This window comes from Triplophysa dalaica, chromosome 22, assembly GCF_015846415.1.
Source record: "Triplophysa dalaica isolate WHDGS20190420 chromosome 22, ASM1584641v1, whole genome shotgun sequence".
Classification (NCBI taxonomy): Eukaryota; Metazoa; Chordata; class Actinopteri; order Cypriniformes; family Nemacheilidae; genus Triplophysa; species Triplophysa dalaica.
This window is the reverse complement of record NC_079563.1, coordinates 7,288,124-7,349,998: the sequence shown is the minus strand read 5'-3', so window position 1 is coordinate 7,349,998 and position 61,875 is coordinate 7,288,124. Positions and strand designations below refer to the sequence as shown.

The following is a 61,875-nucleotide window of genomic DNA, read 5'->3' as shown; positions in this document are numbered from 1 at the left end:
ATAAATAATTGAATAATTATTTATACATTTCTGCATGTATTTATCAAAGTCAGGGGTTGGCAAATGTAAATATTGATTTCACAGCTTTGAAATTGACTCAGTGTTTTTGAGTACTTACACTTTCAATCAGTCCACTATTGTGTGCCAGGCTTTTTCTCTTTGTTTTATTATAGGAGCCGTTTTTACCTTTTTAAATATGTCTTACCTCTTCATATGTTTGGATTATGAGCTGTTGGTCAGTTGGCGAGAAGTAGCCTATGGCACACAGGTTTTTTCCATTTTTCCATCACTGATTCTGTGATCGATCCGGACAATTAAATTCCTACAAACATGAATCGATTGTTTTTGGCAGACCAAAGAAATAAAGATGTCTTTTCATATCTATATGATGGCATAGCAATGACTGACAACAGTGAAGAAAAAGTTGCAAAATGCCCTAATCTCTAAACTTGCATTGAACATACATTCATTTCAACAACAAAAACTTTAATAGAAAACTAAAGTGCTGTTTTACTGAACTGAGATGAAAAAATTGCAGCATCAAGTTGTGACTGCAACCTCTGAAAACATTTCAGCTTTTCTTGCGGCTGTTGCAGCTGAAAGGGGGTTTGTTTATTATTTTCTTTTAGTTCATGTCTTTATTCTCCTTCTAAAAGTGTTTCTCACGTAGCCTCCATGCACTCTTTTACTATTATATAGAAAAGGATAGCTTAAATCACATACGTTCCTATTTATTAGAGAAGTTTGTCTGGTTAGCCCTTAGATGTTAAGTTAGAGATGAGACAGAGACTTCTCACCAATGCTTTGAAGCTTAGGAGTAGTAAATATTCCACAGAGAAACCAAAGGGTTATCAGACTCTCGGTGAGAGTTCAAAACCTAAAACCAGACCCCTGGAGAAAACCAGGACAAAGGGAGAGAGGGGGTTTATGGGTTTCCTCTCAATGATCCAGTCACTACAACATTCAAACTCTATAAGGAGAAGGGTTCACTGCTCACTGTTCACAGTTTCATTTATTTGTTTGTGTTTATGCGATCTTCATTATGTTTACCATGAGTAGAGTTTAATAAAAAACATAAAATCATTTGTGATGGCTTTTCTGTACTCTTGTCACAAACTGGTCACCTAAACTGTGTTTGATCTACCTCTGCTCTTAATTCTGTTTGCAACTGGCTCTACCTTGTCATTGTGAAACTTTTAAACCTCCACATGATGCATTCGGCTCCGACTGTGGTCTTGCATCTCCAAACCACACAGGCTGTCAGTTTTATTTCCAGCTCCAGAGGTCGCTTTTAGTTCAAATTATCGTTCTCGGTGCCGATTAATCGGCTAAATCGATGAATCTGTCGACATCTAAGATTTTAAAGTTAATATGTTATTTTTAAAGTAAAATAAGTAACCGATGCAATGTTAACAAGAGAGGGCTAAAATGCTCATAATTTTTTGTTCATGTAAGAGCTCTAGCTGCCATGTTTTGTAACTAGTTGGAGTTTTAGAAACCTTTAGGGCAACCGTCTTATAGTGCATTACAATAATCTAGTCTTGATGTCATGAAAATGTTGATTAACTAAAACAGAACTACTTCTGTTTCCGGAACACCCCACGGTGCAACACGCTCTCACCACCCAACTTTGCAATACCACAATTACTCCTTCCAAAAAATCCAGGAACCTCTGAGTCATATTTGATGAACAGCTGTCCTTCAAAGATCACATTGCAAAGACAACGGGGTCATGCCGATATACCTTATTCAACATTAGAAAGCTAAGACCCTATCTCACTGAGCATGCGGCACAACTCCTTGCCCAGGCCCTGGTAATCACGTGGTTGGACTACTGCAATGCTCTCCTTGCTGGGCTTCCTGCAAAGGCTATCAAACCACTCCAGCTGGTTCAGAACGCAGCAGCACGCCTCGTCTTCCAACTGCCCAAAAGGGCTCATGTGACACCTCTTTTCATCTCTCTCCACTGGCTACCAGTTGAAGCCTGTATCAGATTCAAGCCACCAAATCTTGCCTACAGGACTAACACTGGATCTGCACCGGCATACTTTCACACCCTCCTACACTCCTACACCCATCAAGATCTCTGCATTCAGCAAACCAGCAGCGTCTTGTATTGCCTTCTCATAGGTCAGCAAATAGCCTTCTCACTCATTCTCCTTTACAACTCCTTCCTGGTGGAACAATCTTCCTAACTCGGCCCGGCCAACCTCATCTCTCACAACATTCAAAAAGCGACTTAAAGCCTCTTCTGTGATACTTTCTTTCCCTTAACAGGTATTGGTCTAGCTTTTGTTGAAACTTGTAACTTTGTATTAGCATATTAGCATTTATTGTATTATTGCTCCTGTATGACATATCGCTTATTACTCCCTAAACTCTTTGTAAGTCGCTTTGGATAAAAGTGTCGGCTAAATGACTGAATGTAAATGTAATATTCCTAAAACGAAAAAAGCTGGTTTTGCAGGTGTTGACATCGTGGTTTTCAAATGACAGATTACTATCGAATAATATGCCCAGATTCCTAGTCTACGGAGTGGGCTTCATTGAGCATCACTCAATAATCAAGCAGTATTCTTGGTGGTTAGGTATGGTGGTTAGGTGGTTAGGTATGGTGGATAAGTAAGATTTCTGTTTTATCCGAGTTCAACAATAAAAAGTTGCTTGCTGGTGAACTGCTGTGTTTCGTGAGGCCTCGAGGAAATGTAGAGTTGAGTATCATCAGCATCACAGTAAAAACTTAATTTTTGTCTCTTCATTATACCTCCTAGAGGTAGAGTTGTGCAGTGCGAAGAGCATAGGCCGAGCCCTGTGGCATGCCGTACTGGACTAGTAATTTGCGCTACGCCTCATTGTGTATTGCTATAAACTGAAAACGGTTAGATAGGTATGAACGAAACCATTTTAATACTATTTCACTAATGCCCACATCATTTTCAAGTCAATATAAAAGTATGCTGTGGTCAATCGTGTCAAAAGCGGCACTAGGATCTAACAGCACAAGTAACAAGATACAGCCATGATCAGATGCCAGAAGCAAATCATTTGCTACTCTGATCAGAGAATTCTCTGTACTGTGATGTGCTCTAAATCCTGACTGGAATTTTTCACAGATATCATTCCTTTGGAGGAAGAAACATAGCTGTGATGAAACAACCTTTTCAAGTACTTTAGAAATGGAAGTTTAGTTAACTAATTCCCTAGGGTCAAGTTGAGGTTTTTTGATAAGGGGCCTAATTACAGCCACCTTATATGCTTAAGTGACATATCCTAATGAAAGAGATGAGTTAATAATACGGACCAGAGGATCTACATCGAGGTTCCACCTATAAAAGCTTCCCTTGACACCGGAACAACGAGAGGCATTACTTCCCCTGCTATGTAGATCCATTGTTCTTTATTTGGTGGTTCTAGGGTCTTCTGAGTATTTTGCCTCTTTTTCGGATGTATTTCGGTGACACACGGTTCGTGTCCTGGATAAGACCAGACCAGAGTGTTTTTAACAGGGAAGTATGTCAAGTGACTTACATTTGTGCATCATGTAGTTCGATGGCTGTTAAACACATTAGGTAAGGTTTGCCACCCCATGTACTTTTGGTTAGAGAATGGCTCTGGAGTCCGAAATCGCATACTAAATGAGTAGGTACTCAATTTCAGTAGGTATGTACTCAATGGGGCTACTTGCGTACGTACTGTTTCCCTAAATGGGTGTAGTATGAATGCGATCGGCCATATTGATGATCTTCTTTTCCTTTTTAATGGCGGGGAGCAAAATACGTTTGTGGTGCATATCCACCACCTACTGTACTGGTGTGTACATGGGCCAGAGATTAACCACACGACGTAATAACAAGCGCAACAATTTAAGTTATGAAACAGGTGCATTAACATCAGTAATGCTAACTTTACATTCCATGAGTTTTCCCAGAATTTGCATGTTTGTAATGTCTTCACAAAGGAGACCTTGGGCAGCTGCTCTACCATCTCACCTTAGGAGTGCACTTCTGATTTTATTGCCAAGGAATATAAGTATTATTACTTATAAATTAAGTGTAGGCCTACCCTAGAAATGCATTGCTAGCCCACACCTACACTTGTGCACAATATTTTTGAGAAATGTGACCAATACTTTATAGTTTGGCATTATGCGATTTCGGACTCAGCCAGACAAAAGTGTAATTTGGATTAGTTTATTACAAAATTGGGAACTGAGTTTTAAGAAACACTCTTTCAACATGAGAGTATCCTAACGGCACACTGCAAGTGTCATTCAGTCTGAACATGTCTTCATTGAACACTGTGTGGCGCACTTGAGCATGTTTGGACTTTAATTTGCGTCTTTGGACAAAAAACGAGCAATATTGTTTTGTTCTAGCGTGATAATGTGATAAAATAACTATGGGTTCTGAGTAATCTAGTTTTAATAAAAAACCAGGGGACCCCCAAGCTCTTTATTTTAGATCTATGAGCGGTGCCTTAGGGCTAATGAGGGGTCCGTAACCGCCCCAGCCCCCCCTCCCTCAATTAGATCCCTGATCTGATCGATATTAATATCAAGAAACAACGGAAAGCACTATTTATATTGTTATAAACAAAGCGCTGTCACTTTAAATTTATCTGCAGCGCGAGCAACTGTACTGAAGTTCTACTCTATGACATCACGGCGTTATCAGTCGCGCGATCTCAGTCAGTTTAGCAGCTTTGCGTTTCTCGTTGTTTCTGAACAATCCGACTGAGAGTCGATTAATATCCGAGAATATTTTGTCCAAACTGTGTGATCTCTGATCTGCGGGATCTCTGATCGGCATTAAGCGAGATTTTAACTCAGATTTTCGACGAAACAGAGTGTAAAGCACCAACGGGCGATGAGTAAGTTAACGTTACAAGTCAATAACAAACATTTTCATGTCAAATGTAAAATCTTATCTTGAAATGGTCGTAAATTTGATAATATGTGGAGAATATATCTAATTTATTATAAATAAAGTGAAGAAACGCTATGTGTTTTATGTAACAATACTTATGAAGTGTTTAATACCCCAGTGTTTGTGTCGTGTTTAAACCGGAATGACCGTTTCAATATACGATAAATTACTAGCAATATTGATAGCAATATCAATCTGACGTGTTAAAGTGAGAATTGTACGATTTTGAATGAAGAATATCTTAAGTGTGAATTAAAATACTTAAAGTACATATCCACTGTTTTAATCATGTCATAAACATCTGTAATGCAGGCGTTGGTGCATTGCGCCCACATCCACCTGACAGAAGCTCAGTGATGGATCACGAGAGCCACAAAACTGTCCTAGACCTCTTGAGGGATTATGAGAACATTACTGGCTCCCAGCAGGCTGCACAGCTCTCTCCCTTAAACTACAAAGGTGAGTAAAACTAATATAAAGCGTGCTTCAGTCGGATTCAAAACGGTCACATTTTATTATATAAAGGCTTAAGCAAGGCTCCAGATCTTTTTTTGAGACAGTGTTCAGAGTAAAATGGGGAAAATGTGTCAAGGTCTGTTTTCATTGTTTTAATGTGTAATAAACCTCTTGTTATGCAGGTGCAGGCATGGGCGCCGTAAAGGGGTGGAAGGTTAGGACGATTCTAAGGGCCCAGCCTGATTTAGGGCCCAGAAGAGCAGACCCCCTTTTTATTTTCCTATTTCTTTTCTTTTTTTTAATACATACATTAAATATGCTAGGGCCCCTCGTGCACTAAATGTGTATTTTGTCCGTTTTGACCATAGATTTAATATTTAAAAAACAAATAATGTATTTACTGTTTCGGTCACAACCCTCCCTGCTCCCTCTCACAATGGTTCATTCCACCTGCGCTCGCTAGTGTAGCATCTCTTGCTTATTGGACTTGCCGCAGACAGTGACACACGCAGACACGTCACATCAAAAGTCAGGGAAACAAAAACGGAAGGAAAAGAAGTCAAGAGAAGACAGAGAACGCCAAAGTCGACAGTATGTCACACAGTTTTTCAAAAAGAAAGGTAGCTTGCCATATTCCTGTATTCCAAAACTTATTTTTGTTGCTACATGACCTGCTTTTATCTAGCGAGCTTAGTAAAGAATTATGATTTACATCCAACAATAATAACATCTCTGCTGTCTCCGGGACGGGTTATCATGTCTCGTAGACACAGATTCAGCGGCTGCTGCACACCCACGTCCCCCGTCCCCGTCTCAGCCGAACAAGGTGAGCCTGAGCGCGAAACTTCGCGAAGATTGAAGCCTCTAAACACGTCTTATCTACTGTGTTCGCCACATGATGATAACTTCGCAAAACAAAAAGTAATCTACACTCTTCAAAAATTTCAAAATTAGTTTGCCGTGTCGTGTGTTCTGTGAAGTGACAGTGCGGCTGCTAAGATCGATACTGTCAAACTTGACGTTCTTAATATGAATAAAATGCCCCAGAAAAATATAATATAAAATTGAATAAAACGTGTCTCTACTGTAGCTGATGTTTCCTGAATGAGCAGTTTGACCCAGCTAAAGCTTGTTCATGTTAAGTATATGTCAATACATAATGTTCTCTTGTGCTTGCAATTGCAATTGAGATAATAAATGTTCTCCCTTTTATGTAAACAAGTACATATTTCTAAAAAAAATTCTTGTTTTTGTAGGCCTTGTACTCATCTTTAGACATTTTAACTATGCAATGTGCTAAGTATCTTTTTTTAAGTATACAGGGCATGTTTATTGGGTTAAATTTTATCTGTAAAAAATGTAGGGGGCCCAGAAATGTTGGTTTCCATAGGGCCCAGAATTTCTGGCGGCACCCCTGGGTGCAGGTGTGCAGCACCCAGAGTTACATAAAAGATGTAAAGTTCTTCCTGCCATTACAAAGGCCTGTCAAAACTTTACTGGTCCGCAGCAATATGAGGACATCTCCCTCTTACATGTCAGAGGTGAGCTTGTCAGACCAATATTAATCTGTGCATCAGAATCAAAATTGTAACTTTTTTATACAATAAAGCTTTGGTGTAAGGTAAAACTGTAAAGGTACATTTGAACTGTAATGTGTCATAAATCTGACGTTATGCAGGTGTTGGTCTACATTCACCACATCCACCATCTGACTTTACCCCTCAAATAAAACCCGAGGGCCACAACGTTCTTCCCTCAACCTCAGAGAAGAAGGAATGTGGGAACTTTAAGCGTTCCCAGAAGTGTAAACTTCCTTCCACAAACCTCAGAGGTGAGCTTTTGAGAACAATATCATTCTGCCGTGCTAAAGTGAGAATCAAAATGTTTACCTACAACGTGCTTGAGTGTGAAGTACAATACAAAAGGTGTTTGTAAGTGTTATAATTTGAATGGTTTTGCAGGACTGAGGGCGGAGCCACCACAGAAGAGAATACAGCTGTGGGAACCAAGTGATAGACCTTGTGACGATCCTGTCCTTTCTGTTCTTGGATTTCGTGCCTTGGGACAGGGTTGCTACAGTATCATGTCTTGTGTGTATGTTTTGTTTTATGTGGAGACACGTGGCGGTATGTTTGGATAATTCGCCGCGTGTCATCCTGTGTTCCGTTAAGCTCCGCCCCCTTGTTTCTCCGTTAGGCTCCCTTAGTGTGTTATCTCCGTCACCTGTCTCCCATTAGTGTTTAGTCTTGTCACCTGCCCTTCTCCGTCCCTGTGCAATCTCCCCTCGTTATTATGTCCCTATTTAATATCTCTTTTTCCCCTCACACCTTGTTCGGTTCATCGTATTATATTTGTCTTTCTAGCCTTGCCCCATGTTGCGGAGGATATTTGGATTACCCTGTTACCTGTTTGAAGTTTTGTATGAGTTTCCTCCCCGTGGTTTCTGTCGGTGTGTTTCGTGTTTTTGGACTTTTTCGCTACCTTGTTTTGTTTGTTCCCCTCGTGGAAAGTTTTCTGTTTAGTATCAGTCTCTGTTTTGCCCCATCGTGGGTTTTGTTTTATTTAATAAAAGTCTTTGTCACCTCCATCTGCCTTGCATCTGGGTTCTGCTCATACGTGCCGTGACAGAATGAACCGAACCAAAAGAACCCAGCGGGCAGCAACCGACTCCATGCGTGCTTACCAGACTCGTATCCTGTGTGGATTCCGGCAGAGGGGTATCCCCGTGAGAGAGCTCGCCACAGACTTCCTGTCCATTGCGCAAAGCACGGATTTCACGGAGGCAGAGTTGAAGGCAATCTTCAACGGCTGCCTGGATGAACCCTTTGTGCAGGCTGACATGCGCATGACGAGTGCTCTGGGCTTCGTGGACTGCCTCCGGATCGCTATGGATCGTGAGGAGTCCAGGGCGCTACCCGTGGCGGAGCCTCTCACGGGGCCGGGACCTACCCCAGAGAACGACCCCTCTCAAGTCGGGGTTCCGGTTGTCACCTTGACCCCTGACTCCTCTCCGCCACCAGCAGGACTCCTTGGCGGACATGGGAGGAGAGAGCCTTGGGGGCCCTCGTCGGAGGAATCCCGGTCGGTGCTTGCCGTGCCCTTCGTCTCACTGTTGCAGCAAACCACCAGTCCGGTGGCCCGCCTTAAAAGGAAGAAGCAACGGAGAGAGGCGTGGTGTCCGTCCCAGCCGGTGTCCAGTCCGGTCCAGCCGGAATCTCAGCCGGCCGTCCAGCCGGAATCTCAGCCGGCCGTCCAGCCGGAATCTCAGCCGGCCGTCCAGCCGGATTCTCAGCCGGCCGTCCAGCCGGATTCTCTTCCGGCCGTCCAGCCGGATTCTCTTCCGGATTCTCAGCCGGCCGCCCAGCCGGATTCTCTTCCGGATTCTCAGCCGGCCGCCCAGCCGCCGTATTCTCAGCCGGCCGCCCAGCCGCCGTATTCTCAGCCGGCCGCCCAGCCGCCGTATTCTCAGCCGGCCGCCCAGCCGCCGTATTCTCAGCCGGCCGCCCAGCCGCCGTATTCTCAGCCGGCCGCCCAGCCGCCGTATTCTCAGCCGGCCGCCCAGCCGCCGGATTCTCAGCCGGCCGCCCAGCCGCCGGATTCTCAGCCGGCCGCCCAGCCGCCGGATTCTCAGCCGGCCGCCCAGCCGGCACATTGTACTTTTCCTTATTTGTTTGGACACACCCCTCACCCCAGCTCTCCCAAGTCCCCACCAGCCTCGCCCGGTCTTCCTAGGTTCCCTCATCATGTCCCACCCATGCCTAGCGTTCCCAAGTTTGGTCTGCCTATTCCCCCCCCTCCCTTCCCTTTGATGTTTATCTTATTGTCTAACCCCAACCCCTTCATAGTTATGTCGGCCCTGCCCCTAGTTTGTTGTGTTTTGTCTGTGTGGTGTCTGTCTTCGTTCTTGTCTATTTTGTCCCGCTGATTTTTTGTTGTTTTTGGCCGCTCGGTGATCGGCTCTTGGAGCGGGGGTACTGTGACGATCCTGTCCTTTCTGTTCTTGGATTTCGTGCCTTGGGACAGGGTTGCTACAGTATCATGTCTTGTGTGTATGTTTTGTTTCATGTGGAGACACGTGGCGGTATGTTTGGATAATTCGCCGCGTGTCATCCTGTGTTCCGTTAAGCTCCGCCCCCTTGTTTCTCCGTTAGGCTCCTTTAGTGTGTTATCTCCGTCACCTGTCTCCCATTAGTGTTTAGTCTTGTCACCTGCCCTTCTCCGTCCCTGTGCAATCTCCCCTCGTTATTATGTCCCTATTTAATATCTCTGTTTCCCCTCACACCTTGTTCGGTTCATTGTATTGTATTTGTCTTTCTAGCCTTGCCCCATGTTCCGGAGGATATTTGGATTACCCTGTTACCTGTTTGAAGTTTTGTATGAGTTTCCTCCCCGTGGTTTCTGTCGGTGTGTTTCGTGTTTTTAGACTTTTTCGCTACCTTGTTTTGTTTGTTCCCCTCGTGGAAAGTTTTCTGTTTAGTATCAGTCTCTGTTTTGCCCCATCGTGGGTTTTGTTTTATTTAATAAAAGTCTTTGTCACCTCCATCTGCCTTGCATCTGGGTTCTGCTCATACGTGCCGTGACAGACCTTTTGCTTTCGTCTGTAAAAGAATATTAGAAGATGCGAAGGTGAGTGCAACTTATGAGTCATATCAAAATGATGTTTGGTGATATGGGCACAAGGATTACATACACATGTCTACATTCTGTAGAAAAGAAGGGTGTTTTGTATTAAGCAAATCTCCCCTATCATGAAAACACATTGAACAATTGTTTTGTGATCTGTTTTGTTTTTTGTTTGCAGATTGACCGTGAATATCAAAACAGCCTTTCTTTAGCAGATCGAGAGACATTCTCATCTAGGTTTAAAAAAATGAAAATTGATGACATAAGGAATATCCTTTGGAGAAAGAAGAGTTAAGGTAAATGTATGATATGTTTTCTTCATTACAGTTTTTTACTTTGTATTACAACACAAGGATTTGTGTAATATGCTTTTTAAATTACATGAGGTATCAGAGCTCAATTCTCTATATTTTATTGTCATCAGGATATGGCTGCTACAAGTACTGTTGAAGGAAGCTAAAAAAAGAGGAGACGTGGGTGGCTGGCTTCCTGGAGTGGCCGGCTGCACCGGACTGGAGTGGCTGGCTGCCGGGAGTGGCTACCTGGAGTGGACTGGAATGGCTGGGTGCCTGGAGGGACCGGCTGCACCGGACTGGAGTGGCTGGCTGCCGGCTGCACTGGAGTGGCTGGCTGCCTAGATTGGCCGGCTGCACCGGACTGGAGTGGCTGGCTGCCGGCTGCTCTGGAGTGGCTGGCTGCCTAGAGTGGCCGGCGCACCGGACTGGAGTGGCCGGCTGCACCGGACTGGAGTGGCCGGCTGCACCGGACTGGAGTGGCCGGCTGCACCGGACTGGAGTGGCCAGCTGCACCGGACTGGAGTGGCCGGCTGCACCGGACTGGAGTGGCCGGCTGCACCGGACTGGAGTGGCTGGCTATACCGGACTGGAGTGGCCGGCTGCCTAGAGTGGCTGGCTGCACCGGACTGGAGTGGCTGGCTGCACCGGACTGGAGTGGCCCGCTGCACCGGACCGGAGTGGCTGGCTGCCGGGAGTGGCCGGCTGCACCGGACTGGAGTGGCACGCTGCCTAGAGTGGCTGCACCGACCACTGTTTGCCACAAAACAGGAACATCACACATTTGACCTGAAACAACTGCAAACCAAGATATGAATTCAAATCTTTAAAGAAGAATCGTATCCCTTGTGAAGTGTTACATTCCTCTAATAATAAATGCTATTATTGTACATCATTCTGAATCATGTTGAATAAAGTGCCTCCATCTGTTCTGCGTAAAACAATATTGTTTCCCTGCTGCAAACAGAGGTTTTTTTAGACTTTTTTATTGTCCGTTATATTGATGGACAGGCTTGTAAAATATCCGCCATAATCTTCTATTAACGGTGGTAATTAGCATGTTCGTGATGTCATCACGCTGTACTTGCTATTACTCTCGGAACTTGCTGTATTTTAATACAACTGAAGTCAATAAATGCGTTGTTGTTTATATTCATTTATATACTTAATGTTTATGTTGTCGGACATAAAATAATTAAAGACAAATATTTATGTTCATATGTCCGGTCCAGTCAGTAACAATGCCAGGTGCTTGTAAATGGTGTTTTGTACTCACTCACAAGCAACTCACTAGACAAGTCAATTCACTTGTCTAAGAAAATGCTGAATTAAATCATTCATTGTAAGCTGTGGGGCTTTCAAAGTATGTTTATAGGTTGTGGTAGAGTCAATAAAAACAAAGACTTATTTAACAATTAATTCTGATACATAAACACTGTATTTGTCAGTTTCTTTAATCCTTTAATTTTCTCTTTTTTACAAGATCTCCCAAGTGTTTAGAACCTTTAGAAGTCAATGTCTGGTCTGTGTTCAAAATTTAAAGAGACAGTTCACACAATATAAATCTGTTATGACATGGTTTGACAAACACACTTCTAATGTGTTCTAAGACTTTACCGAGAAACATGTAAGATCTCTGGTACGAAAGGCAGGTGGTTGCGTCATCACGGAGGGAATGTGCTTTGCGTTTGTTGACCGGGTCATGCACAACATTACAACATCTGCTCAGCTGGACAAGGAAAAGCACAACTCTTGCTTCAATGATGGAAAAGTAGATCCAGCTGTGAGGTTCTTGGCAGGTATATAATCAGAGTGACTCTACAATGATACAGTGCATTAGGGTTTGCTGTATGCTAAGTGTATAGTTACATAAAAGTGTAATGTATTGCAGGTAATGTTATTGTACCCACGCTTCCCCCAACGTGTCCTGGTACCAAGGGAATAGAACTGCCGCCGGCCGTGGTGGAGAGGAAACAGGGGTCTCAGTACATGCTTAATCCAGACCGTTCATCATTCAGACCAGGTAGGCAGTTCTCCAACAGTTTGGACCTCAAACATTCACTGGATCACCGGATCTTCACCACATCGACAGCCCCAGACGGCATCTGTTGGTCGCCTGCTACAATGGAGGAAGAGATTTGCGCATTGACCCACAAACAGGTGTGTGAGTTTGTAAAAGCCTTTGCCATGTGTGTTCGTGTTGCTGGAGGAAAATGAACCACACTAATACATTTTTAGGCCATTTATTGGAATGACTTTTGGCCAACACTTAGTTAACCGACTTTTCAGGCACACGACTGCATACAGTAAAACTGCCAGAAGAAGACCATCTCATGTTGTTCACCGACTTCTTTCAGGTGCACTACTGCAGACAGTAAAACTGCCAGAAGAAGATCATCTCATGTTGTTCACCGACTTCTTTCAGGTACACTACTGCAGACAGTAAAACTGCCAGAAGAAGATCATCTCATGTTGTTCAGGTGGGAAGGATCACACTGATCTGTACGTCACCACCACAGCGTATAAAGACATGGATGAAGATTCACTGGCCAAACAGCCTGTGGCTGGCTGCATATTTAAGGTGACATAACACATAAGGTGACATCACAGGGTGACATAACTAACACATAATATCCTTTATTCTCACCGCAGGATACTGGTATAGGAGTGACGGTTATTCCATCATTCTCATATACTGGATAAAAGCCATGAAGACAGCGATGATGCTTACTAAACCGTCACAATATTTCTGCCAAAACAACGTTGATTATTTTACCACCGTTCTAACTGCAACCGTGGCTTTAATACACCCATAGGATAGATGAAAACCTCTGTTTCATGGTATTCGACATTGGAAAATACTTTGAAGTTAAACAAGATCTTCTAAATGTAGGATGAGACTTTCCATCAGCTTTTTGGATTAGGAGAGGGAAGGTGTCACATCTCAGGATTAAGGCATGAAGGTTTAAAAGAAGGTAACAATATTTTAAAGAAATGCTCATTTTAAAATAACAGGAACAGTGCACAATAATACCAGCATTAAAATGGGGATCCATGTTGATTTGAAAACAAATATATGATTTTAAAGATGCTGTGTGCAACCAGGTTTGGGGGAAAAGGTGGATTTTATTCTTGTGTGAATCTTTAATATAACCTGAGAAAGTGAAGAAAACGCTGAATTGACTTTTTTGGTATTTTACAATATTATAGAGTTTTAATCATATTGATATTTCACAGACCATAGCACTTTGCATACGCCTCCAAATAAAGTTATTTTGTTTTATAAGGGTGTGCTGTTATTCTTTTCACCACCTAACCAATGAAATGACAGCATTTGATGTACACATTTGAAAAAGCAAACTCTCTATTCAATTTGAAACATGTCTTTTAGGACATCTAGTGTAATGGAAAAATGTTCCATAATATTACAAATCATGCTTCGAAGCCACATTATACTCATTTATCCTCTTTCACAAATGTTACACTTGGGGGTTATGTGAACTCGTTAATAAATCATCACTTTATTCAATTGTCTCAAGATTCTTTTTGAGTTTTTATTTTAAGAAACGGATGGATGTCTTTTACTACTAGATGACCTCTACCACTAGAGGTCGTCATCACGTCAATCAGTCTAATAATTGTATAATAATAATATTTGTAAAGTCTGTTTATACAACGCCAAACAATATTCAGTAATATATGTTTGTGTAGCACTTTTAACAAGGTGTTATTTAACAATTCAGTAAGTACATTTTAAATGGCTTTTACTTTTCCGTAAAGTAATTGTTTACACCCCTTCACCAGTAGAGAGCATTGTTTAGTAATTATGTACAGTTGTAAAGGTTTCCTATTGTGTTTTAGCTGCTGAATAAATCCTGTCTTTAGGTTCAAACAAATAGGCTGATCTCTATGGAGGACGAAAAATGACTTAAGAATAAATAAATGAACGAATAACTAAACGTATGCATAAATAAGTATAAATACATTAATCAAGACATAAATACATGCATAATTAAGAAATAAATAAATACACGCATAAAGGCAGAGATAAATCATTAAATAAATACATTCACACAGAAATAAATAATTGAATAATTATTTATACATTTCTGCATGTATTTATCAAAGTCAGGGGTTGGCAAATGTAAATATTGATTTCACAGCTTTGAAATTGACTCAGTGTTTTTGAGTACTTACACTTTCAATCAGTCCACTATTGTGTGCCAGGCTTTTTCTCTTTGTTTTATTATAGGAGCCGTTTTTACCTTTTTAAATATGTCTTACCTCTTCATATGTTTGGATTATGAGCTGTTGGTCAGTTGGCGAGAAGTAGCCTATGGCACACAGGTTTTTTCCATTTTTCCATCACTGATTCTGTGATCGATCCGGACAATTAAATTCCTACAAACATGAATCAATTGTTTTTGGCAGACCAAAGAAATAAAGATGTCTTTTCATATCTATATGATGGCATAGCAATGACTGACAACAGTGAAGAAAAAGTTGCAAAATGCCCTAATCTCTAAACTTGCATTGAACATACATTCATTTCAACAACAAAAACTTTAATAGAAAACTAAAGTGCTGTTTTACTGAACTGAGATGAAAAAATAGCAGCATCAAGTTGTGACTGCAACCTCTGAAAACATTTCAGCTTTCTTGCGGCTGTTGCAGCTGAAAGGGGGTTTGTTTATTATTTTCTTTTAGTTCATGTCTTTATTCTCCTTCTAAAAGTGTTTCTCACGTAGCCTCCATGCACTCTTTTACTATTATATAGAAAAGGATAGCTTAAATCACATACGTTCCTATTTATTAGAGAAGTTTGTCTGGTTAGCCCTTAGATGTTAAGTTAGAGATGATAGAGATACTTCTCACCAATGCTTTGAAGCTTAGGAGTAGTAAATATTCTACAGAGAAACCAAAGGGTTATCAGACTCTCGGTGAGAGTTCAAAACCTAAAACCAGACCCCTGGAGAAAACCAGGACAAAGGGAGAGAGGGGGTTTATGGGTTTCCTCTCAATGATCCAGTCACTACAACATTCAAACTCTATAAGGAGAAGGGTTCACTGCTCACTGTTCACAGTTTCATTTATTTGTTTGTGTTTATGCGATCTTCATTATGTTTACCATGAGTAGAGTTTAATAAAAAACATAAAATCATTTGTGATGGCTTTTCTGTACTCTTGTCACAAACTGGTCACCTAAACTGTGTTTTATCTACCTCTGCTCTTAATTCTGTTTGCAACTGGCTCTACCTTGTCATTGTGAAACTTTTAAACCTCCACATGATGCATTCGGCTCCGACTGTGGTCTTGCATCTCCAAACCACACAGGCTGTCAGTTTTATTTCCAGCTCCAGAGGTCGCTTTTAGTTCAAATTATCGTTCTCGGTGCCGATTAATCGGCTAAATCGATGAATCTGTCGACATCTAAGATTTTAAAGTTAATATGTTATTTTTAAAGTAAAATAAGTAACCGATGCAATGTTAACAAGAGAGGGCTAAAATGCTCATAATTTTTTGTTCATGTAAGAGCTCTAGCTGCCATGTTTTGTAACTAGTTGGAGTTTTAGAAACCTTTAGGGCAACCGTCTTACAGTGCATTACAATAATCTAGTCTTGATGTCATGAAAATGTTGATTAACTAAAACAGAACTACTTCTGTTTCCGGAACACCCCACGGTGCAACACGCTCTCACCATCCAACTTTGCAATACCACAATTACTCCTTCCAAAAAATCCAGGAACCTCTGAGTCATATTTGATGAACAGCTGTCCTTCAAAGATCACATTACAAAGACAACGGGGTCATGCCGATATACCTTATTCAACATTAGAATGCTAAGACCCTATCTCACTGAGCATGCGGCACAACTCCTTGCCCAGGCCCTGGTAATCACGTGGTTGGACTACTGCAATGCTCTCCTTGCTGGGCTTCCTGCAAAGGCTATCAAACCACTCCAGCTGGTTCAGAACGCAGCAGCACGCCTCGTCTTCCAACTGCCCAAAGGGCTCATGTGACACCCCTTTTCATCTCTCTCCACTGGCAACCAGTTGAAGCCTGTATCAGATTCAAGCCACTAAATCTTGCCTACAGGACTAACACTGGATCTGCACCGGCATACTTTCACACCCTCCTACACTCCTACACCCATCAAGATCTCTGCATTCAGCAAACCAGCAGCGTCTTGTATTGCCTTCTCATAGGTCAGCAAATAGCCTTCTCACTCATTCTCCTTTACAACTCCTTCCTGGTGGAACAATCTTCCTAACTCGGCCCGGCCAACCTCATCTCTCACAACATTCAAAAAGCGACTTAAAGCCTCTTCTGTGATACTTTCTTTCCCTTAACAGGTATTGGTCTAGCTTTTGTTGAAACTAGTAACTTTGTATTAGCATATTATCATGTATTGTATTATTGCTCCTGTATGACATATCGCTTATGCTCCCTAAACTCTTTGTAAGTCGCTTTGGATAAAAGTGACTAAATGTACATGTAATATTCTTAAAACGAAAAAAAGCCCGTTTTGCAGGTGTTGGCATCGTGGTTTTCAAGTGACGGATAACTATTGAATAAAATGCCCAGATTCCTAGTCTACGGAGTGGGTTTCATTGAGCATCCCTCAATAATCAAGCAGTATTCTTGGTGGTTAGGTATGGCGGATAAGTAAGACTTCTGTTTTATCCGAGTTCAACAATAAAAAGTTGCTTGCTGGTGAAATGCTGTGTTTCATGAGGCCTCAAGGAAATGTAGAGCTGAGTATCATCAGCATCACAGTAAAAACTTAATTTGCGTCTCTTCATTCTACCTCCTAGAGGTAGAGTTGTGCAGTGCGAAAACTGTTAGACTATGTTAGGTATGAACGAAACCATTTTAATGCTATTTCACTAATGCCCACATCATTTTCAAGTCAATATAAAAGTATGCTGTGGTCAATCGTGTCAAAAGCGGCACTAGGATCTAACAGCACAAGAAACAAGATACAGCCATGATCAGATGCCAGAAGCAAATCATTTGTTACTCTGATCAGAGAAGTCTCTGTACTGTGATGTGCTCTAAATCCTGACTGGAATTTTTCACAGATATCATTCCTTTGGAGGAAGAAACATAGCTGTGATGAAACGACCTTTTCAAGTACTTTAGAAATGGAAGTTTAGTTAACTAATTCCCTAGGGTCAAGTTGAGGTTTTTTGATAAGGGGCCTAATTACAGCCACCTTATACGCTTAAGGGACATATCCTAATGAAAGAGATGAGTTAATAATACGAACCAGAGGATCTACATCGAGGTTCCACCTATAAAAGCTTATCCATTATTGATATCCAAAATCCATTGTTCTTTATTTGGTGGTTCGAGCGTCTTCTGAGTGTTTAGCCTCTTTTTCGGATGTATTTCGGTGACACACGGTTCGTGTCCTGGATAAGACCAGACCAGAGTGTTTTTAACAGGGAAGTATGTCAAGTGACTTACATTTGTGCATCATGTAGTTCGATGGCTGTTAAACACATTAGGTAAGGATTGCCACCCCATGTACTTTTGGTTAGAGAATGGCTCTGGAGTCCGAAATCGCATACTAAATGATTAGGAACTAAATTTTAATAGGTACGTACTCAATGGGGCTAAATAGTACGTATTGTTTTCCCTGAATGGGTGCAGTATGAATGTGATCGGCCATATTGATGATCTTCTTTTCGTTCTTGATGGAGGGGAGCAAAATACGTTTGTGGTGCATATCCACCACCTACTGTACTGGAGTGTACATGGGCCAGAGATTAACCACACGACGTAATAACAAGCGCAACAATTTAAGTTATGAAACAGGTGCATTAACATCAGTAATGCTAACTTTACATTCCATGAGTTTTCCCAGAATTTGCATGTTTGTAATGTCTTCACAAAGGAGACCTTGGGCAGCTGCTCTACCATCTCACCTTAGGAGTGCACTTCTGATTTTATTGCCAAGGAATATAAGTATTATTACTTATAAATTAAGTGTAGGCCTACCCTAGAAATGCATTGCTAGTGTGACGGTCTTGCCTGGGCGGTCTGCACAATGGAGATATAAACGTGGAAATAGGGGTTTCACTTCACAGAGAATAAAGCAGTTCCACAGCATGTCTTGTTATCTCTGCTCCTGTTTATTTAAAACAGTACTCTTTCTATTAAATGAATGTAATCATTTTTTTTAGCGTTGTGATCGTATATTGAGTACAATGTTGCAGATTTACAATGCATTTTCAGTGAATTTATCACAAATCAACTCAATGAAAAACAGAACAATTAAATTAAATTAAATATAAAGGGAAACATCCCCACCCAGTGGTGATCATGTACCATTCTACATGAATAAAGTAATTAATCCATAAAACTAGGGATGGGCATTTCTGATCATATTTCATATCGAGTAATCCACAGGTTTGAGAAACGAGTACTCGATTAATCGGGGGTGGAGCTTAAGCAAGGGGCGTCATAGCGACAATTAAATATTTTAATTAAAGCCCTGTTAAAAACGTTGTTGATAAAACAATGAAACATGACAGGATTAAAAAAATACTTAAATTAACACAGATTATTAAACATCACCATCAATAGTGGTTAACACAGTAAACATTTAAAAGAAATAACAGCGTGAGGTGAAGCTGAAGCGCTTTTTCTTCATGACGCATTGTATATAAAATTTATCACATAGCCTAGATACACATTATGTAAATGTTATATTACAAATTGTATTTATCTACACAAAATGCATGTGAGCTTGAACTAAGTGCCAACCAGAAAGTAGTGGATGCGCTTCTCCCGTTACAGGGCGCTTTTGTGTCTTTCCTCAAAACCTCGCGTCTCCAATACTGCATTTTGAATTTTCCATTCATTTATGTAATGACAGGTTAGCGTCATATACGATTCAGCGGTTAGCGAGGTCCACGAGTCCGTAGTTATAGCCACCCGCGCTGGCTTCGACAGACTGTCTTTTAGTGAACAAGCGCATTTTTCGTTTAGAGCATCAATCCTTGCAGTGACCGTTTTGCGCTATGGGACAGTATAGTGGGGCTCAACGTAATTCATTAAACGTTTAAAACCTTCACCTTCAACAAAACTAATAGGCAGCAAGTCTTCTGCTGTCATTTCTGCTATTAGCTGCGTCATTTTCTCTGCTCTGCCTTTGTCGCATTTCTGTTTGATGGTGAAATCTCTTATGCTCGTCTGACTGCTGGTAGTGGCATCGGCATCATCTGCTTTTTTGTGTTTATGTGCAAGATGGTAACGCATCGAACTCGTTGTGGAGTTGTAGACCAGTGTGGCGCTGCACATCTTACACTTGACTGTTTTTTCGTCAAGTTTTCAAAGTGTTGCCAGACATCGCTGCGCGCTTTAGACGCCATTTTCGCTCTGTGCTCCGGTCTTGTCTCTAGACCACAACTTCTCGCAGCCATAACCAATCAAATATCAGACTACCGCCCAAATACCAGCATAACCAATCAGAAATAATGATAGTAAAAAAAAAGCCAATCGATCATCATTTTCATGCTCGATCCTGCTGATGCGTTCGCGAAATCGATTAATCGAGTACTCGCGCACATCCCTACATAAAACACATTATAACAATACATACATTTTATACACATTACCTGCACAATGGAGATATAAACGTGGAAATAGGGGTTTCACTTCACAAAGAATAAAGCAGTTCTACATAAAACACAAGACAATGCACAAATTAATTGCGACTGTGCCTCGTAATACAAAGTCAAAATAACTCGATATAAAATAACACACTCGACGCCAAACACCCATCAAAAGATACCTTACAAGTTAATTGCAGGATAAATCCACAATAAAGGGGTTATTTAGGTGTTTTGGACACTTTTAACTGTTAATTCTCCGACTCCTCAGAACATACAACTTACCCACAGCATGTCTTGTTATCTCTGCTGTGGGCGGTCCCTATTCCATACACTAAATGCCATCACGCATCAGACAGATGGCGCTGTCCCCATTTATGCAGTAATTTAACAATTTACACTCCGTTACACTAGCCCACACCTACACTTGTGCACAATATTTTTGAGAAATGTGACCAATACTTTATAGTTTGGAATTATGCGATTTCGGACTCAGCCAGACAAAAGTGTAATTTGGATTAGTTTATTACAAAATTGGGAACTGAGTTTTAAGAAACACTCTTTCAACATGAGAGTATCCTAACGGCACACTGCAAGTGTCATTCAGTCTGAACATGTCTTCATTGAACACTGTGTGGCGCACTTGAGCATGTTTGGACTTTAATTTGCGTCTTTGGACAAAAAACGAGCAATATTGTTTTGTTCTAGCGTGATAATGTGATAAAATAACTATGGGTTCTGAGTAATCTAGTTTTAATAAAAAACCAGGGGACCCCCAAGCTCTTTATTTTAGATCTATGAGCGGTGCCTTAGGGCTAATGAGGGGTCCGTAACCGCCCCAGCCCCCCCTCCCTCAATTAGATCCCTGATCTGATCGATATTAATATCAAGAAACAACGGAAAGCACTATTTATATTGTTATAAACAAAGCGCTGTCACTTTAAATTTATCTGCAGCGCGAGCAACTGTACTGAAGTTCTACTCTATGACATCACGGCGTTATCAGTCGCGCGATCTCAGTCAGTTTAGCAGCTTTGCGTTTCTCGTTGTTTCTGAACAATCCGACTGAGAGTCGATTAATATCCGAGAATATTTTGTCCAAACTGTGTGATCTCTGATCTGCGGGATCTCTGATCGGCATTAAGCGAGATTTTAACTCAGATTTTCGACGAAACAGAGTGTAAAGCACCAACGGGCGGTGAGTAAGTTAACGTTACAAGTCAATAACAAACATTTTCATGTCAAATGTAAAATCTTATCTTGAAATGGTCGTAAATTTGATAATATGTGGAGAATATATCTAATTTATTATATATAAAGTGAAGAAACCCCATTTGTTTTATGTAACAATACTTATGAAGTGTTTAATACCCCAGTGTTTGTGTCGTGTTTAAACCGGAATGACCGTTTCAATATACGATAAATTACTCAAATTTGAGTTGTTATTTGCTTTTTAATGACACGTTACCTATTTAGTATTTTAATATCACGTTTGTTTGTGTTTTATTTGTACATCTGATGATTGAGGTCTCTGTAGAGCGCAAACATAACAGGAGAGTAACAGGAAATGTTATTTCTATGATATGTCAGCGATTGAAAACCTGATTTTAAGTGAAAGTCATCGTGAATCTGTCAATAAAAGATTTTATTTTGCAGAAAAAATGCCCCATTACAAGCGAGTACATTACCCGGAGTCCATAGAGCTCCTCCCCTTCTTAACCATCACAGGTGAGCTTGTAAAAGTAATATTACTCTGATGTGCTAATGTCTGAACCAAAATATTAATATAAAATAGCTTGACTGTAAAATAAAACACATATAAATCTGATTTTTTGTAGGAATAGAGACCCCACATCCCCCACCTGAAAGGAGCTCCAACATAAAACCTGAGAGCCCTGGAGACGTCTCCGGCAACTCAAGAGCTTATTGGAGAATAGAGTCCACATGTCCCTCCATAGACTTCAAAGGTGAGCTTTAGAAACTAATGCCAAGCTGAAGTGCCAAAGTGAGAATTGTTAGACTTCGATGTAAAAAAGCTTCAACGTGTGATTTAAACTACATAAGTTCTGTATTCTGTACTGTTTTAATGTCATAAATCTGATGCTTTGTAGGTGCTGGTGTGTTCTCTCCACACCCCCCGCCTGACATGAGGTCCCATACAAAACCTGTGAGTCGTAGAGCACCTTCCGGCGTCTCAGTGGATTGTGGGAACGTTACTGTTGGGAAACAATCAAAACACCTCCCTCCCTTAAACCAAAGAGGTGAGCTTGTGAAAGCAATATCGATCTAATGTGCTAAAGTGAGAATTGTACGATTTTGAGTGTAGAAAAGCTCAAGTTTGAATTAAAATACATAAAGAACATAAAGAAAGAATTAAAAAAGAACGGTTTTAATGTCCTAAATCTGTTATGCAGGTGTTGGTGTATCGCGGCCACATCCACCTGACAGAAGCTCTGTGTGGGATCCCCACGGCCACATAACCATCCTCAACGTCTTGAAGGATTATGGGGACATTACTGGCTCGCAGCGTGTTGGACATCCCCCTCCTGTAAAGTACACAGGTGAGTAATAATAGAAAGCTGGTGTGTTACAGTCTGAATCAAAATGGTCACATTTTATTTTATAAAGGCTTAAGCAAGGCTCCAGATCATTTTTTGAGACAGTGTTTGGTGGAAAATGGGGAAAATGTGATACGGTCTGTGTTCATTGTTTTAATGTGTAATAAACCTGTTGTTATGCAGGTGCAGGTGTGCAGCGCCCAGAGTTACATAAAAGATGTAAAGTTATTCCTGCCATTACAAAGGCATGTCAGAACATTCCTGCACTGCAGCAACCCAAGGACCTCCCCCCCATAAACATCATAGGTGAGCTTGTCAAACCAATTTTAATCTGTGCGTCAGAATCAAAATTGTTACTTTCTATATAATGAAGTCTTGAGTGTAAGGTAAAACAGTAAAGTTAGTTTTCAACTGTTGTAATGTGTCATAAATCTGACGTTATGCAGGTGTTGGTCTACATTCACCACATCCACCATCTGATTTAACCCCTCAAATTAAACCCGAGGGCCACGACGTTCTTCCCTCAACCTCAGAGAAGCAGGAATGCGGGAACATTAAGCGGTCACAGAAGTCTAAACTTCCTCTCATAAACACCAGAGGTGAGCAAAAGCAATATCAATCTGACGTGTTAAAGTGAGAATTGTACGATTTTGAATGTAGAATATCTTAAGTGTGAATTAAAATACTTAAAGTACATATCCACTGTTTTAATCATGTCATAAACATCTGTAATGCAGGCGTTGGTGCATTGCGGCCACATCCACCTGACAGAAGCTCAGTGATGGATCACGAGAGCCGCAAAACTGTCCTAGACCTCTTGAGGGATTATGAGAACATTACTGGCTCCCAGCAGGCTGCACAGCTCTCTCCCTTAAACTACAAAGGTGAGTAAAACTAATATAAAGCGTGCTTCAGTCGGATTCAAAACGGTCACATTTTATTATATAAAGGCTTAAGCAAGGCTCCAGATCTTTTTTTGAGACAGTGTTCAGAGTAAAATGGGGAAAATGTGTCAAGGTCTGTTTTCATTGTTTTAATGTGTAATAAACCTCTTGTTATGCAGGTGCAGGTGTGCAGCACCCAGAGTTACATAAAAGATGTAAAGTTCTTCCTGCCATTACAAAGGCATGTCAGAACATTACTGGTCCGCAGCAATATGAGGACATCTCCCTCTTACATGTCAGAGGTGAGCTTGTCAGACCAATATTGATCTGTGCATCAGAATCAAAATTGTAACTTTTTTATACAATAAAGCTTTGGTGTAAGGTAAAGGTAAAGGTACATTTGAACTGTAATGTGTCATAAATCTGACGTTATGCAGGTGTTGGTCTACATACACCACATCCACCATCTGACTTTACCCCTCAAATTAAACCCGAGGGCCACAACGTTCTTCCCTCAACCTCAGAGAAGAAGGAATGTGGGAACTTTAAGCGTTCCCAGAAGTGTAAACTTCCTTCCACAAACCTCACAGGTGAGCTTTTGAGAACAATATCATTCTGCCGTGCTAAAGTGAGAATCAAAATGTTTACCTACAACGTGCTTGAGTGTGAAGTACAATACAAAAGGTGTTTGTAAGTGTTATAATTTGAATGGTTTTGCAGGAATGAGGGCGGAGCCACCACAGAAGAGAATACAGCTGTGGGAACCAAGTGATAGACCTTTTGCTTTCGTCTGTAAAAGAATATTAGAAGATGCGAAGGTGACGGCAACTTATGAGTCATATCAAAATGATGTTTGGTGATATGGGCACAAGGATTACATACACATGTCTACATTCTGTAGAAAAGAAGGGTGTTTTGTATTAAGCAAATCTCCCCTATCATGAAAACACATTGAACAATTGTTTTGTGATCTGTTTTGTTTTTTGTTTGTAGATTGACCGTGAATATCAAAACAGCCTTTCTTTAGCAGATCGAGAGACATTCTCATCTAGGTTTAAAAAAATGAAAATTGATGACATAAGGAATATCCTTTGGAGAAAGAAGAGTTAAGGTAAATGTATGATATGTTTTCTTCATTACAGTTTTTTACTTTGTATTACAACACAAGGATTTGTGTAATATGCTTTTTAAATTACATGAGGTATCAGAGCTCAATTCTCTATATTTTATTGTCATCAGGATATGGCCGCTACACGTACTGCTGAAGGAAGCTAAAAAAAGAGGAGACTGTCGTGGACGTGGGTGGCTGGCTGCCTGGAGTTGCCGGCTGCACCGGACTGGAATGGCTGGCTCCCTAGAGTGGCCTCTGCACCAGACTGGAGTGGCTGGCTGCCTGGAGTGGCCGGCTGCACCGGACTGGAGTGGCTGGCTCCCTAGAGTGGCCTCTGCACCAGACTGGAGTGGCTGGCTGCCTGGAGTGGCCGGCTGCACCGGACTGGAGTGGCTGGCTCCCTAGAGTGGCCTCTGCACCAGACTGGAGTGGCTGGCTGCCTAGAGTGGCCTCTGCACCGGACTGGAGTGGCCGGCTGCACCGGACTGGAGTGGCCGGCTGCCTAGAGTGGCCAGCTGCACCGGCCTGGAGTGGCTGGCTGCCTGGAGTGGCCGGCTGCTCCGGACTGGAGTGGCTGGCTGCCTGGAGTGGCCGGCTGCTCCGGACTGGAGTGGCTGGCTGCACCGGACTGGAGTGGCCGGCTGCACCGGACTGGAGTGGCCAGCTGCCTAGAGTGGCCAGCTGCACCGGACTGGAGTGGCAGGCTGCCTGGAGTGGCCGTCTGCTCCGGACTGGAGTGGCTGGCTGCCTGGAGTGGCCGGCTGCCTGGAGTGGAGTGGCCGGCTGCACCGGACTGGAGTGGCCGGCTGCACCGGACTGGAGTGGCCGGCTGCACCGGACTGGAGTGGCCGGCTGCACCGGACTGGAGTGGCCGGCTGCCTAGAGTGGCCAGCTGCACCGGACTGGAGTGGCTGGCTGCCTGGAGTGGCCGGCTGCTCCGGACTGGAGTGGCTGGCTGCCTGGAGTGGCCGGCTGCACCGGACTGGAGTGGCCGGCTGCACCGGACTGGAGTGGCCGGCTGCACCGGACTGGAGTGGCCGGCTATACCGGACTGGAGTGGCCGGCTGCCTGGAGTGGCCGGCTGCTCCGGACTGGAGTGGTCGGCTGCCTAGAGTGGCTGGCTGCACCGGACTGGAGTGGCTGGCTGCACCGGACTGGAGTGGCCCGCTGCCTAGAGTGGCTGCACCGACCACTGTTTGCCACAAAACAGGAACATCACACATTTGACCTGAAACAACTGCAAACCAAGATATGAATTCAAATCTTTAATGAAGAATCGTATCCCTTGTGAAGTGTTACATTCCTCTAATAATAAATGCTATTATTGTACATCATTCTGAATCATGTTGAATAAAGTGCCTCCATCTGTTCTGCGTAAAACAATATTGTTTCCCTGCTGCAAACAGAGGTTTTTTTAGACTTTTTTATTGTCCGTTATATGGATGGACAGGCTTGTAAAATATCCGCCATATTCTTCTATTAACGGTGGTAATTAGCATGTTCGTGATGTCATCACGCTGTACTTGCTATTACTCTCGGAACTTGCTGTATTTTAATACAACTGAATGCCCAATAAATGTGTTGTTGTTTATATTCATTTATATACTTAATGTTTATTTTGTCAGACATAAAATAGTTACAGACAAATATTTATGTTCAAATGTCCGGTCTAGTCAGTAACAATGACAGGTGCTTGTAAATGGTGTTTTGTACTCACTTACTCACAAGCAACTCACTAGACAAGTCAATTCACTTGTCTATGAAAATGCTGAATTAAATCATTCATTGTAAGCTGTGTGGCTTTCAAAGTATGTTTATAGGTTGTGGTAGAGTCAATAAAAAACAAAGACTTATTTAACAATTAAGTCTGATACACAAACACTGTATTTGTCAGTTTCTCTAGTTTTCATCCTTTCATTTTCTCTTATTTACAAGATCTCCCAAGTGTTTACAACCTTTAGAAGTCCACGTCTGGTCTGTGCTCAATATTTAAAGGGACAGTTCACGTAATATAAATCTGTTTTGTAAGGTTTGACAAACACACTTCTAACGTGTTTTAAGACATTACCGAATCCCTGACCCGCCCCCCCACACAACAATCTCACTCCAAACTAACCTCAAAAGTTGGCAACCCTGAATGTTATCAATGTGTGTACTGTGGAAAAGAGTGCTAACATTTCATCGTATGGCTGTGAAATGACAACAACGATGTTTTATTATGTAAATGTACAGTGCACGAGTCTATTGTTTCTGTTACAAATACCATTATTAACCATCTGCTGTGTGATAGGCCCGTGTGGAAGAAAAAAGACTTGTCTTCTGTGGGTCAGCTGGGGGAGCTCTCTCACTGTTCATGAGGAGAGTAACACTACAGGTGAGGCATTAGAAAGTTTGTCAGTGTTTCACAAGATAAAAGTTCCTGTGAGAATGGCATTGTGTGTTTTTACTTTCACAGAGAAACCCGTATGATCTGTGGTATGAAAGGCAGGTGGTTACGTCATCGCGGAGGGAATTTGCTTTGCGTTTGTTGACCGGGTCATGCACTACATTACAACATCTGCTCAGCTGGACAAGGAAAAGCACAACTCTTGCTTCAATGATGGAAAAGTAGATCAAGCTGTGAGGTTTTTGGCAGGTATATAATCAGAATGACTCTACAATGATACAGTGCATTAGGGTTTGCTGTATGCTAAGTGTATAGTTACATAAAAGTGTAATGTATTGGCGGTAATGTCATTATACCCACGCTTCCCCCAACGTGTCCTGGTACCAAGGGAATAGAACTGCCGCCGGCCGTGGTGGAGAGGAAACAGGGGTCTCAGTACATGCTTAATCCAGACCGTTCATCATTCAGACCAGGTGGACATCTCCAGCAGTTTGGACCTCAAACATTCACTGGATCACCGGATCTTTACCACATCGACAGCCCCAGACGGCATCTGTTGGTCGCCTGCTACAATGGAGGAAGAGATTTGCGCATTGACCCACAAACAGGTGTGTGAGTTTGTAAAAGCCTTTGCCATGTGTGTTCGTGTTGCTGGAGGAAAATGAACCACACTAATACATTTTTAGGCCATTTATTGGAATGACTTTTGGCCAACACTTAGTTAACCGACTTTTCAGGCACACGACTGCATACAGTAAAACTGCCAGAAGAAGACCATCTCATGTTGTTCACCGACTTCTTTCAGGCACACGACTGCAGACAGTGAAACTGCCAGGAGAAGACCACCTCATGTTGTTCAGGTGGGAAGGATCACACTGATCTGTACGTCACCACCACAGCGTATAAAGACATGGATGAAGATTCACTGGCCAAACAGCCTGTGGCTGGCTGCATATTTAAGGTGACATAACACATAAGGTGACATCACAGGGTGACATAACTAACACATAATATCCTTTATTCTCACCGCAGGATACTGGTATAGGAGTGACGGTTATTCCATCATTCTCATATACTGGATAAAAGCCATGAAGACAGCGATGATGCTTACTAAACCGTCACAATATTTCTGCCAAAACAACGTTGATTATTTTACCACCGTTCTAACTGCAACCGTGGCTTTAAAACACCCATAGGATAGATGAAAACCTTTGTTTCATGGTATTCGACACTGGAAAATACTTTGAAGTTAAACAAGATCTTCTAAATGTAGGATGAGACTTTCCATCAGCTTTTTGGATTAGGAGAGGGAAGGTGTCACATCTCAGGATTAAGGCATGAAGGTTTAAAAGAAGTAAAAGAAGGTAACAATATTTTAAAGAAATGCTCATTTTAACAGGAACAGTGCACAATAATACCAGCATTAAAATGAGGATCCATGTTGATTTGAAAACAAATATATGATTTTAAAGATGCTGTGTGCAACCAGGTTTGGGGGAAAAGGTGGATTTTATTCTTGTGTGAATCTTTAATATAACCTGAGAAAGTGAAGAAAACGCTGAATTGACTTTTTGGTATTTTACAATATTATAGAGTTTTAATCATATTGATATTTCACAGACCATAGCACTTTGCATACGCCTCCAAATAAAGTTATTTTGTTTTTATAAGGGTGTGCTGTTATTCTTCTCACCACCTAACCAATGAAATGACAGCATTTGATGTACACATTTGAAAAAGCAAACTCTCTATTCAATTTGAAACATGTCTTTAAGGACATCTAGTGTAATGGAAAAATGTTCCATAATATTACAAATCATGCTTCGAAGCCACATTATACTCATTTATCCTCTTTTACAAATGTTACACTTGGGGGTTATGTAAACTCGTTAATAAATCATCACTTTATTCAATTGTCTCAAGATTCTTTTTGAGTTTTTATTTTAAGAAACGGATGGATGTCTTTTACTACTAGATGACCTCTACCACTAGAGGTCGTCATCACGTCAATAAGTCTAATAATTGTATAATAATAATATTTGTAAAGTCTGTTTATACAACGCCAAACAATATTCAGTAATATATGTTTGTGTAGCACTTTTAACAAGGTGTTATTTAACAATTCAGTAAGTACATTTTAAATGGCGTTTTCTTTTCCGTAAAGTAATTGTTTACACCCCTTCACCAGTAGAGAGCATTGTTTAGTAATTATGTACAGTTGTAAAGGTTTCCTATTGTGTTTTAGCTGCTGAATAAATCCTGTCTTTAGGTTCAAACAAATAGGCTGATCTCTATGGAGGACGAAAAATGACTTAAGAATAAATAAATGAACGAATAACTAAACGTATGCATAAATAAGTATAAATACATTAATGAAGAAATAAATACATGCATAATTAAGAAATAAATAAATACACAGTTTTTAGGCAGCGATAAATAATTTAATAAATACATTCACACAGAAATAAATAATTGAATAATTATTTATACATTTCTGCATGTATTTATCAAAGTCAGGGGTTGGCAAATGTAAATATTGATTTCACAGCTTTGAAATTGACTCAGTGTTTTTGAGTACTTACACTTTCAATCAGTCCACTATTGTGTGCCAGGCTTTTTCTCTTTGTTTTATTATAGGAGCCGTTTTTACCTTTTTAAATATGTCTTACCTCTTCATATGTTTGGATTATGAGCTGTTGGTCAGTTGGCGAGAAGTAGCCTATGGCACACAGGTTTTTTCCATTTTTCCATCACTGATTCTGTGATCGATCCAGACAATTAAATTCCTACAAACATGAATCGATTGTTTTTGGCAGACCAAAGAAATAAAGATGTCTTTTCATATCTATATGATGGCATAGCAATGACTGACAACAGTGAAGAAAAAGTTGCAAAATGCCCTAATCTCTAAACTTGCATTGAACATACATTCATTTCAACAACAAAAACTTTAAATCGAAAACTAAAGTGCTGTTTTACTGAACTGAGATGAAAAAATTGCAGCATCAAGTTGTGACTGCAACCTCTGAAAACATTTCAGCTTTCTTGCGGCTGTTGCAGCTCAAAGGGGGTTTGTTTATTATTTTCTTTTAGTTCATGTCTTTATTCTCCTTCTAAAAGTGTTTCTCACGTAGCCTCCATGCACTCTTTTACTATTATATAGAAAAGGATAGCTTAAATCACATACGTTCCTATTTATTAGAGAAGTTTGTCTGGTTAGCCCTTAGATGTTAAGTTAGAGATGAGACAGAGACTTCTCACCAATGCTTTGAAGCTTAGGAGTAGTAAATATTCTACAGAGAAACCAAAGGGTTATCAGACTCTCGGTGAGAGTTCAAAACCTAAAACCAGACCCCTGGAGAAAACCAGGACAAAGGGAGAGAGGGGGTTTATGGGTTTCCTCTCAATGATCCAGTCACTACAACATTCAAACTCTATAAGGAAAAGGGTTCACTGCTCACTGTTCACAGTTTCATTTATTTGTTTGTGTTTATGCGATCTTCATTATGTTTACCATGAGTAGAGTTTATGTTTTTTTAATAAAAAACAAAATCATTTGTGATGGCTTTTCTGTACTCTTGTCACAAACTGGTCACCTAAACTGTGTTTGATCTACCTCTGCTCTTAATTCTGTTTGCAACTGGCTCTACCTTGTCATTGTGAAACTTTTAAACCTCCACATGATGCATTCGGCTCCGACTGTGGTCTTGCATCTCCAAACCACACAGGCTGTCAGTTTTATTTCCAGCTCCAGAGGTCGCTTTTAGTTCAAATTATCGTTCTCGGTGCCGATTAATCGGCTAAATCGATGAATCTGTCGACATCTAAGATTTTAAAGTTAATATGTTATTTTTAAAGTAAAATAAGTAACCGATGCAATGTTAAAAAGACAGGGCTAAAATGCTCATAATTTTTTGTTCATGTAAGAGCTCTAGCTGCCATGTTTTGTAACTAGTTGGAGTTTTAGAAACCTTCAGGGCAACCGTCTTATAGTGCATTACAATAATCTAGGCTTGATGTCATGAAAATGTTGATTAACTAAAACAGAACTACTTCTGTTTCCGGAACACCCCACGGTGCAACACGCTCTCACCACCCAACTTTGCAATACCACAATTACTCCTTCCAAAAAATCCAGGAACCTCTGAGTCATATTTGATGAACAGCTGTCCTTCAAAGATCACATTGCAAAGACAACGGGGTCATGCCGATATACCTTATTCAACATTAGAAAGCTAAGACCCTATCTCACTGAGCATGCGGCACAACTCCTTGCCCAGGCCCTGGTAATCACGTGGTTGGACTACTGCAATGCTCTCCTTGCTGGGCTTCCTGCAAAGACTATCAAACCACTCCAGCTGGTTCAGAACGCAGCAGCACGCCTCGTCTTCCAACTGCCCAAAGGGCTCATGTGACACCCCTTTTCATCTCTCTCCACTGGCTACCAGTTGAAGCCTGTATCAGATTCAAGCCACTAAATCTTGCCTACAGGACTAACACTGGATCTGCACCGGCATACTTTCACACCCTCCTACACTCCTACACCCATCAAGATCTCTGCATTCAGCAAACCAGCAGCGTCTTGTATTGGCTTCTCATAGGTCAGCAAATAGCCTTCTCTCTCATTCTCCTTCACAACTCCTTCCTGGTGGAACAATCTTCCTAACTCGGCCTGGTCAACCTCATCTCTCACAACATTCAAAAAGCGACTTAAAACCTCTTCTGTGATACTTTCTTTCCCTTAACAGGTATTGGTCTAGCTTTTGTTGAAACTAGTAACTTTGTATTAGCATATTAGCATGTATTGTATTATTGCTCCTGTATGACATATCGCTTATTACTCCCTAAACTCTTTGTAAGTCGCTTTGGATAAAAGTGTCGGCTAAATGACTGAATGTAAATGTAATATTCCTAAAACGAAAAAAGCTGGTTTTGCAGGTGTTGACATCGTGGTTTTCAAATGACAGATTACTATCGAATAATATGCCCAGATTCCTAGTCTACGGAGTGGGCTTCATTGAGCATCACTCAATAATCAAGCAGTATTCTTGGTGGTTAGGTATGGTGGATAAGTAAGACTTCTGTTTTATCCGAGTTCAACAATAAAAAGTTGCTTGCTGGTGAACTGCTGTGTTTCGTGAGGCCTCAAGGAAATGTAGAGCTGAGTATCATCAGCATCACAGTAAAAACTTAATTTGTGTCTCTTCATTATACCTCCTAGAGGTAGAGTTGTGCAGTGCGAAGAGCATAGGCCGAGCCCTGTGGCATGCCGTACTGGACTAGTAATTTGCGCTACGCCTCATTGGGTATTGCTATAAACTGAAAACGGTTAGATAGGTATGAACGAAACCATTTTAATACTATTTCACTAATGCCCACATCATTTTCAAGTCAATATAAAAGTATGCTGTGGTCAATCATGTAAAAAGGGAAACTAGGATCTAACAGCACAAGTAACAAGATACAGCCATGATCAGATGCCAGAAGCAAATCATTTGTTACTCTGATCAGAGAAGTCTCTGTACTGTGATGTGCTCTAAATCCTGACTGGAATTTTTCACAGATATCATTCCTTTGGAGGAAGAAACATAGCTGTGATGAAACAACCTTTTCAAGTACTTTAGAAATGGAAGTTTAGTTAACTAATTCCCTAGGGTCAAGTTGAGGTTTTTTGATAAGGGGCCTAATTACAGCCACCTTATATGCTTAAGTGACATATCCTAATGAAAGAGATGAGTTAATAATACGAACCAGAGGATCTACATCGAGGTTCCACCTATAAAAGCTTCCCTTGACACCGGAACCACGAGAGGCATTACTTCCCCTGCTATGTAGATCCATTGTTCTTTATTTGGTGGTTCTAGGGTCTTCTGAGTATTTTGCCTCTTTTTCGGATGTATTTCGGAGACACACGGTTCGTGTCCTGGATAAGACCAGACCAGAGTGTTTTTAACAGGGTATGTCAAGTGACTTACATTTGTGCATCATGTAGTTCGATTGCTGTTAAACACATTAGGTAAGGTTTGCCACCCCATGTACTTTTGGTTAGAGAATGGCTCTGGAGTCCGAAATCGCATACTAAATGAGTAGGTACTCAATTTCAGTAGGTACGTACTCAATGGGGCTACATGCGTACGTACTGTTTCCCTAAATGGGTGTAGTATGAATGCGATCGGCCATATTGATGATCTTCTTTTCCTTTTTAATGGCGGGGAGCAAAATACGTTTGTGGTGCATATCCACCACCTACTGTACTGGTGTGTACATGGGCCAGAGATTAACCACACGACGTAATAACAAGCGCAAAAATTTAAGTTATGAAACAGGTGCATTAACATCAGTAATGCTAACTTTACATTCCATGAGTTTTCCCAGAATTTGCATGTTTGTAATGTCTTCACAAAGGAGACCCTGGGCAGCTGCTCTACCATCTCACCTTAGGAGTGCACTTCTGATTTTATTGCCAAGGAATATAAGTATTATTACTTATAAATTAAGTGTAGGCCTACCCTAGAAATGCATTGCTAGCCCACACCTACACTTGTGCACAATATTTTTGAGAAATGTTACCAATACTTTATAGTTTGGCATTATGCGATTTCGGACTCAGCCAGACAAAAGTGTAATTTGGATTAGTTTATTACAAAATTGGGAACTGAGTTTTAAGAAACACTCTTTCAACATGAGAGTATCCTAACGGCACACTGCAAGTGTCATTCAGTCTGAACATGTCTTCATTGAACACTGTGTGGCGCACTTGAGCATGTTTGGACTTTAATTTGATTGGAGAAACACAGTCACATGGTAGAGCCTTTGGCAGAAGACAAAATAAAACAATGACGCGTAGAATTTTAAAGAGGTCAAAAGAAAAGTAACAAGCTTATTGTAGCCTAATGTAGCGGAGTAAGAGTACAGTTTCTTCTTCACAAATCTACTCAAGTAAAAGTAAAAAGTATAGTGATTTAAAACTACTCCTAGAAGTATAATTTTTTCAAAAAGTTACTCAAGTAAATGTAACGGAGTAAATGTAACTCGTTACTACCCACCTCTGAATACATTTTATACACATTACCTGCACAATGGAGATATAAACGTGGAAATAGGGGTTTCATATCACAAAGAATAAAGCAGTTCTACATAAAACACAAGACAATGCACAAATTAATTGCGACTGTGCCTCGTAATACAAAGTCAAAATAACTCGATATAAAATAACACACTCGACGCCAAACACCCATCAAAAGATACCTTACAAGTTAATTGCAGGATAAATCCACAATAAAGGGGTTATTTAGGTGTTTTGGACACTTTTAACTGTTAATTCTCCGACTCCTCAGAACATACAACTTACCCACAGCATGTCTTGTTATCTCTGCTGTGGGCGGTCCCTATTCCATACACTAAATGCCATCACGCATCAGACAGATGGCGCTGTCCCCATTTATGCAGTAATTTAACAATTTACACTCCGTTACACTAGCCCACACCTACACTTGTGCACAATATTTTTGAGAAATGTGACCAATACTTTATAGTTTGGAATTATGCGATTTCGGACTCAGCCAGACAAAAGTGTAATTTGGATTAGTTTATTACAAAATTGGGAACTGAGTTTTAAGAAACACTCTTTCAACATGAGAGTATCCTAACGGCACACTGCAAGTGTCATTCAGTCTGAACATGTCTTCATTGAACACTGTGTGGCGCACTTGAGCATGTTTGGACTTTAATTTGCGTCTTTGGACAAAAAACGAGCAATATTGTTTTGTTCTAGCGTGATAATGTGATAAAATAACTATGGGTTCTGAGTAATCTAGTTTTAATAAAAAACCAGGGGACCCCCAAGCTCTTTATTTTAGATCTATGAGCGGTGCCTTAGGGCTAATGAGGGGTCCGTAACCGCCCCAGCCCCCCACCCTCAATTAGATCCCTGATCTGATCGATATTAATATCAAGAAACAACGGAAAGCACTATTTATATTGTTATAAACAAAGCGCTGTCACTTTAAATTTATCTGCAGCGCGAGCAACTGTACTGAAGTTCTACTCTATGACATCACGGCGTTATCAGTCGCGCGATCTCAGTCAGTTTAGCAGCTTTGCGTTTCTCGTTGTTTCTGAACAATCCGACTGAGAGTCGATTAATATCCGAGAATATTTTGTCCAAACTGTGTGATCTCTGATCTGCGGGATCTCTGATCGGCATTAAGCGAGATTTTAACTCAGATTTTCGACGAAACAGAGTGTAAAGCACCAACGGGCGATGAGTAAGTTAACGTTACAAGTCAATAACAAACATTTTCATGTCAAATGTAAAATCTTATCTTGAAATGGTCGTAAATTTGATAATATGTGGAGAATATATCTAATTTATTATATATAAAGTGAAGAAACCCCATTTGTTTTATGTAACAATACTTATGAAGTGTTTAATACCCCAGTGTTTGTGTCGTGTTTAAACCGGAATGACCGTTTCAATATACGATAAATTACTCAAATTTGAGTTGTTATTTGCTTTTTAATGACACGTTACCTATTTAGTATTTTAATATCACGTTTGTTTGTGTTTTATTTGTACATCTGATGATTGAGGTCTCTGTAGAGCGCAAACATAACAGGAGAGTAACAGGAAATGTTATTTCTATGATATGTCAGCGATTGAAAACCTGTTTTTAAGTGAAAGTCATCGTGAATCTGTCAATAAAAGATTTTATTTTGCAGAAAAAATGCCCCATTACAAGCGAGTACATTACCCGGAGTCCATAGAGCTCCTCCCCTTCTTAACCATCACAGGTGAGCTTGTAAAAGTAATATTACTCTGATGTGCTAATGTCTGAACCAAAATATTAATATAAAATAGCTTGACTGTAAAATAAAACACATATAAATCTGATTTTTTGTAGGAATAGAGACCCCACATCCCCCACCTGAAAGGAGCTCCAACATAAAACCTGAGAGCCCTGGAGACGTCTCCGGCAACTCAAGAGCTTATTGGAGAATAGAGTCCACATGTCCCTCCATAGACTTCAAAGGTGAGCTTTAGAAACTAATGCCAAGCTGAAGTGCCAAAGTGAGAATTGTTAGACTTCGATGTAAAAAAGCTTCAACGTGTGATTTAAACTACATAAGTTCTGTATTCTGTACTGTTTTAATGTCATAAATCTGATGCTTTGTAGGTGCTGGTGTGTTCTCTCCACACCCCCCGCCTGACATGAGGTCCCATACAAAACCTGTGAGTCGTAGAGCACCTTCCGGCGTCTCAGTGGATTGTGGGAACGTTACTGTTGGGAAACAATCAAAACACCTCCCTCCCTTAAACCAAAGAGGTGAGCTTGTGAAAGCAATATCGATCTAATGTGCTAAAGTGAGAATTGTACGATTTTGAGTGTAGAAAAGCTCAAGTTTGAATTAAAATACATAAAGAACATAAAGAAAGAATACATAAAGAAATGGTTTTAATGTCCTAAATCTGTTATGCAGGTGTTGGTGTATCGCGGCCACATCCACCTGACAGAAGCTCTGTGTGGGATCCCCACGGCCACATAACCATCCTCAACGTCTTGAAGGATTATGGGGACATTACTGGCTCGCAGCGTGTTGGACATCCCCCTCCTGTAAAGTACACAGGTGAGTAATAATAGAAAGCTGGTGTGTTACAGTCTGAATCAAAATGGTCACATTTTATTTTATAAAGGCTTAAGCAAGGCTCCAGATCATTTTTTGAGACAGTGTTCGGTGGAAAATGGGGAAAATGTGATACGGTCTGTGTTCATTGTTTTAATGTGTAATAAACCTGTTGTTATGCAGGTGCAGGTGTGCAGCGCCCAGAGTTACATAAAAGATGTAAAGTTATTCCTGCCATTACAAAGGCATGTCAGAACATTCCTGCACTGCAGCAACCCAAGGACCTCCCCCCCATAAACATCATAGGTGAGCTTGTCAAACCAATTTTAATCTGTGCGTCAGAATCAAAATTGTTACTTTCTATATAATGAAGTCTTGAGTGTAAGGTAAAACAGTAAAGTTAGTTTTCAACTGTTGTAATGTGTCATAAATCTGACGTTATGCAGGTGTTGGTCTACATTCACCACATCCACCATCTGATTTAACCCCTCAAATTAAACCCGAGGGCCACGACGTTCTTCCCTCAACCTCAGAGAAGAAGGAATGCGGGAACATTAAGCGGTCACAGAAGTCTAAACTTCCTCTCATAAACACCAGGGGTGAGCAAAAGCAATATCAATCTGACGTGTTAAAGTGAGAATTGTCGGATTTTGAATGTAGAATATCTTAAGTGTGAATTAAAATACTTAAAGTACATATCCACTGTTTTAATCATGTCATAAACATCTGTAATGCAGGCGTTGGTGCATTGCGCCCACATCCACCTGACAGAAGCTCAGTGATGGATCACGAGAGCCGCAAAACTGTCCTAGACCTCTTGAGGGATTATGAGAACATTACTGGCTCCCAGCAGGCTGCACAGCTCTCTCCCTTAAACTACAAAGGTGAGTAAAACTAATATAAAGCGTGCTTCAGTCGGATTCAAAACGGTCACATTTTATTATATAAAGGCTTAAGCAAGGCTCCAGATGTTTTTTGAGACAGTGTTCAGAGTAAAATGGGGAAAATGTGTCAAGGTCTGTTTTCATTGTTTTAATGTGTAATAAACCTCTTTTTATGCAGGTGCAGGTGTGCAGCACCCAGAGTTACATAAAAGATGTAAAGTTCTTCCTGCCATTACAAAGGCCTGTCAAAACATTACTGGTCCGCAGCAATATGAGGACATCTCACTCTTACAAGTCAGAGGTGAGCTTGTCAGATCAATATTAATCTGTGCATCAGAATCAAAATTGTAACTTTTTTATACAATAAAGCTTTGGTGTAAGGTAAAGGTAAAGGTACATTTGAACTGTAATGTGTCATAAATCTGACGTTATGCAGGTGTTGGTCTACATACACCACATCCACCATCTGACTTTACCCCTCAAATTAAACCCGAGAGCCACAACGTTCTTCCCTCAACCTCAGAGAAGAAGGAATGTGGGAACTTTAAGCGTTCCCAGAAGTGTAAACTTCCTTCCACAAACCTCACAGGTGAGCTTTTGAGAACAATATCATTCTGCCTTGCTAAAGTGAGAATCAAAATGTTTACCTACAACGTGCTTGAGTCTGAAGTACAATACAAAAGGTGTTTGTAAGTGTTATAATTTGAATGGTTTTGCAGGACTGAGGGCGGAGCCACCACAGAAGAGAATACAGCTGTGGGAACCAAGTGATAGACCTTTTGCTTTCGTCTGTAAAAGAATATTAGAAGATGCGAAGGTGAGTGCAACTTACGAGTCATATCAAAATGATGTTTGGTGATATGGGCACAAGGATTACATACACATGTCTACATTCTGTAGAAAAGAAGGGTGTTTTGTATTAAGCAAATCTCCCCTATCATGAAAACACATTGAAAAATTGTTTTGTGGTCTGTTTTGTTTTTTGTTTGCAGATTGACCGTGAATATCAAAACAGCCTTTCTTTAGCAGATCGAGAGACATTCTCATCTAGGTTTAAAAAAATGAAAATTGATGACATAAGGAATATCCTTTGGAGAAAGAAGAGTTAAGGTAAATGTATGATATGTTTTCTTCATTACAGTTTTTTACTTTGTATTACAACACAAGGATTTGTGTAATATGCTTTTTAAATTACATGAGGTATCAGAGCTCAATTCTCGATATTTTATTGTCATCAGGATATGGCTGCTACAAGTACTGTTGAAGGAAGCTAAAAAAAGAGGAGACGTGGGTGGCTGGCTTCCTGGAGTGGCCGGCTGCACCGGACTGGAGTGGCTGGCTGCCGGGAGTGGCTGCCTGGAGTTGACTGGAATGGCTGGGTGCCTGGAGGGGCCGGCTGCACCGGACTGGAGTGGCTGGCTGCCGGCTGCACTGGAGTGGCTGGCTGCCTAGATTGGCCGGCTGCACCGGACTGGAGTGGCTGGCTGCCGGCTGCTCTGGAGTGGCTGGCTGCCTAGAGTGGCCGGCTGCACCGGACTGGAGTGGCCAGCTGCACCGGACTGGAGTGGCTGGCTGCCTGGAGTGGCCGGCTGCACCAGACTGGAGTGGCCGGCTGCACCGGATTGGAGTGGCCGGCTGCACCGGACTGGAGTGGCCGGCTGCACCGGACTGGAGTGGCCGGCTGCACCGGACTGGAGTGGCCGGCTGCACCGGACTGGAGTGGCCGGCTGCCTAGAGTGGCCAGCTGCACCAGACTGGAGTGGCTGGCTGCCTGGAGTGGCCGGCTGCACCGGACTGGAGTGGCCGGCTGCTCCGGACTGGAGTGGCTGGCTGCCTGGAGTGGCCGGCTGCACCGGACTGGAGTGGCCGGCTGCACCGGACTGGAGTGGCCGGCTGCACCGGACTGGAGTGGCCGGCTGCACCGGACTGGAGTGGCTGGCTGCCTGGAGTGGCCGGCTGCTCCGGACTGGAGTGGTACGCTGCCTAGAGTGGCTGCACCGACCACTGTTTGCCACAAAACAGGAACATCACACATTTGACCTGAAACAACTGCAAACCAAGATATGAATTCAAATCTTTAAAGAAGAATCGTATCCCTTGTGAAGTGTTACATTCCTCTAATAATAAATGCTATTATTGTACATCATTCTGAATCATGTTGAATAAAGTGCCTCCATCTGTTCTGCGTAAAACAATATTGTTTCCCTGCTGCAAACAGAGTTTTTTTTAGACTTTTTTATTGTCCGTTATATTGATGGACAGGCTTGTAAAATATCCGCCATAATCTTCTATTAACGGTGGTAATTAGCATGTTCGTGATGTCATCATGCTGTACTTGCTATTACTCTCGGAACTTGCTGTATTTTAATACAACTGAATGCCCAATAAATGTGTTGTTGTTTATATTCATTTATATACTTAATGTTTATGTTGTCAGACATAAAATAGTTACAGACAAATATTTATGTTCAAATGTCCGGTCTAGTCAGTAACAATGACAGGTGCTTGTAAATGGTGTTTTGTACTCACTTACTCACAAGCAACTCACTAGACAAGTCAATTCACTTGTCTATGAAAATGCTGAATTAAATCATTCATTGTAAGCTGTGTGGCTTTCAAAGTATGTTTATAGGTTGTGGTAGGGTCAATACAAATAAAACAAAAACTTATTTAACAATTAAGTCTGATACACAAACACTGTATTTGTCAGTTTCTCTAGTTTTCATCCTTTCATTTTCTCTTATTTACAAGATCTCCCAAGTGTTTACAACCTTTAGAAGTCCACGTCTGGTCTGTGCTCAATATTTAAAGGGACAGTTCATGCAATATAAATCTGTTTTGTAAGGTTTGACAAACACACTTCTAACGTGTTTTAAGACATTACCGGATCCCTGACCCGCCCCCCCACACAACAATCTCACTCCAAACTAACCTCAAAAGTTGGCAACCCTGAATGTTATCAATGTGTGTACTGTGGAAAAGAGTGCTAACATTTCATCGTATGGCTGTGAAATGACAACAAAGATGTTTTATTATGTAAATGTACAGTGCACGAGTCTATTGTTTCTGTTACAAATACCATTATTAACCATCTGCTGTGCGATAGGCCCGTGTGGAAGAAAAAAGACTTGTCTTCTGTGGGTCAGCTGGGGGAGCTCTCTCACTGTTCATGAGGAGGGTATCACTACAGGTGAGGCATTAGAAAGTTTGTCAGTGTTTCACAAGATAAAAGTTCCTGTGAGAATGGCATTGTGTGTTTTTACTCTCACAGAAAAACCCGTATGATCTGTGGTATGAAAGGCAGGTGGTTACGTCATCGCGGAGGGAATTTGCTTTGCGTTTGCTGACCGGGTCATGCACTACATTACAACATCTGCTCAGCTGGACAAGGAATAGCCCAACGCTTGCTTCAGTGATGGAAATGTAGATCCAGCTGTGAGGTTCTTGGAAGGTATATAATCATAGTGACTACAATGATACAGTGCATTAGGGTTTGCTGTATGCTAAGTGTATAGTTATATAAAAGTGTAATGTATTGCCGGTAATGTTTTATACCCACGTTTCCCCCAACGTGTCCTGGTACCAAGGGAATAGAACTGCCGCCGGCCGTGGTGGAGAGGAAACAGGGGTCTCAGTACACGCTTAATCCAGACCGTTCATCATTCAGATCAGGTGGACATCTCCAACAGTTTGGACTGGTCACTGGATCACTGCATCTTTAACCACATCGACAGCCTTACGTACATGACTACGACATCCAGACTAGATGTCCGTACTGTATTTTCAGTATGTTTGTGTGTAATGACCGCAGTGGAGTAACAGGGTAGAGCCCGATGAAGATATACCAGACGGCATGTGCATAGACCCAGACGGCATCTGTTGGTCGCCTGCTACAATGGAGGAAGAGATTTGCACATTGACTCAGAAACAGGTGTGTGAGTTTGTAAAAGCCTTTGCCATGTGTGTTCGTGTTGCTGGAGGAAAATGAACCACACTAATACATTTTTAGGCCATTTATTGGAATGACTTTTGGCCAACACTTAGTTAACCGACTTTTCAGGCACACGACTGCAGACAGTAAAACTGCCAGAAGAAGACCATCTCATGTTGTTCACCGACTTCTTTCAGGTACACTACTGCAGACAGTAAAACTGCCAGAAGAAGATCATCTCATGTTGTTCAGGTGGGAAGGATCACACTGATCTGTACGTCACCACCACAGCGTATAAAGACATGGATGAAGATTCACTGGCCAAACAGCCTGTGGCTGGCTGCATATTTAAGGTGACATAACACATAAGGTGACATCACAGGGTGACATAACTAACACATAATATCCTTTATTCTCACCGCAGGATACTGGTGTAGGAGTGACGGTTATTCCATCATTCTCATATACTGGATAAAAAAAAGCCAATAACGTTGTTATTTTTGGAAATAACTTTGCGTAATATTAAAAATCATTCTTAGAAGCCATGGTATACTCATTTATCCTCTTTTACAAATGTTATGTGAACTTGTTTAATAAATCATAACTTTCTTCAATTGTCTCAAGATTGTTTTTGAGTTTTTATTTAAATAAACGGATGGCTTTTACTACTAGATGGCCTCTACCACTAGAGGTCGTCATCACTTCAATCATTATAATAATTGTATAATAATAATATTATTTTTACAGTCTGTTTATACAACGCCAAACAATATTCAGTACTATTTGTTTGTGTAGCACTTTTAACAATGTGTTATTTAACAATTCAGTAAGTACATTTATTTATTTGTAAATTACTTTTCCGTAAAGTAATTGATATCTGATATGTCACTTCATTTTAGTTCACTGTTTACACCCTTCATCAGTAGAGAGCATTGTTTAATAATTGTGTACAGTTGTAAAGGTTTCCTCTTGTGTTTTAGCTGCTGAATAAATCCTGTCTTTAGGTTCAAACAAATAGGCTGATCTCTATGCAGGACGAAAAATGACGTAAGAATAAATAAATGAATGAATAACTAAACGCATGCATAAATAAGTATAAATACATTAATGAATAAATAAAAACATGCATAATTGAATAAATAAATAAATACGCGCATAAACGCAGAGATAAATAATTAAATTAATTAATTAATGCAGAAATAAATAAATCTTATCAAAGTCAGGGGTTGGCAAATGTAATTATTGATTTCACAGCTTTAAAATTGACTTGCTTTTTGAGTACTTACACTTTCAATCAGTCCGCTATGCCAGGCTTTTTCTCTTTGTTTTATTTTAGGAGCCGTATTTCCCTTTTAACATATGTCTTACCTCTTCATATGTTTGGATTATGAGCTGTTGGTCAGTTGGCGAGAAGTAGCCTATGGCACACAGGTTTTTTCCATTTTTGCATCACTGATTCTGTGATCGATCCAGACAATTAAATACCTACAAACATGAATCGATTGTTTTTGGCAGACCAAAGAAATAAAGATGTCTTTTCATATCTATACGACAGCATAGCAATGACTGACAACAATATAATGAAGGAAAAGTTGCAAAATGCCCTAATCTCTAAACTTGCATTGGACATACATTCATTTCAACTGTAAAAACTTTAATAGAAAACTAAAGTGCTGTTTTACTGAACTGAGATGAAAAAATAGCAGCATCAAGTTGTGACTGCAACCTCTGAAAACATTTCAGCTTTTCTTGCTTCTCACGTTACTTATGGTCATGAGATATCGTTAGTGTATAAATCATTGATGCATTTGCTGGACGTATACATATAGGATATTTATCACTATACTACTAATCAGAGATTGTAAAATATGTTCGTGTAATGACGATTATTATACGTATTTTCCTTTGAGCTAAACTAATTCCTTGACTGAAATTGACATTTTAAATAACTAATTTCAAGGATGTGATCTTGATAGCTAAAATCGCTACAATGTGTATTTTCGCCCCATATTTCCATTAAAAAATATTTTGGTGGGTCTCAAGATAGATTATACCTGTCTAGGTCCTGGAATGAAAAAGTTTTGGAAACGCTGATCTAGATGACAAACACCATTCTCAAAATTATAAACTTTTAAACAATTTAGCAGTTCTAGATGGTTGTGCTTAAGTGATAGTTCACTCAAAAATGAAAATTGTAATAATTTACTCATAATCTTGTCATTTCAAACATCTATGACTTTCTTCCTCCTGCCGAATACAAAAGAAGATACTTTGAAGAATGTTATCACCTGGAACGCATTCGCGTGCATTTGTTTTGAACTCATACAATAGAAGTGAATGGGTGCCGCCCGCTGCTGTTCGGTTAACAACATTCTTAAAATATATTTTGTGTTCAGCGGAAGAAAGAAAGTCATACAGGTCTGATATGACAAGAGGGTGAGTAAATGATGACAACTTACATTTATGCCTGAATTATCACTATGATGTCTGAAGGTGTGGCTAGTTTACAACATGTTCCTGCCATGGCACTGACCCTGCAGGTGAGATAAAATAGTCCTTCAGAATGTCTCTCTGATCCTAAGCAACTGTGGAGCAATTTCTGGCTCGGGATACAGGTACAGACGGGAGAGGAGCATCATTCTGCCACCCACCAGGGATGACATGGTGTTCTGCATCTTCAGATCAATAAGTGCTTGAGTGATGTACATGTCTGGCCCATGTAACTTTGAACAGCTATAACAAGCCAGGGTAACCTTTGATACTGCTACTGGATCCAGATGGTGATGGCGAGTATTCCTCTGGAATACTCGCCATCAATTTATTCAATATTCCAATCCGCATTTTCAATTACACGTATTGCTCGTGACAGCCTGTACTTGTAAATATGCTGGTCATGAGAAGTGTTGAGAAGGATACGGTTTCATCAAGTCTGTGCGCAGAGGGTAAGCTTCATCCGCAATGAACATGTTAGGCATCTCAGTATTTGTGCATGGCAGTGGTTCAGCTGGAGGTACATTGAACACATTTTGGTACATTGCCGAAGAGGCCACCATCAGACATTCTTCCCTAGGTGGCAATATGACCATATAAAAAACTGTACTTCAAATGAGAAACTTCCATCAGCAAAACAGAAAAACGGGACTTGTTTTTCCTAAAAGTGCTCTTGCTGTTTCCTGGGGGGATGATGATGATGTGCTTTCCATCAATAGTCCAGATTAAATGCGGAAATTGCCATATGTCTTGGAAGCAACATCTCTACACTTTAGTTCTGTCACTGGAGTCTAGAGACACAAAAGATCATGAGAAGAGAATGATTTCTTATACATCGCTGCTGTCCTTCTCAAACCATTTGTGTCCAGATTTTTTTTCAGGAAATGGAAGAAACACTGAACTTTTCAAATGATTAAATACAGTAAAAATTGATAAGAGCTTTTGAATACTTATTTTGGTAGATATTTGCAAAACCCAGTGACAAACACAAAGGGTGACTAATAATATTGATTTACTTTTTAAAAAAAATCACAAAATATGGAGATACAAGGTTTTGGAAAGACATCAACGATGTATGCAAGAAAACATCCTCAATTACTAAAATATGACATGTTCACAAACATATGACATGTTTAATGTCTCACCTTCATGTACTTAAGCACAAGGTACAATACCTTACATGTCCTCTGAACACTAGATGAAAGCGTGCTTCTTCCGATTCTGTATTGAAAACTCGAAGAGGCAAATGATTCCCCTGGTGATTACAAAATAAATCATGTATATATCACTAACTAACATTTTTAATAACAGTTTGTACTTGAACATCAATATATCTCACTTTTGGCCAAAAAATTAAGTAAACATAGAGCCTCTCCCTGTCAGTGATTGATCTTCTAAAGTGTAAGTGTCTCTCCTGTTTAAGTGGGGACAGACCAATTCCAGCAAATGCTGAAACTCGTGGACATTCATTCGGAGGAGATCTCTAAACCTATGGAAGCATATTGGTTGCTAAATGCAATTTGAAATGCAATATGTAAAATGCCAATGAAATGAAAATTCAATTGTGTAGTTAAATATACATTCCAAATAACATATGTGCAAAATGGAAATAAAAATTCAATTATATCAATACTATTTTGCAGTTCCTACACTAGTTTTAATGTTATTTAAATGGTTATTTTTAACGCTCTTTAAGTTGCCAAATTAAAATGAAAATGTATTCCCTGGATTGATTATATATGTTTAAGATAGTCAAGCAAAACTGTAGCTAAAAGAAAATTGTAATGTAATTTGAGTGAAATGCATTAACATTAACAGGTTGAACATTTGGAAATGCATTTTCATTTACACACAGCGCGTTGAGAAAACTCATGGTTCAATGTGGACTTGACAATGCATTTCGAGCTGACCACACTCCCTCGCCGGTAGAGCGTCATTGCGTGAACTGCATTGCCATTTTGCATAATGCATTTCAAATTGAATATAACAACTAATATGCTTCCATAAATGATTGGTGATAAAATGAATGGAGGCGAATTATAGTAGGATTTGTTATTGATTCATACATGCCATAATTCCTGTTGCCAGCTGGTGGCACTATAACCATAAGTCCAACTGTGCATGTGATACATGATATGCACTATATTTTAAGAGGTTAAAAAAGTTACTTATTTATGATGAGTAGTGTGATTTGTATTTACACTGACTAGAATTTCATTTTACTCATAGTTGTTCTCACAAATGTATTCATAACTATTATTGTTTATGTGCCATTTCCACTTCCTGTTGGATAGCAGTCTACGTGTATTCTGTAGACTTTAGAGTCACCTGAATAATTATCTTGTAGTAAGTTGATCATATAGGGTATATTAGATAACCTAATAGCAAACATGCATACTTGTATAAGGAAATGTAACCTTGGGCAATTAAAGTACGCCACTACAGTTCTGTTTTTAATTCATTGCAGTTTGTCCCAGCGCTTGAGTCCAACAATGAAGTTGAATTTCCCAGTGTCAGCAACCAGTTAACTTCCCTCTCTTTGCCATCACCCGCGTTTTAACAAGAGAAGGACAAATGTCCTTCTGAAGGGTATGATGTACTTAAACATGGTAACATCAGAGAGGTACGCTGTTTAACTGACTGACATGTTCATATTCCATATTCACTACTTTTGACTCATTCTGACACACAGGGTATAAACGACTGGTCTACTACTGATGCTTAATAAAAATACCCCTTGTTAAATGGATTTTTTTCCTGTTTAGGTGCAAAAAGCTAAATCTGACTTTGAGTTTTTTATGGGATATGCTGATGGTTATAAATAAATGAAAAAATGTCCAGCCTTATCCCCTTTTTTATTTCTATTCAAGACTGACCTTAAAAACATTTTGAAGCGACTTGGATAGAAAATTGACCAGACTTCGTGCCCAACCAGTAATCGCATCAACATATGGAGAAACCACACTGACAATGTCCACAACATAGTGAAGAGTACACTTCAGGCCTTCATGCGTCGATGGTTTTATCCTAAAGCAAGATAAGTGTTTTTTGTGGATAGTGAACCAACATCTGAAAGTGCAGTAGATGGTGGTAGAACCACGCAAGAGTATTTGAGGTTGGTGTATCCCCGTCATCCTGGTCAAATTCCTCTATACATCACGCCTCCTATTCATCCACATATGTACTAATTGGCTTTGTTACTCTGTCTCCTCTCCACCAATAAACTGGTGTGTGGTGGGGGTTCTGGCGCAACATGGCTGCCATCGCATAATCCAGGTGGATGCTGCACATCGGTGGTGGTTGAGGAGATCCCCTCTCGATGTAAAGCGCTTTGAGTACCCAGAAGAGCGCTATATTCAATTCAAGTTTGTTTATATAGCGCTTTTCACAATGTGTATTGTTCCAAAGCAGCTTTACAGGGGCAAACAGGAAAAACAGAAAAGGTAAAACACAGCACAGTGCATAGTGTTTATACAACGAGCAAGATAATTCCAATAGATAATATCTAATTTCTAAATTAATGCAGACTCACGATGAGCAGGCCAACACTGCCCTGCTGTGGCGAGGAACCCAAACTCCCATGATTGAACCAGGCTCAGCCGGGAGGGCCAGATCCCCTCTGACGTCAAATTGCTGCACTCAGTGACTCTTGGCTGGTGGTGGAATTTCCTTAGATGGAGCTGGGATGGTCAGTCAGTCTGCAGCTGTAGCTGGCGTAATCTCAAATTGGGGATGAGTATATGTCGATTATCTGGACATGGGGGAACTTCTTCCTACCTAGGGATGGGCATCCCGAGGCAGAGGCAGAAAGAGAATAAAGAGAATAATTAGCGTAGCTGCTGTTCATTAACTATGCATTAAGTGAAAGCTTGGCTGAAAAGATGTGTCTTTAATCTAGATTTAAATTGGGGGAGAGTGTCTGACCCTTGAATAGTATCGGGAAGGCTATTCCAGAGTTTAGGTGCTACGTATGAGAAAGCTCGACCCCCTTTGGTGGATTTAGTTATTCTAGGTGTTATCAAAAGTCCTACGATTAGTGGGGGATGTGAGTTCTTGGAAAAGTGCTGAGAGGTCACTAGATTTCAAAGTCAGTTTTTCAGCACCAGGAATACACTCAAGAGAGCTAGAAACGCAGACAATCTGCTCCTGGTGAGACTGGCTCATTGATGTTGAAGGTACAATACTTTTTGAAATACAGTTTTGAAATGAAATATACCTCATTGTTTTGGGTCATAGTCTTTCACTTTGCCTGGTTCAGCTGCTGTAAACAAACCATAAATATAGTCTTAACTACATAGTCTTAAGCGTAATTTATGGATTAATTTAGTTAAAGAACATTAATGTTAATATAGGTTTGAATAAACCTTATATATTTACTTAAAACTTACATATATTTTTTATTTTAAACTTACGTCAGGGCTGATGATGATGATGAAAAGTCTGAAAACCCATCAACACCAGAGCACAATCTACAAATACAAAAAAGAAAGTCCATTTAAAGGTCAAAAACACTGAAAAAAGTTACTTTTAGAAGTACGGTATCACTGACAGCACGAGATTAAAACAAGGTCATTAACTCGTGTATACATTTTCTTTTAAACAATTTAATACCAAGTGTTGAAATGTAAATTTGGGGACAACTCTAAGCCACCAAATTCTCTTACTCCTCTAACACACATCCTTGCATGCTTTGTTGCTACTTGAGTGCCTTGTTTTACCATTTGAAGGGACCGCTCCTTCGTAATATCGATCAGTGCAATGTTTTTCCATTAACACAAGGACTTTGTGACTGCAGCGCCTAAGCAGGACGCTCTAATTCGATGACTTCTGTTCATTGCAGTCTGTAATAAAGACACATGCTTAAGGAAATCCTGAATGTCCTGGTATTAACTTGAAACGTTTCTCATTGATAGTCTAAAGTTGCTTGATGATGCAGTTCTCAAAGGATAAAAATGGATATCAAATAGGACGAAAGCATTGTTTCACTTTTTAGTTGATAAAAAAGTGAGAGTTCTAAGTTGTTAGTCTCCAGATAAATGTACTCAAATCCTTTCACCAAACAAAATAAACATCATTTTAATGTCATGAAGTTTCTAGAGCACTGCAAGTCTTACTGTATAAGCTTACGGTTCCCATCAACATGCCACAGACTTTTGGGAGCTGGGACAGAGTACAATCTTCGTCTTGAGGTTCACAGCCTGCGGATCCATACCCCTTCAGGATCAACACATCTTAACAATGCATTCCTAAAAAAAGACTTACATGAACACATGACGCAGCATACACTATCTACAATGACACCACATTCAAACAGTTCATTATAAGTATATCAGTTATATATGCTTATGCAGTATATACTTACTTTTGCAGTTAAACTATGAAGACATTCAAAATTTTGACAATACAATTTTGGCTGGAAAATGTTATCGCCTATAAACCAACACCTGTAATGTTATATGAGGGTAAATGTTTAAGTTGAAATGTTTAATTCAATTCAAGTTTATTATATAACGCTTTTCACAATGTGCATTGTTCCAAGCAGCTTTATAGGAGCAAACAGGCGAAACAGAAAAACACAAAGGTAAAAACACAGCACAGTGCATGGTGTTTATAGAACAAACAAAATCATTCTAATGAATAATATCTAATTAATAAATTGATAAATGCAGTCTCCCCGTGAGCAAGAAAAACCCTGCAGGTCCAACCCGGTCCCACTCCGAGATCGACACCAGAAAACAGAGGAACAACCAGGGAAAATAGTGATGGCATGTTGTATCTTTATCCTCTGTTGTCCGACATCGACCACAAAACAAGACCAAACCAGACCCAAACAGCCCCAACAAATAAAAACACACTACCAATGATACTACATGTTGACAATGAGTCACTTTTTAAACACTTAAACACATTAAAAATGTTATCCTGATTTATACTGCAACATCGTCTAACAAAGTCACCGTAAATTGACATTAATGCGTGGTTGTTATTTTCCCTTGTAGTGCACTGCCTCCACCAACAAACTTTGTTCATGTACAGTAAGTGTAGCCAAACAAACAGTCTGTAACAGTGACAGATGCTTAAATTCTGTGTTGTACTTGTTGATGAATCGGCCGAGTTTCAGTAAACTGAATCTTTAGCTTATCCGCCGCGCACATACTGCACAAAAAAGATGCTGAGAAAACGACCTTATCTTACTGAATGAAAGCTGAGCGCCTTTTGTAGACGCTAGATATAGTGCCAACGTCACAAAATTGTAACCTGTATATTCGCGTCTGTGTGTGATCACGGGACCTGAATGGCTGGATCGGTGGCTAATTGTGGCTTCGGCGTGTTAGTTGCAGTGTGTGTATGGCAAGCCATTTTGTCATTTAACATTTGAGGTTTACTAGAATCTATTTTTAGGCTTCTAGTACTTATTGTTTAGTTACTAGTAACTATTCCATTAGATACTAGTACCTAAATATTAGATACTAGTACTTAATCATTAGATACTAGTACCTAAAATTAGATACTAATGCTTATTTATTAGTTACTAGTCCTTATTCAATAGATAATTAATCATTAGATACTAGTACTTATTCATTACATACTAGTAACTTTTTAGATCAAAGATATCCTGAACATAATAGATACTAGTTTAAGCTTATACTCAGTATGCAAATTATATGTTGAATATTAATAAGACAACGTAATATGTAAGGGAGACTGGGCCGGAGAGTAAGAAAGAAGATGCAAATTGAAGGTTCTCGAGCAAATATACAGAGAAAATGCAGCTTTATTGAAAGAAAATTAATTTGTGTTTAGTGAACTTAAGAAGAATCGAGGGCATGCTGGGTTGCAAAAAGATGAATGTTCATGCACAAATAGATAAGAGCGGCATCGGCTTGCGGTAATGAGGCGGCCCAAAGCCGATGTAACGGAGAGCTGGTTAGAGCTCTAACTGACTGAATTATCTGCCTATGCCTGGCCGATATTTATTCGATGTGTTTGGTAGGGGGCCCGACGTCCCGCTTTTAGGCCAACGACGGCCAAACGTACGTGTGCTATCTGGGTTTCGTCCCCGCTCTCCTCCATGAATAGGGCTAAATCCACGAGGCTGAATCCAGCTTCTTATTCGCAGTTTCTTATTGACACTATCCGTTCCACCTTAAAAACCTGAAGCATCCGCTTTTTCAGTTTCTTATTCACGCTTAGCTTAGGGCCCATCTCGCCTTTCTCTTCTTTTACGTTTCTTTTATGTCCAATAAGTGCAACGGCCCATTGAACAGTACTGTGAGATATGCCAAATTCAGGGGTCCATAACTTAAAAATGCTACAGTAAAAATGTCTGTTTTCTTGCATGGCAGTAGACATCAAAACAAGGTATAAGCTAGCTTTGGAACTTTGAAAGCACCATCAAAGACATACTTGTACAAAAACACAGTTCTGACAATAGACATTTTCTGTACATACAACAAGTGACAAAGTTTACATAAATCTATATACATGTAACTACATAGTAGAAATATAATGTGTGTATAACGCACTGGCTAAGACCAACAGGTGTATAATAAATTGTATAAGAGCAATGGATCAGAACATTTTTTGAAAAAAAATGGAAAAAATAAATGTATAGAATAAAAATAAAATATATCAATAATGAAAATAATTAATTTACATAAGAGGTAAGAGAGACAGTTAATAATAGATATGCAAAGTATAACAAAACTGTGTATACTATGCTTTTTACAAATATACACGTAATTGACTTAATTATGCATAAATCGTATTGCATGCTCTGCACTAGAATATTGCACTTTCAAACATTCACGGTCATCTCAAGGGGCATTCAGCATGTTTTGACTCAGACAGCAAGCAGCAGCCCATCCTCGGTGCTCTCTCTCACGCACACGCACACACACACACACACACACACACACACACACACGCACAGACACGCCCAAAGACACACACACACGCACAGACAAACGCACGGAGACACAGACACACGAGAAGCTGGATTCAGCCTCGTGCTAAATCCGCCGTTAGGCTACATCAAATATCAGCACCCGCGTGCAAGATCCCAAATTTAACTTTACCATCTAACAAAGTTAAACTTATCATTATATTCCACATCAAAAACAATACATAGTGATCCTAAACACATCCTTATTTCTGTTTTTGTGCTAACCGATTAGCCAGACAAGCTAACATACGATGTCATCGTCATTTTGCATAGTATTAATATGTTAACTCTGATTGGATGACAGAGGGCTAATCATGTTTATGCAATAATGTGTTTGAATCAAGATATCTTCAAACACATCTTACTAGTTCCTTTTGAGGCAGAAGATGTCTTCAAATGAATAGGTACTAGTAGTTATTCTGTTTTTGATATCAGTTACTAATTTCTGACTAGTACATATTACAATAATGACTAGTATCTTTTTGATACTACTAGTATGTATTCATTCAATGCTAGTACTTGTTTTTAAATACTGGATTTGTATTCAATGTTTACTAGTACCGTTTTAATAGGCACTATAAGTAATTCATTAAGTACTAGTACTTATATATTAGACACTAGTGTCTTTTACGGTTGTTACTAGTAAAATTTCTTATCTTACTGGTCACAATTGTTTTTTTACCTGTCATATGTAATGACTAGTCAGAAAGACCATTGTAGAGTTCAATCGCAAGTCTTACTAGTAAAATAAAATATCTTACTAGTCACTATTGAAAAAAGTACTAGTATCTCGTGAATAGGTACTAGTATAAATCTAATAAGTACTAGTAGCTGATAAACATGTATACGTTTCTGATAAATAAGTACTAGTATCTAATGAATAAGTACTAGTAAAAATAGAATAAATACTAGTATATATTTATTATATACCCGCTTATATATTATATATTTAGTATATACCCGCTTTTAGGCCAACGACGGCCAAACGTACGTGTGCTATCTGGGTTTCGTCCCCGCTCTCCTCCATGAATAGGGCTAAATCCACGAGGCTGAATCCAGCTTCTTATTCGCAGTTTCTTATTGACACTATCCGTTCCACCTTAAAAACCTGAAGCATCCGCTTTTTCAGTTTCTTATTCACGCTTAGCTTAGGGCCCATCTCGCCTTTCTCTTCTTTTACGTTTCTTTTATGTCCAATAAGTGCAACGGCCCATTGAACAGTACTGTGAGATATGCCAAATTCAGGGGTCCATAACTTAAAAATGCTACAGTAAAAATGTCTGTTTTCTTGCATGGCAGTAGACATCAAAACAAGGTATAAGCTAGCTTTGGAACTTTGAAAGCACCATCAAAGACATACTTGTACAAAAACACAGTTCTGACAATAGACATTTTCTGTACATACAACAAGTGACAAAGTTTACATAAATCTATATACATGTAACTACATAGTAGAAATATAATGTGTGTATAACGCACTGGCTAAGACCAACAGGTGTATAATAAATTGTATAAGAGCAATGGATCAGAACATTTTTTGAAAAAAAATGGAAAAAATAAATGTATAGAATAAAAATAAAATATATCAATAATGAAAATAATTAATTTACATAAGAGGTAAGAGAGACAGTTAATAATAGATATGCAAAGTATAACAAAACTGTGTATACTATGCTTTTTACAAATATACACGTAATTGACTTAATTATGCATAAATCGTATTGCATGCTCTGCACTAGAATATTGCACTTTCAAACATTCACGGTCATCTCAAGGGGCATTCAGCATGTTTTGACTCAGACAGCAAGCAGCAGCCCATCCTCGGTGCTCTCTCTCACGCACACGCACACACACACACACACACACACACACACACACACACACACACGCACAGACACGCCCAAAGACACACACACACGCACAGACAAACGCACGGAGACACAGACACACGAGAAGCTGGATTCAGCCTCGTGCTAAATCCGCCGTTAGGCTACATCAAATATCAGCACCCGCGTGCAAGATCCCAAATTTAACTTTACCATCTAACAAAGTTAAACTTATCATTATATTCCACATCAAAAACAATACATAGTGATCCTAAACACATCCTTATTTCTGTTTTTGTGCTAACCGATTAGCCAGACAAGCTAACATACGATGTCATCGTCATTTTGCATAGTATTAATATGTTAACTCTGATTGGATGACAGAGGGCTAATCATGTTTATGCAATAATGTGTTTGAATCAAGATATCTTCAAACACATCTTACTAGTTCCTTTTGAGGCAGAAGATGTCTTCAAATGAATAGGTACTAGTAGTTATTCTGTTTTTGATATCAGTTACTAATTTCTGACTAGTACATATTACAATAATGACTAGTATCTTTTTGATACTACTAGTATGTATTCATTCAATGCTAGTACTTGTTTTTAAATACTGGATTTGTATTCAATGTTTACTAGTACCGTTTTAATAGGCACTATAAGTAATTCATTAAGTACTAGTACTTATATATTAGACACTAGTGTCTTTTACGGTTGTTACTAGTAAAATTTCTTATCTTACTGGTCACAATTGTTTTTTTACCTGTCATATGTAATGACTAGTCAGAAAGACCATTGTAGAGTTCAATCGCAAGTCTTACTAGTAAAATAAAATATCTTACTAGTCACTATTGAAAAAAGTACTAGTATCTCGTGAATAGGTACTAGTATAAATCTAATAAGTACTAGTAGCTGATAAACATGTATACGTTTCTGATAAATAAGTACTAGTATCTAATGAATAAGTACTAGTAAAAATAGAATAAATACTAGTATATATTTATTATATACCCGCTTATATATTATATATTTAGTATATACCCGCTTTTAGGCCAACGACGGCCAAACGTACGTGTGCTATCTGGGTTTCGTCCCCGCTCTCCTCCATGAATAGGGCTAAATCCACGAGGCTGAATCCAGCTTCTTATTCGCAGTTTCTTATTGACACTATCCGTTCCACCTTAAAAACCTGAAGCATCCGCTTTTTCAGTTTCTTATTCACGCTTAGCTTAGGGCCCATCTCGCCTTTCTCTTCTTTTACGTTTCTTTTATGTCCAATAAGTGCAACGGCCCATTGAACAGTACTGTGAGATATGCCAAATTCAGGGGTCCATAACTTAAAAATGCTACAGTAAAAATGTCTGTTTTCTTGCATGGCAGTAGACATCAAAACAAGGTATAAGCTAGCTTTGGAACTTTGAAAGCACCATCAAAGACATACTTGTACAAAAACACAGTTCTGACAATAGACATTTTCTGTACATACAACAAGTGACAAAGTTTACATAAATCTATATACATGTAACTACATAGTAGAAATATAATGTGTGTATAACGCACTGGCTAAGACCAACAGGTGTATAATAAATTGTATAAGAGCAATGGATCAGAACATTTTTTGAAAAAAAATGGAAAAAATAAATGTATAGAATAAAAATAAAATATATCAATAATGAAAATAATTAATTTACATAAGAGGTAAGAGAGACAGTTAATAATAGATATGCAAAGTATAACAAAACTGTGTATACTATGCTTTTTACAAATATACACGTAATTGACTTAATTATGCATAAATCGTATTGCATGCTCTGCACTAGAATATTGCACTTTCAAACATTCACGGTCATCTCAAGGGGCATTCAGCATGTTTTGACTCAGACAGCAAGCAGCAGCCCATCCTCGGTGCTCTCTCTCACGCACACGCACACACACACACACACACACACACACACACACACACACACACACACACACACACACACACACGCACAGACACGCCCAAAGACACACACACACGCACAGACAAACGCACGGAGACACAGACACACGAGAAGCTGGATTCAGCCTCGTGCTAAATCCGCCGTTAGGCTACATCAAATATCAGCACCCGCGTGCAAGATCCCAAATTTAACTTTACCATCTAACAAAGTTAAACTTATCATTATATTCCACATCAAAAACAATACATAGTGATCCTAAACACATCCTTATTTCTGTTTTTGTGCTAACCGATTAGCCAGACAAGCTAACATACGATGTCATCGTCATTTTGCATAGTATTAATATGTTAACTCTGATTGGATGACAGAGGGCTAATCATGTTTATGCAATAATGTGTTTGAATCAAGATATCTTCAAACACATCTTACTAGTTCCTTTTGAGGCAGAAGATGTCTTCAAATGAATAGGTACTAGTAGTTATTCTGTTTTTGATATCAGTTACTAATTTCTGACTAGTACATATTACAATAATGACTAGTATCTTTTTGATACTACTAGTATGTATTCATTCAATGCTAGTACTTGTTTTTAAATACTGGATTTGTATTCAATGTTTACTAGTACCGTTTTAATAGGCACTATAAGTAATTCATTAAGTACTAGTACTTATATATTAGACACTAGTGTCTTTTACGGTTGTTACTAGTAAAATTTCTTATCTTACTGGTCACAATTGTTTTTTTACCTGTCATATGTAATGACTAGTCAGAAAGACCATTGTAGAGTTCAATCGCAAGTCTTACTAGTAAAATAAAATATCTTACTAGTCACTATTGAAAAAAGTACTAGTATCTCGTGAATAGGTACTAGTATAAATCTAATAAGTACTAGTAGCTGATAAACATGTATACGTTTCTGATAAATAAGTACTAGTATCTAATGAATAAGTACTAGTAAAAATAGAATAAATACTAGTATATATTTAATAGGTACTAGTATCCAATGAATAAGTCCTAGTATCTAAAAAATAAGCATCGGTATCCGTTTGGCAGGCTCTAGTATCTTGAAAATAAGTACTAGTACCTAATAAATAAGTATCAGTACGTTAAGAATAAATACTAGTACCTAATAAATAGGTACTAGTGACTATTGGAAGACACACTAGTCAGAATTGAATAGTTAATATCTAAATGACACATCTCCATAGAAATCAATGGCAAAAATCTGAAATGTGTTACTAGTAACAATAGAATAATTACTAGTCACTGATGTAATAAGTACTAGTATCAAATAAATAAGGACTAGTATCTATTTAATAAGTACTAGTGTCTAATGATTAAATACTAGTATGTAATGAATAAGTACTAGTATCTAATGATTAAGTACTAGTATCTATTGAATAAGGACTAGTATCTAATAAATAAGCACTAGTATCTAATTTTAGGTACTACTATGTAATGAATAAGTACTAGTATCTAATGATTAAGTACTAGTATCTATTGAATAAATACTAGTATCTAATAAATAAGCACTAGTATCTAATTTTTAGGTACTAGTATTTAATGATTAAGTACTAGTATCTAATGGAATAGTTACTAGTAACTAAACAATAAGTACTAGTAGCCTAAAAATAGATACTAGTAAACCTCAAGGGTTAAATGACAAAATGGCTTGCCATAGTGTGACGTCCTATGTAACGAGCTAACGTTTACCAGCTAAGTAACGTTTTAATCGTTACCATAGCAGATTCATGGAAAATACATCGGTAATCAGCATTTTTTGCAACACCAAATTTTTTAATGAATCAGCATCAACTACATTAAAGAGAATCACTTCATTTAAAGTGTATAAAATAGCCATCTGGGATGGTCAGATGGTCTCATTTCTCTTGGGTGAGGGTGGAATTGCATTAGATGGAGCTGGGATGGTCAGTCAGGCCGCAGCAGTAGGTGGTGTAATCTCTAGTTGGGGATGGGCATATGTCGTTCATCTGGCCCTGGCGGAATCTCTCCCTACCTCGGGATGGAAATAATAATAAGCAGAGACAGAAAGAGAATAATTAGCGTAGATGCTGTTCATTAACTATGCATTATGTGAAAGCTTGGCTAAAAGATGCGTCTTGAATCTAGATTTAAATTGGAAGGTAATGTCTGACCCTCGAATAGTATCAGGAAAGCTTTTCCAGAGTTTAGGTGCTACGTATGAGAGAGCTCTATCCCCTTTGGTGGATTTAGTTATTCTAGGTGTTATCAAAAGTCAGAGTTTTGAGATCTTAGAGAGTGTGATGGGTTGTAATGTGATAGAAGCTCTGTTAAGTAGGTAGGGACTAAACCGTTTAAGGCTTTGTAAGTAATTAAAATAATGAAAAACACTGTAGCTTTTCTTCTTGGGCGACGGTTGATACTAACTAACTCATCAGACACACCTGGAGGTTGGGTTTTAACTATGTTGTCTCGTATTTTTTCAATTTTCTCTGTAAAAAATGTCATGAATTCATTGCTACCAAGATGCGGCGGAATAGCCAGGTCAGGTGAAGTCTGTTTGTTTGTTAGTTTAGCAATCGTACTAAATAAAAACCTTGAATTTTGTTAGTTTGTAAGAGGATAACCCGTTATCGACAGGGTAGAACAATCAGCTCAACTCCCAAAGATAGTTTTGTAAAGAACTAACTCCTCTAGTAACCTTACCAATAAATACAGAATCGCTTGATGACATGACCTAGGCACCATTTTCTCTAATACATTATAAGTGGTCGCACCTATGAAGTAAAAAAAGATCAATGAGAAGATCATAGCACCATGGTACCATGGCACCACTCGCGCCCGTAAAAGAGAAACGCGTAAACTGGAGTGCAAATGGAAACATTCCCAATTAGAGGTCTTTAAAATTGCATGGAAAGAGAGTGTAAACTTTGTAAAGCAGCAAAAGCCGAGCAGAACCTTATACGACTGATTTCTGCAGTGTACATGTTATAAGATGGTGATCGGTGACATCGCCGCTTTGAGGTATACATTAATATTGATATTGGTTAGATCGGCTCCGTGAGATATAATCAAGTCTAGTTTATGATTAAGTCAATGAGTGGGTCTATTGATGTTTTGTGTTCCTCCAAAAGAGTGTAGTAGCTCTTTAAACACCACTGCTAATGCATAGTTAGCACTATACGTGGATATTATTGGAAATCTCCGACAATATTAAAATCTCGGACAATCAGTACTTTATCGACGTTAACCAATAGGTCCGATAAGAAGTCCACGAACTCTTTCAGAAAATTATTGTAGGGCCCAGTGGGTCTATACACAGAAGCCACTGTAAGAGAAAGCAATAGTTCTTTACTTTTGTGTGGAACAATTATGTTCAACTAAAGGACTTCAAATGATTTAAATGTTGAAGGGTTTTAATAACAATCTATGTTTTAATTACATTTTATCTTTTTATGGCTTATATATAATCAATAGTAGAATGTGTGTATTAGTGTGAACAATTATGTGTGTGTGTGCAGCATTGCGTGCAAAGAAGAGGGTCAGCAGTTTGAGGGTTTGCACGAGAACTCAGCTGTTTAACCTGAGGTCATGCTGTACATGCAACGCACATACCCATATAGCGCGGGTTGGAAGAAACAAGTTTATGTGGAGACCAGGGGGGGGGGAAATATGCTGTTTTGCAGATAGTAAAAGAAGAAGGGTAACCGGGATGAGCACGAGGGGTGTCATCACTCCATGGGACACAAAGAAAGCAGCAAATGTGGAGGCGCTCGGGGGAGGCACGGCCTGAAGAAAGAAGATACACATTTTTTCTCTGACTTTTACATAAATTATTATTTAGTTGTATTATTCGGAGGACAGACACAGTCTCTATGCATTTAGAAGCAGTAACATTTTTAACAGTTGAGTGAGAGGAACACAGACTTTGGTTAAGGTTTGTACTTACTAGTCAAATGGTTTATTTGTGTCTTTAGACTCCTTCAGTCAAGATATGTGTTTACCTTGATAGTTTCATTTTTGTTTCCAATTACAATGACTTCTGTTTATCTTTGTTTAACTGGAGGAAGTTTTCTGTTAAGTGTTATTGTTTAATTGTGGAGAGAGCATTTCAACCAAAGTTCAAGTATTACAATCTATAAAAATACAGTAAGCCATTAATACTTCACAACAATTTATTCAGGCAATATCTCATTGCATGTTGCTGACAAAGGAAAAACATGTTCAAACATTTAATTCTAAATGGTTATAAATCACAAACAGGGTTATCATAATTTTAACATTGAATGAAATTATTAAACTAAATTCAGAAAGATTACACCGATCTAATCTACCTGTAATATTCAGAAAAGAAATGTAGCCTCTAACTGATTCTCAACATCAGTGCTTTCGAGATCCCTCATGCACCATTTCCCCTGCTTTTACCTATAGAATTATCAATAGTAGTCTTTTGGAGCTCATAGGGTATCTGCTCAGAGTCCCTTTGTAGCGGACAGCAAGCCAAATCTGTTTACCACATTACCATGCTAATACAATATTGAGTATACATGAGCTCGTGACTGTTTATGTTCAGTGTCAATAAAGTTAATAAAGATTTAGCATAACAAAGCTAACTTGTATTCCTTAAGACTAATAAATATAACAAGGTTCTTAAAATGTGTGTCAAGAAAGAAATTTTAAAAGCCAATTCTGGCAGGATGACAAATGTAAAAAGTAAATGTTTAGCTAACAAAAAGAATGTAAAATTCTGTCATATACAACATACAGCAACCTTTTTGTAGCAAGTTACTTTAGGTTACATTTTTGTTTAAGTGGAAGAAATATTCTTTATATGGCATTAGAAGTTCATTGAAAATTACATCTGTACATCTAATGTTATTTTGTTTAGGCTTGTGATATGCATGTGACAGCACTTCACTGTTCTCTTATACATTAACTACAACATGCAACTTTTGAGAGTCTGACATGCAATCAAACATGTTTTAGTTTTTCTATGTTCTGTTCTTATAGTTGATGGTTATTTCTATCTAGATGTTAAGTGGTCAAAATGTCCTTCTTGTCATCGTGAACTAAACTGTTTTGTATAGATGCCAGAGGTACAAGTTTAGATTTACTTTAAACTTTCCTCTGCTTGAGCTTTAGTAATGCTTTTCCAGGCTGAGGGTATGTCTGCAGGCTCTGCATTGTACCTTTCAGCAAACTGCTCATTAAACTGTGTCATCACATATTTCCAGTATGCAGAGGCTTCTATGCTTTCGTCTGGATCAATTCTCCAGTCTGGATAGATTTCACTGTAATTACTATATGGATGCCACTTCCCCTGGGTTTTATGGCACCTGAACGATCCTTGGCTGTGCACCGATGACGTACAGATGTCAGTGACCAATTTTCTTGAATTATAATCGCGGTAGCATCCAAGACCCTCTGGTCTGTGGATTGAGAGGAAGTGTTTAGAGTGGGCTTCTCCTCCAGCCTCACATGGCGCTTTACAGAATGGACACTGTTTCCCACAGCCGTGAACTCGCTTGAACAGCACATCCTGTGGTTCTTCTTGTAGAACCTTCAATTTACCCTTAATATCTCCCTGAAAACTTGCTTTCATTGACGTAACCATCTCATTCACAGAGTATTTTAGACACTCTGCAATGTTCTTCGTTTTCACATTGTTCAGTGAACTGATTCTGTCCACAGCATCCTTGGGAAAATCAAGCCTGTGTTTAAGATTCGTGCAAATGTTTTGGATGAATCCTTTCATGTCTTGATTCTCTGTTTCCTCAATGGCTTTGGTTATTTCACTGGTAACTATACCTATGAGCTTTTCTTCCAGTTTGAACATTCTGTTCTCTGCTGAAAAGTGATTTATGACTTTGTCAAGAATAAAATCTTTTACAAACTTCTCATAAGACTCAATAAAATGTGCATATCTATTGAATTTGAAGTCTTCAATAAGATTTTTTAAGATTGAATTCTGAAATGCCATACGTGTTCCAAAAACCTGTGAATTTTCACCACACAACATTTCATCTGCCATGTGTGTAGCCAAGACCACAGAGATGTATTTCTCTAAAGCAGGTTTAATGCAGGTTTTTGTGAATTCGTCAGCTTTCTTCTGACACTGGTCTCTTTTATGAAAAAGATCTATGAAGTCATTACAGTATGATTCTTTTTGCTTTTCCAAGGCTTTTAGTGGGTCGTTGTCCAGGATGAATTGATTGTGAATATCTTGAAAGTCTCGGCTTACAAAGCCGCATATGTGAAGTTTAAGGGACAGTTCAGATTGTTCATTCACCTGAAGATCTTCATGGGTCTGAAGTTTGTCATCGATCATGTTAAGAACTTCTCTGATGTATGTGTCATCATAATCATCCCTACTATCCCTCTTTTCTTTAACAAA

General features: G+C 39.5%; 4 protein-coding genes and 3 pseudogenes across 19 annotated transcripts in view; 6 read left to right on the top strand and 1 right to left on the bottom strand.

The window, feature by feature from the left end:
* Positions 1 to 4,035: 4,035 nt before the first annotated feature.
* On the top strand, positions 4,036 to 11,192 carry LOC130412231 (transcriptional regulatory protein AlgP-like). Of its 11 annotated transcripts, XM_056737448.1 has the most exons (8): positions 4,036 to 4,869; positions 5,238 to 6,001; positions 6,149 to 6,207; positions 6,772 to 6,922; positions 7,060 to 7,212; positions 7,343 to 10,007; positions 10,183 to 10,300; positions 10,429 to 11,192. In XM_056737448.1, the coding sequence occupies exon 6, from the start codon at positions 8,011 to 8,013 to the stop codon at positions 9,304 to 9,306; it is 1,296 nt and encodes a 431-aa protein (XP_056593426.1). In that variant the 5' UTR covers positions 4,036 to 4,869; positions 5,238 to 6,001; positions 6,149 to 6,207; positions 6,772 to 6,922; positions 7,060 to 7,212; positions 7,343 to 8,010; the 3' UTR covers positions 9,307 to 10,007; positions 10,183 to 10,300; positions 10,429 to 11,192. The 11 variants fall into 11 exon arrangements, with proteins under 11 accessions (XP_056593426.1, XP_056593419.1, XP_056593421.1 ...); XM_056737441.1 differs by having other exon boundaries at positions 6,149 to 6,922; XM_056737443.1 differs by having other exon boundaries at positions 5,238 to 6,302; positions 6,472 to 6,922.
* An 807-nt stretch (positions 11,193 to 11,999) lies between these two features.
* On the top strand, positions 12,000 to 13,837 carry LOC130411419 (regucalcin-like; annotated as a pseudogene).
* A 6,742-nt stretch (positions 13,838 to 20,579) lies between these two features.
* Positions 20,580 to 25,805, top strand: LOC130411323 (putative protein FAM47C). Of its 5 annotated transcripts, none has more exons than XM_056735858.1 (13): positions 20,599 to 21,116; positions 21,561 to 21,646; positions 21,757 to 21,885; positions 22,030 to 22,179; positions 22,333 to 22,479; positions 22,660 to 22,782; positions 22,923 to 23,075; positions 23,214 to 23,360; positions 23,540 to 23,662; positions 23,798 to 23,950; positions 24,081 to 24,178; positions 24,354 to 24,471; positions 24,600 to 25,805. In XM_056735858.1, the coding sequence occupies exons 2-12, from the start codon at positions 21,580 to 21,582 to the stop codon at positions 24,468 to 24,470; spliced, it is 1,407 nt and encodes a 468-aa protein (XP_056591836.1). In that variant the 5' UTR covers positions 20,599 to 21,116; positions 21,561 to 21,579; the 3' UTR covers position 24,471; positions 24,600 to 25,805. The 5 variants fall into 5 exon arrangements, with proteins under 5 accessions (XP_056591837.1, XP_056591836.1, XP_056591834.1 ...); XM_056735856.1 differs by having other exon boundaries at positions 20,600 to 21,120; positions 21,575 to 21,646; XM_056735855.1 differs by having other exon boundaries at positions 20,766 to 21,116; positions 21,575 to 21,646.
* Positions 25,806 to 26,729: 924 nt separating this feature from the next.
* On the top strand, positions 26,730 to 28,493 carry LOC130411294 (regucalcin-like; annotated as a pseudogene).
* Positions 28,494 to 34,776: 6,283 nt separating this feature from the next.
* LOC130411293 (putative protein FAM47C) lies at positions 34,777 to 39,464 on the top strand. Of its 2 annotated transcripts, XM_056735787.1 has the most exons (13): positions 34,786 to 35,124; positions 35,579 to 35,650; positions 35,761 to 35,889; positions 36,034 to 36,183; positions 36,338 to 36,484; positions 36,665 to 36,787; positions 36,928 to 37,080; positions 37,219 to 37,365; positions 37,544 to 37,666; positions 37,802 to 37,954; positions 38,085 to 38,182; positions 38,358 to 38,475; positions 38,604 to 39,464. In XM_056735787.1, the coding sequence occupies exons 1-12, from the start codon at positions 35,121 to 35,123 to the stop codon at positions 38,472 to 38,474; spliced, it is 1,416 nt and encodes a 471-aa protein (XP_056591765.1). In that variant the 5' UTR covers positions 34,786 to 35,120; the 3' UTR covers position 38,475; positions 38,604 to 39,464. The 2 variants fall into 2 exon arrangements, with proteins under 2 accessions (XP_056591766.1, XP_056591765.1); XM_056735788.1 differs by lacking the exon at positions 36,665 to 36,787 and having other exon boundaries at positions 34,777 to 35,124.
* A 1,070-nt stretch (positions 39,465 to 40,534) lies between these two features.
* LOC130411418 (regucalcin-like) lies at positions 40,535 to 41,771 on the top strand (annotated as a pseudogene).
* An 18,076-nt stretch (positions 41,772 to 59,847) lies between these two features.
* The window catches only part of LOC130411827 (up-regulator of cell proliferation-like), a 15,464-nt gene continuing 13,436 nt past the window's right edge, over positions 59,848 to 61,875 (bottom strand). Inside the window, exon 2 of the mRNA XM_056736727.1 lies at positions 59,848 to 61,875. This exon is cut by the window's right edge and continues 3,332 nt beyond it. Within this exon, the coding sequence (XP_056592705.1) occupies positions 60,592 to 61,875 (1,284 nt within the window). The 3' untranslated portion in view covers positions 59,848 to 60,591.

Excerpts from the sequence above, each read along its gene's own strand:
- LOC130411293 (XM_056735787.1), top strand. Across the intron at positions 36,184-36,337 it reads CCCTCCCTTAAACCAAAGAG|GTGTTGGTGTATCGCGGCCA; the intron begins GTGAGCTTGTGA and ends TCTGTTATGCAG. Across the intron at positions 36,485-36,664 it reads CCCTCCTGTAAAGTACACAG|GTGCAGGTGTGCAGCGCCCA; the intron begins GTGAGTAATAAT and ends GTTGTTATGCAG.
- LOC130412231 (XM_056737448.1), top strand. The coding sequence starts at position 8,011 with ATGAACCGAACCAAAAGAACCCAGCGGGCAGCAACCGACTCCATGCGT.
- LOC130411323 (XM_056735858.1), top strand. The coding sequence starts at position 21,580 with ATGCCCCATTACAAGCGAGTACATTACCCGGAGTCCATAGAGCTCCTC. Across the intron at positions 22,480-22,659 it reads CCCTCCTGTAAAGTACACAG|GTGCAGGTGTGCAGCGCCCA; the intron begins GTGAGTAATAAT and ends GTTGTTATGCAG. Across the intron at positions 24,179-24,353 it reads GAATATTAGAAGATGCGAAG|ATTGACCGTGAATATCAAAA; the intron begins GTGACGGCAACT and ends TTTTGTTTGTAG.